Raw genomic sequence first — 72,089 nt, 5'->3', positions numbered from 1 at the left:
TGCATTCTGACGAAGACAACAAAAGGTAATCAAACTTTTATAATAGTAAATCTGATATTGGTGAGTGCTAAACTTGCCGGGTGTCTAAATAGCTAGCCCGTGATGGCTGGGCTATGTACTTAGAATATTGCAAAATGTGCTTTCACCAAAAAGCTATTTTAAAATCGGACATATCGAGTGCATAGAGGAGTTCTGTATCTATAATTCTTAAAATAATTGTTATGCTTTTTGTGAACGTTTATCGTGAGTAATTTAGTAAATTGTTAGCAAATTCCCCGGAAGTATGCTAGTTCTGAACGTCACATGCTAATGTAAAAAGCTGTTTTTTGATATAAATATGAACTTGATTGAACAAAACATGCATGTATTGTATAACATAATGTCCTAGGTGTGTCATCTGATTAAGATCATCAAAGGTTAGTGCTGCATTTAGCTGTCTTCTGGGTTTTTGTGACATTATATGCTAGCTTGAAAAATGGGTGTCTGATTATTTCTGGCTTGGTACTCTGCTGACATAATCTAATGTTTTGCTTTCGCTGTAAAGCCGTTTTGAAATCAGATAGTGTGGTTAGATAAAGGAGAGTCTTATCTTTAAAATGCTGTGAAATAGTCATATGTTTGAAAAATTGAAGTTTTTGTATTTTTGAGGAATTTGTAATTCGCGCCACACCTATCATTGGATATTGGAGCAGGTGTTCCGCTAGCGGAACGTCTAGATGTAAGAGGTTAACCTCCCTAGTCAACAGCCAGTGGAATCGCGTGGCGCGAAATACAAATACCTAAAAAATGCTATAACTTCAATTTCTCAAACATATGACTATTTTACACCATTTTAAAGACAAGACTCTCGTTGATCTAACCACATTGTCCAATTTCAAAAAGGCTTTACAGCGAAAGCAAAACATTAGATTGTCAGGAGAGTACCCTGCCAAAAATAATCACACAGCCATTTTCCAAGCAAGCATATATGTCACAAAAACCCAAACCACAGCTAAATGCAGCACTAACCTTTGATGATCTTCATCAGATGACACTCCTAGGACATTATGTTATACAATACATGCATGTTTTGTTCAATCAAGTTCATATTTATATCAAAAAACAGCTTTTTACATTAGCATGTGATGTTCAGAACTAGCATACCCACTGCAAACTTCCGGTGAATTTACTAAATTAGTCACGATTAAGGTTCACAAAATGCATAATTATTTTAAGAATTGTAGATACAGAACTCCGTTATGCAATCGCGGTGTCAGATTTTAAAATAGCTTTTCGGTGAAAGCACATTTTGCAATATTCTGAGTACATAGCCCGGCCATCACGGCTAGCTAATTTGACACCCACCAAGTTTGGCCCTCACCAAACTCAGATTTACTATAAGAAAAATTGGATTACCTTTGCTGTTCTTCGTCAGAATGCACTCCCAGGACTTCTACTTCAACAACAAATGTTGTTTTGGTTCCAAATAATCCATAGTTATATTTAAATAGCTCAGTTTTTTTTGTGCGTTCAGGTCAGTATCCGAAGGGTGACGCGCGAGTGCATTTCGTGACAAAAAAATTCAAAATATTCCATTACCGTACTTCGAAGCATGTCAAACACTGTTTAAAATACATTTTTATGCTATTTTTCTCATAAAATAGCGATAATATTCCAACCGGGCGTCATTGTATTCATTCAAAGGCTGAAAGAAAAAATGGAGAATTCTCATGAACACGCTTCTCAGTCTCACTGTTCCCAGCCTGACCACTCACAAACAGAGCTGCTGTACTTCGCCCAGAGACTGCAGACACCCCATTACACTTTCTGGTGTCTTCTGAGAGCCAATGGAAGCCTTAGAAAATGTCACGTTACAGCAGAGATGCTGTATTTTTGATAGAGATGCCACAGAAGGAGAACAAATTGACAGACAGGGTACTTCCTGTATGGAATCTTCTCAGGTTTTGGCCTGCCATATGAGTTCTGTTATACTCACAGACACCATTCAAAGAGTTTTAGAAACTTTAGAGTATTTTCTATCCAAATCTACTAATTATATGCATATTCTCATTTCTGGGCAAGAGTAGTAACCAGTTTAAATAGGGTACGTTTTGTTATCCAGCCGTGCAAATACTGTCCCCTAGCCCCAACAGGTTTTAAGCTACAATTGATAAAATACATTTCATTTGTAAGTAAATTAAAAATATATATTCTTCTCATTTTTAAGTAAAACTTCTTCAGTGGTCTTCCATAACACTCTTCACACTCAACTGAAATAAATACAGCAAATAATCAGGGACATGCATCCTAATGATTCTATTCTGTCATGGATGATAATAATTAATACTGACATTTTGTCGTATGCAAACATAATATGATAATCCTTTTCAGTTATTCTATTCTATAATATAGGATATAATCAATGTTGATCTTATCTTGTGCGAACATTATCATGATAATCATAAATCAGTTAATCTATTAATTTCATACCTGCTCCCAAAAAGGCTCTTAAATGTGCATCTTTCTTTACAAATCTAACATTAAGATCATAAGAATAGCACTCTTAATAGCCCTAATGCTTATTTAGATTGCATGGATAGACATTGACAGGAATAAATCCTATTATTGACGTGGTTGTACAGTCCTAAAGCACCCTCACATGGCAACTTTGATCGGCACAAATACTATAATCATATAGGCCACAGGGATTGGTGGAAGTCATTTTGGCAAAACAGTTTTTTCCCAGATTAATGTAGTGATGGCACTGAAGCAGAAACGTTGAGCATACATTTTGCATGCCAAAGCTTACATACTCCACCAACAATGGTAACAGATAACATTTTGGATTTGAACTTTCCTGAAAGGCTGATTTGTAATTCATGTATACAGAAAAGAAACGATGAATATCTAACTCCCTTCATCTGCATTAATCTGAGGACACAGGACAGTATTTAAATAAGATACTTAATTTCAACCAGTGGAGAATGTGAAACGCTTTATTGAAAGAAGTTCATTATCCAGGTGTTATAAATATATAATACATGCATTATAAATATTATAATTGTAATATTATAAATACAAGTTCAATCTGTACTTCAACGCACATATGGTGTGCATTATAAAACAAGGAAGAAAGACAAGGTGGAGAGAGAGGTGTAGAAGACAGAAAGGGAAAGAGGTAAGAACAGAGGCAGACAGCATATGATTAATGAATTACAGTGCTACCCTAATATTCTCTCTGTTCATCACAATTACAGTGTCTCCTAACCAGCCTTGGGCCCCCAGTTGTCCCGAAGGTTATCTTAAGAGCATGTGAGGTGGCGATGACGGGACTGTCATCATCATAATCATCAGGAGGTAAATTGGTAAATTGCCCTTGGATAGTTAACTCTGGGACTACTACATCTCTATCTGTATTCAATGTAAATCATCTCTTCAATAATACTTCCTGTTGACCTGATCTCTCACCTATGATCATGCTGTGCCCTCTGTGTCAGCCAGTTCAGATGCGGGACGGTTCACCGACACAGCAGACGACACCATTCTGTATACCTTTGGCCCTTCGTTGGACACTGTGTTAACTAACCTCCAGATGAGCTTCAATGCCATACAACTCTCCTTCCGTGGCCTCCAACTGCTCTTAAATGCAAGTAAAACAAAATGCATGCTCTTCAACCGATCGCTGCCCGCACCTGCCCGCCCATCCAGCATCACTACTCTGGATGGTTCTGACTTAGAATATGTGGACAACTATAAATACCTAGGTGTCTGGTTAGACTGTAAACTCTCCTTCCAGACTCACATTTAGCATCTCCAATCCAAAATTAAATCTAGAATCGGCTTCCTATTTCGCAACAAAGCATCCTTCACTCATGCTGCCAAACATACCCTCGTAAAACTGACCATCCTACCGATCCTCGAAAATGTCATTTACAAAATAGCCTCCAACACTCTACTCAACAAATTGGATGCAGTCTATCACAGTGCCATCCGTTTTGTCACCAAAGCCCCATATACTACCCACCACTGCGACCTGTATGCTCTCGTTGGCTGGCCCTCGCTTCATACTCGTCGCCAAACCCACTGGCTCCAGGTCATCTACAAGTCTCTGCTAGGTAAAGCCCCGCCTTAGCTCATTGGTCACCATAGCAGCACCCACCCGTAGCACGCGCTCCAGCAGGTATATCTCACTGGTCGCCCCCAAAGCCAATTCTTCCTTTGGCCGCCTCTCCTTCCAATGACTGGAACAAACTGAAACAAATCTCTGAAGCTGGAGACTCTTACCCCCCTGACTAGCTTTAAGCACCAGCTGTCAGAGCAGCTCACAGATCACTGCACCTGTACATAGCTCATCTGTAAATAGCCCATCTAATCTACCTCATCACCATACTGTATTTACTTATTTATCTTGCTCCTTTGCACCCCAGTATCTCAACTTGCACATTCATCCTCTGCACATCCTACCATTCCAGTGTTTAATTGCTAAATTGTAATTACTTTGCCACCATGGCCTATTTATTGGCCTATTTATTTATTTCCTACTGTATTATTGATTGTATGTTTGTTTATTCCATGTGTAACTCTGTTGTTGTATGTGTCGAACTGCTTTGCTTTATCTTGGCCAGGTCACAGTTGCAAATGAGAACTTGTTCTCAACTAGCCTACCTGGTTAAATAAAAGGTGAAATAAAAATAAATAAAAATATAACCTAGGGAGAAGGGGGAGAGGGATGAAGTGAAGGAGAAAGACTTATTGTGTGTGTGGTCTCACCTGGTGTCCACACTAAGTGGCTACAGAGTACTTTACGCTGAAAAACAGACACATGAGGACAAACAATAGAAGATGTCATTATTAGACATAAATACCACTTGAAGGTTGATGATGACTTGATCATTTGAATCAGCTATATAGTGCCAAGGCAAAAACAAAAATGTGCACAGGTGTTTGGAGCATTCCGATATGCCACAGCAATAAAGCTTCCACGGCCTGTTCCTCGGACAGTGAACATCTGGCAATATGTATATTTTTGACCCCTTGATCAGCTCGCACTCAGAGTAAAGAAAACAGCTTATTTTTTGTAGATATGAAAACAATAACTGATATATGACCGTTCAATCTAAAGCAGCAGATGTCATTTTCAGGATACGTCAATACAGCACAGAGAGCCTAACACCAGACTGGTATTGTGGTTGTTCATTAGGTGATGGGAAATTTGCAATATGTATACATAATAATATACTTACCTGTTGAGCAATGCAACGAAGCTGGATCATTCTGGCAATGATACCTGCACCACCTACACGCTGCAAAGACTCCCTAACTCTTCTCCATTGTACACGATGGCCCATTGCTCTGAGACTTCCTTTGACCATTCTAAACCCCACATGGGGCATCCTTGCCTTCATGGCACTGACTTTCTGGTCTAACGCTCCATCTGACATATCAGAATAGCATTCCTTGACAGACATAGTGTTCTTTCATCCTCTGTAAAAAAAAGCTAACCTTTACACTGTCATGAAATATCATTATATATCGACTATGAAACAAATAGGACATGGCCTGCTTATTAGTTGCCATGAAAGAAGTTAGATTAATTCAACTGAAAATGGCGAGAACGGGCATCCGTAGCTAAAATGCTTTTGGTTAGCTTGAGAATAATAATTGAATGATTTATCATTCTACGGTGTGTATGTATGTATGTAATATAGTACAATGTATGAACCGGCACTGAACCGTAGGAGGTATGTAAAAGTTGGACAGAAGAATGCCCAGTGCTGCTTACCTGAGATGCAATCATCACACAGTCCTTCTTCGTAGGTGTCCGCTATGACTTCCTTTGTGTCGGAAAGAAAGGCTGAACAGTATTGGTTGTAGCCAACTGACACTCAAAAAATTGCCAAAATGGAGGGTGGTTGACAGCGAAAATAAATTTGAGTTTTATTTTCAAAATATTTTGAGAATTTTGCGCTCCATTACAAAATATTTGATTGCAAAATCTTTAAAAAAAAACTTTGAACCCTCGTTTATGCTTTCAGAACAACTATTTTTGATTGAAAACAAAAAAAGTTGCTTTCAGAAAAATTATTTTGTACTTGAAAATAAAGTTTTGCTCTCGACAAAAAGACATTCATTTGTTGCAAGTTGGGGAGGGGGGCTAATAGCTGAACAATAGACGATTCAACCTTTACTAAAGAATAGTTTAATAGCCGAGCTAGGTATGAGAAAACCCCGTCCTTTCACAGACCAGATTTGCCCTAACGACCAAGGGGAGTTAGAGCACTGATTATGCTTTTGGGTCCCAATGCACTACTGTCTCTAACCTGTTGGGGCTAGGGGGCAGTATTTGCACGGCCGGATAAAAAACATACCCGATTTAATCTGGTTACTACTCCTGCCCAGAAACTAGAATATGCATATAATTAGTATATTTGGATAGAAAACACTCTAAAGTTTCTAAAACTGTTTGAATGGTGTCTGTGAGTATAACAGAACTCATATGGCAGGCCAAAACCTGAGAAGATTCCATGCAGGAAGTGCCCTGTCTGACAATTTGTTGTCCTTCTAGGTTATCTCTATCAAAAATACAGCATCTCTGCTGTAACGTGACATTTTCTAAGGCTTCCATTGGCTCTCAGAAGGCGCCAGAAAGTGGAATGAGAGCTCTGCAGCCTCTGGGCTAAGTACAGCAGCTCTGTATCTTACTGGCCTGCCTGGGGACAGTGGCACTGGAGATGCGTGTTCATGTGAATTCTCCATTTTGTTCTTTCAGTCTTTGAACGAATACAACTTCGCCTGGTTAGAATATTATCGCTATTTTACGAAAAAAATCGCATAAAAATTGATTTTAAACAGCGTTTGACATGCTTCGAAGTACGGTAATGAAATATTTTGAAACCTTTTTGTCACGAAATGCACCCGCGCGTCACCCTTCGGATAGTTACCTGAACGCATGAACAAAACGGAGCTATTTCAATATAACTATGGATTATTTCAAACCAAAACAACAACTGTTGTTGAAGTAGAAGTCCTGGGAGTGCATTCTAACGAAGAACAGCAAAGGTAATCCAATTTTTCTTATAGTAAATCTGAGTTTGGTGAGGGCCAAACTTGGTGGGTGTCAAATTAGCTAGCCGTGATGGCCAGGCTATCTACTCAGAATATTGCAAAACGTGCTTTCGCCGAAAAGCTATTTTAACCTGTTAGGGCTAGGGGGCAGTATTGACACGGCTGGATAAAAAACGTACCCAATTTAATCTGGTTACTACTCCTGCCCAGTAACAAGAATATGCATATAATTATTGGCTTTGGATAGAAAACACCCTAAAGTTTCTAAAACTGTTTGAATGGTGTCTGTGAGTATAACAGAACTCATATGGCAGGCCAAAACCTGAGAAGATTCCATGCAGGAAGTGGCCTGTCTGACAATTTCTTGCCCTTCTTGATTATCTCTATCCATTACAGAGGATCTCTGCTGTTACGTGACACTTCCTACGGCTCCCATGGGCTCTCAGAAGGCGGCAAAAAGCTGAATCGTGGTTTTGCAGGCTCTGGTTGATTAAAAGTAGCGCGTTTGGGTAGTGGCTGGTTACAGTACTGTGAGACTCAGGCGCGTGCCCGCGTCGACAGAATGCTTTGTTTTCTTTTGTCTGTTTACCTAAACGCAGATTCCCGGTCGGAATATTATCGCTTTTTTACGAGAATAATGGCATAAAAATGGATTTTAAACAGCGGTTGACATGCTTCGAAGTACTGTAATGGAATATTTAGATTTTTTTTGTCACGAATTGCGCCATGCTCGTGACCCTTATTTACACTTCGGATAGTGTCTTGAACGCACGAACAAAACGCCGCTATTTGGATATAACGATGGATTATTTTGGACCAAACCAACATTTGTTATTGAAGTAGCAGTCCTGGGAGTGCATTCTGATGAAGAACATCAAAGGTAATTAAACTTTTGTAATAGTAAATCGGAGTTTGGTCAGGGCTAAACTTGGTGGGTGTCTAAATAGCTAGCCGTGATGGCTGGGCTATGTACTCAGAATATTGCAAAATGTGCTTTCACCGAAAAGCTATTTTAAAATCGGACATAGCGATTGCATTATCCGCTATTCAGTCTGTATCTATAATTCTTATAATAATTATGTATTTTGTCAACGTTTATCATGAGTAATTTAGTAAATTCACCGGAAGTTTGCGGTGGGTATGCTAGTTCTGAACATCACATGCTAATGTAAAAAGCTGGTTTTTGATATAAATATGAACTTGATTGAACAAAACATGCATGTATTGTATAACATAATGTCCTAGGAGTGTCATCTGATGAAGATCAAAGGTTTGTGCTGCATTTAGCTGTGGTTTGGGTTTTTGTGACATATGTGCTTGCTTGGAAAATGGCTGTGTGATTATTTGTGTCTATGGTGTAAAATAGTTGATTGTTTGAGAAAATTGAATTGTGGTATTTTAGTTGGTTTTGTATTTCGCGCCGTGCGATGACATTGGCTGTTGGCTAGGGGTTCCGCTAGCGGAACGTCTGTCGTCAACAGGTTAACAACATTGCATTTTTTTCATAAACATCCAAATTATCCAAACCACAAGCTAGAATGAGCGCATTTTGATTACATTGGTAGAATCGGGAACTTTCAATTTCCTGTGTATTCATCTGCTCATAGTGAACCACAGAGTCTGGCATTTATAGCGAATGCAAATACTGCCCCGCTAGGTAGATGGGGCATGCCCACAAACTTTGATGATAGCGTTGTCTACTTCAAACAACCAACACACAGTAATTACAGAACATCTCTAGGCAGGATGTTTTTGAAAACGTTGGTTTGTCACAATGCATGTGTGGTGTTGTGTGTCTGGCTGTGCTAATTACAAACAAGCACAATATTGAAATGTCCATGTTAGGTATGCTTAGCTAGCCAGTCTAATAGAGATCAATACAATTAGTGGGGTGGTTAAATTGTGTATTGTTGTGTGTTTTGTTGTAGGTGCTACAGAATCTGATTCCACCAGCATGTGCATCTAACCCCTAGCTCTGCACAAGGAGAACGTAAGTTGGTGATGGCATAAAATAGCTAAATTTAGCCTGAGGACTACAGAGTACCTTCCAGACCATGTAACACATTTTGTCTACCCCTTGTCTCTTTTTACCATTTCCCTTTGTAAAACTCAGCTTATCTAGAGTCCTTCCACAGTGCCCTGCTAAAAAAATACCCCAAAGTGGCGCCATTTTATGCACACGAGCATGAGGGAGAGGACACATCTTGCAGTTATGGAGCACAACAAGATTGTTGGACAAAAACAAGGGACACTGAAAGCTATAAAACCAGGACTACAACAGTACTGATACAACCACCTCATTCTTCTGTCTGCAGATTCTCAACACAATACAAAGACATGTCTACAAAAATCCCATGCCAAGGGCTACTATTGACAAGAATGATATCTCAAATTCAATGGGCTGGGGGAGGTTTACAGATATGTCTTTGAGATGAGGAAGGGATTTTGGAGGCTTGTGCCATTTCTACTCAATCTCCCATACACAGCAATACATACTGTGTAAGAACTGCCCACCTAAGACAAATCAAATCAAATTGTATTGGTCACAAACACATGGTTAGCAGATGTTAATGTGAGTGCAGCGGAACACTTGTGCTTCTAGTTCTGACAGTGCATTAATATCGAACAAATAATCTAACAATTCCACAACTACAGTGAGGGAAAAAAGTATTTGATCCCATGCTGATTTTGTACGTTTGCCCACTGACAAAGAAATGATCAGTCTATAATTTTAATGGTAGGTTTTTTTTTAACAGTGAGAGACAGAATAACAACAAAAATCCAGAAAAAAACACATATCAAAAATGTTATTAATGGATTTGCATTTTAATGAGGGAAATAAGTATTTGACCCCATCTCAATCAGAAAGATTTCTGGCTCCCAGGTGTCTTTTATACAGGTAACGAGCTAAGATTAGGAGCACACTCTTAAAGGGAGTGCTCCTAATCACAGTTTGTTACCTGTATAAAAGACACCTGTCCACAGAAGCAATCAATCAATCAGATTCCACTCTCTCTCACTATGGCCATGACCAAAGAGCTCTCCAAGGATGTCAGGGACAAGATTGTAGACCTACACAAGGCTGGAATGGGCTACAAGAACATCGCCAAGCAGCTTGGTGAGAAGGTGACAACAGTTGGTGCGATTATTCGCAAATGGAAGAAACACAAAAGAACTGTCAATCTCCCTCGGCCTGGGGCTCCATGCAAGATCTCACCTCGTGGAGTTGCAATGATCATGAGAACGGTGAGGAATCAGCCCACACCTACACGGGAGGATCTTGTCAGTTATCTCAAGGCAGCTGGGACCATAGTCACCAAGAAAACAATTGGTAACGCTCTACGCCGTAAAGGACTGAAATCGTGCAGCGCCCGCAAGGTCCCCCTGCTCAAGAAAGCACATATACATGCTCATCTGAAGTTTGCCAATGAACATCTGAATGATTCAGAGGACAACTGGGTGAAAGTGTTGTGGTCAGATGAGACCAAAATGGAGCTCTTTGACATCAACTCAACTCGCCATGTTTGGTGGAGGAGGAATGCTGCCTATGACCCCAAGAACACCATCCCCACCGTCAAACATGGAAGTGGAAACATTATGCTTTGGGGGTGTTTTTCTGCTAAGGGGACAGGACAACTTCACCGCATCAAAGGGACAATAGATGGGGCCATGTACCGTCAAATCTTGGGTGAGAACCTCCTTCCCTCAGCCAGGGCATTGAAAATGGGTCGTGGATGGGTATTCCAGCATGACAATGACCAAAAACACACGGCCAAGGCAACAAAGGAGTGGCTCAAGAAGAAGCACATTAAGGTCCTGGAGTGGCCTTGCCAGTCTCCAGACCTTAATCCCATAGAAAATCTGTGGAGGGAGCTGAAGGTTCGAGTTGCCAAACGTCAGCCTCGAAACCTTAATGAGTTGGAGAAGATCTGCAAAGAGGAGTGGGACAAAATCCCTCCTGAGATGGTTGCAAACCTGGTGGCCAACTACAAGAAACGTCTGACCTCTGATTGCCAACAAGGGTTTTGCCACCAAGTACTAAGTCATGTTTTGCAGAGGGTTCAAATACTTATTTGTGTGGTATGACTTAAAGATTGCTGTACACCAGTGGAACCCATCCAACTTGAAGGAGCTGGAGCAGTTTTGCCTTGAATAATGGGTAAAAATCCCAGTGGCTAGATGTGTCAAGCTTATAGAGACATACCCCAAGAGACGTGCAGCTGTAATTGCTGCAAAAGGTGTCTCTACAAAGTATTGACTTTTGGGGGGGTAAATGTTTGTTTCACAATAAAAAATACTTTGTAAATCAAATGATACAAACCCCCCAAAAATCTATTTTAACCTGTCTGGGAACCTGGGACGCTTGCGTCCCACCCTAGTCAACAGCCAGTGGAATCGCGTTGCGCGAAATACAAATACCTCATAAATGCTATAACTTCAATTTCCAAACATATGACTATTTTACACCATTTTATAGATACACCGCTCCTGAATCGAACCACGTTGTCCGATTTCAAAAAGGCTTTACAGCAAAGGCAAAACATTAGATTATGTTAGGAGAGTACCCAGCCCAAAATAATCACACTGCCATTTTCAAAGCAACTAGCATGCATCACAAATACCCAAAACACAGCTAAATGCAGCACTAACCTTTGACAATCTTCATCAGATGACACTCCTAGGACATCATGTTACACAATACATGCATGTTTTGTTCGACAAAGTTCATATTTATATATAAAAACAGCATTTTACATCGGAAAAAATTAATAAAAAAAATCAAAGAAAAATAAAATATTTTCCCTCAAATGCTTCCGGTGGATCAGCGCTACAATTTACAAAATTACTATTCGAAAACATTGTTAAAATGTAATATTGTCATTCAAAGAATTATAAATTAACATCTCGTGAATGCAACCGCATTGCCAGATTAAAAAATTACTTTACTGGGAAATCACACTTTGCAATAAACGAGGTGCTATGCTCAGAAAAATAGGCTAGGCGATACAGGTTAGCGCCATCTCGGAACCATCTAAAAACAAATATACTTTTGTAAATATTCCCTTACCTTTGATTATCTTCATCAGAAGGCACTTCCAGGAATCCCAGGTCCACAACAAATATAGTTTTGTTCGAAAAAGTTAATCATTTATGTCCCAATAGCTCCTTCTTGTTAGCGCGTTCCGAAGGCTATTCATAATGTACGAGGCATGCTGGACTTGTCGTCACGAATGTGCAAAAAATATATATTTACGTTTGTTCAAACATGTCAAACTTTGTATAACATAAATCTTTAGGGCCTTTTTCAATCAGAGCTTCAATAATATTCAAGGCGAACGATTGCATTGTCTTACTAAACGTTTCAGAATGAGAGGGTACCCACGGGCGCCGGCGTCATAGTAGTAATGGCCCTCCCCCTATGACCAAATTTCCAAGCCTCTCGTTCAGTCAGTTTTTACCGGAGAAGACTCAAACCACTTTGTAAAGACTGTTGCCATCTAGTGGAAGCCTTAGGAAGTGCTAAATGAATCCTAACTCATGGTGTGTTTCATAGGCAAAGTGTTGAAGGTGATTCCACAAATCAGATTTCCACTTCCTGCATGGAATCTTCTCAGGTTTTGGCCTGCCATATGAGTTCTGTTATACTCACAGACACCATTCAAACAGTTTTAGAAACTTTAGAGTGTTTTCTATCCAAATCTACTAATTATATGCATATTCTAGTTACTGGGCAGGAGTAGTAACCAGATTAAATTGGGTACATTTTTTATCCGGCCGTGCAAATACTGCCCCCTAGCCCCAATAGGCTAATTCCAGGTTGTAAGGCAACAAAATAGGAAAAATGTCAAGGGGGGGGGTGAATACTTTTGCAAGCCACTGTATGGCCGACATTTGATTGTGAGGAATTCTAGGTCAGGTGAGCAGAAGGACTTGAGTTCCTCTATGTTGTTATGATTACACCATGAGTGGTTAATCATGAAGCATACACCCCTGCCCTTCTTCCCAGAGAGATGTGAATTTCTGTCGGCGCGACACATGAAGAAATCCGGTGGCTGTACCGACTAAGACAACATATCCAGAGAGAGACATTTTTTCCTTAAACAGAGAATGTTACAATCTCTGTCTCTTTGGAAGGCAACCCTTGCCCTATTTTCGTCTACCTTGTTGTCTAGTGACTGGACATTGGCGAGTGATATACTCTGAAGTGGTGGGTGGTGTGTATGCCTTCGAAGTCTGACCAGAAGGCAGTTCCATCTATCTCTTCTGCGGCGACATTGATTTGGGTCTGCCTCTGGGATTAGATCCAATGTCCTGGGTGGTGGTGCAAATAAAGATTCCGTTTCGGGAAAGTCGTATTCCTGGTCAATATGTTGGTAAGTTAACGTCGCTCTTATATCCAATAGTTCTTCCCGGCTGTATGTAATAACACTGCATAGTTTCCTGAGGACTTGAAGTGAGGCAACCGTATCTGTCGGCGCCATCTTGCTGTTCAGACAGACTTTTCACACCTTCTGCAGCCTCCCAACCCATTCACTTTGTTGACAGACTTTTACACTCAAAAGCAGCTCCTAATGTCCCTCATTGTCCCTAAACAATACACTAGTCTGTCTCTAAACACTTAAGTCCCAATTGGTTGACACCATTATCAACAAAGGTGTGTTGCCCTACGTCCCTTCTACAAAAAGTGTAAAATGGTAACACTACAACTATGTGTTTCCAGGAGACGTAAAGTACCAGCAAATCTTCTGCAAGGGGCCAAACAGCTGGTGGTTAAGGTCTACAAGCCCTACACTAATTCCGACAGTCTTATCCAGCTGGCCGTACACCGCAGACAGGGCAAGACCATTCACAACAAGCACAAAGAGTCAGTTTCCACAGTCCATCACGCCAAACACCATTACCAGTGTACCGGATAAAGGACAGTGTGTATCAGCACATGATCATATAGAACCCCCCCATAAAATAAATATGGATATTTTCTATCATTCCTCAAAATTTGTCTGCCTTTATGGATTCACAGAATATATTTATATAAGCTGTACAGGGCTCTGTATAATCAAACGGATGTTATACATTCAGATAAATCCAAATAACAGTGGAGTTTAAAATATTGAATTCTAACTCAGAGAGAACTGGGTATTCAAAAAGAATGTTATATGATAAAAGTAACAACATTTTTTAGTATGAACATTGTAGTACAGTTCAGTGTGTCTGAGTGTGCCTCAGGTGTAGTAAAGTGCAGAGAACTGTAGCTACAGTGTTACACCAAATAATGTGATTTAACCAAAGGTTTTGGTATCCATTTTCTGGGAGTTACAGGATATGTACGCTTTGGTGTAGTAACTGACTGGTTGTTGGATTGGGGATGGAATCTGGAGGACAGGCTGACCCACGACCCAATAAGTGTGCAGAAGGACTTCCAGAACTGAGGACCCCGGTCGGAGACCATGTCCACCAGGGAGTCCGTGGATCGTGAAGACGTGCTGCACCATGAGCTGGGCGTCTCTTTGGCGGAGGGTAGTTTGGGGAGAGGGATGAAATGGGTGGCCTTGGAAAACCGATCCACTACTGTCAGAATGACAGTGTTGCCATCAGACGGAGGGAGCCCAGTGACAAAGTCCAGAGAGATATGGAACCAGGGACGATGAGGGACAGGTAGTGGCTGAAAGAGGCCGGACGGGGCTTGCCGCGAAGTCTTATTCTAAGCACAAATGGTGCATGCGGCGACAAAGGCAGAGTTGTCAGGAACCATTGTGGGCCACCAGAAACGTTGTTGGAGGAAGGCCAGGGTTCGACGGGAACCCGGATGACAGGTAAGCCTGGAGGAATGAACCCATTCCAGGACAAGGGAACCGGACTGAATTAGGGATGAACAACTGGTTAGCCGGGGCCCCTCCAGGGGCAGGCTGGGACGTTGTGCCTTGCGGACCAGGGTCTCAATACACCAGCCAACAGAAGCCGCAAGGCATGGGGTAGGGCGGATGGTCTCGGAGTCAGAGGATGTGGCAGCGGGACTGTATAGGCGAGCGAGGGAGTCAGGTTTCACATTCTTGGACCCTGGGTGATAGGAAATGGTGAAGTTGAACCTGGTGAATAACAGAGCCACCGGGCCTGCCTGGAGTTAACCTCTCTAGGGTAGGTGGGACGAAATCGTCCCGCACTATTCAACAGCCAGTGACACATCAGAGCACCAAATTTAAAACCACAAAATGTCATAATTCAAAGTTCTCAAACATAGGACTATTTTACACCATTTGAAAGATAAGACTCTCGTTAATCTAACCACACTGTCCGATTTCCAAAAGGCTTTACAGCGAAATCAAAACATTAGATTATGTCAGGAGAGTACCCAGCCAGAAATAATCAGACACCCATTTTTCAAGCTAGCATATAATGTCACAAAAACCAAAACCACAGCTAAATGCAGCACTAACCTTTGATGATCTTCATCAGATGACACTCCTAGGACATTATGTTACACAATACATGCATGTTTTGTTCAATCAAGTTCATATTTATATCAAAAACCAGCTTTTTACATTAGCATGTGACGTTCAGAACTAGCATACCCACCGAAAACTTCCGGTGAATTTACTAAATTACTCACGATTAACGTTCACAAAAAACAAATTATTTTAAGAATTATAGATAAAGAACTCCTTTATGCAATCGCGGTGTCCGATTTTAAAATAGCTTTTCGGTGAAAGCACATTTTGCTATATTATGAGTAGATAGCCCGGCCATCATGGCTAGCTATTTTGACACCCACCAAGTTTGGCACTCACCAAACTCAGATTTACTATAAGAAAAATTGGATTACCTTTGCTGTTCTTCATCAGAATGCACTCCCAGGACTTCTACTTCAACATCCAATGTTGTTTTGGTTCCAAATAATCCATAGTTATATCCAAATAGCTGCGTTTTGTTCTTGCGTTCAAGACACTATCCGAAGGGTGACGGGCCGGCGCATATCGTGACAAAAAAATTCAAAATATTCCATTAACGTACTTCGAAGCATGTCAAACGCTGTTTAAAATCAAATTTTATGCGATTTTTCTCGTAAAATAGCGATAATATTCCGACCGGGAGACCTTGTTTTCGTTCAAACACTGAAAATGGAAAATGGACTCTTCACATGCACGTGCGCACCCGTGTCATTGTTCTCAGATCGACCACTTTCCAAATGCCCTACTGTTTTTCGCCCAGGGACTGCAGAGTCATCATTCCCCATTCTGGTGCCTTCTGAGAGCCTATGGGAGCCTTAGAAAATGTCACGTTACAGCAGAGATCCTCTGTTTTCGATAAAGAGGCTATAGAAGGCCAAGGAATGGTCAGACAGGGCACTTCCTGTATAGAATCTTCTCAGGTTTTGGCCTGCCATATGAGTTCTGTTATACTCAGACACCATTCAAACAGTTTTAGAAACTTTAGGGTTATAATAATTATCTGCATATTCTAGTTTCTGGGCAGGAGTAATAACCAGATTAAATCGGGTACGTTTTTTATCCGGCCGTGAAAATATTGCCCCCTATCCTAAACAGGTAAAGGTGCTGTGTGGAGATATTCCAAATTCTTGTGGTCGGTCCAAACCAGAAACTGATTTTCTGCTCCTTCCAGTCAATGTGTCTCCACTCCTCCAGTGTCATCTTGACCGCCAGGAGTTCTTGGTTACCCACGTCGTAGTTTTTTTCTGCAGAGTTAAGTCGATGGTACAGGAAGGCACAGGGATAAAGCTTTTGGTCCTGGGCAGATTGCTGGGACAGGATGGCCCCCACTCCAGCATCAGAAGCATCAACCTCAACCACAAATTGATGGGTCCGGATGGATGAGGATGGGTGCTTTTGTGAACCGATGCTTCAGTTCCACAAAGGCTTTGTTGACAGCTGGAGACCATGTAAACGGTACTTTGGGGAGAGGTGAGTGCAGAGAGGGGGGCCGCCAGGGTGCTGTAACCCCAAATGAAACGGCGGTAGAAGTTAGCAAAACCCAGGAAATGTTGCAACTGCACCCTGGACATAGGTTGAGGCCAATCCACCACTGCTTTCACCTTTCCAGGATCCATTTGGACATTTCCCTCAGCAATGACATATCCCAGAAAGGCGATGGTAGAGCGGTGGAACTCACACTTCTTGGCTTTCACAAACAATTGGTTCTCCAGGAGGCGCTGAAGCACATGTCTGACATGCAGAACATGTTCTTGGGCAGACCGGTAAAAACCAGGATGTCGATGAGGTAGACGAACACGAAACGATTTAACATGTCCCGGAGCACATCGTTTACCAGGGCCTGGAAGACCGCGGGGGCATTGGTGAGTCCAAACGGCATGACTAGGTACTCATAATGTCCACTGGCAGTGTTGAAGGCTGTCTTCCACTCATCCCCTTTGCGTATCCGAACAAGGTGGTAGGCATTCCGAAGGTCCAGCATGGAGAAGATGGTAGCCCCCTGGAGAGGTTTGAAAGCCAATGAGAGGTAGGGGGTAACGATTCTTGATCGTTATGTCATTAAGGCCCACGGTAGTCAATGCACGGACGCAGGATCTTGTCCTTTTCTACAAAGAAAAACCCTGCTCCGGCAGGGGATGCAGAAGGACGGATGCCTCCAGCAGCCAGAGAGTCCTCAACGTACTCTTCCATGGCCTTGGTCTCTGGGCCGGACAAGGAATATAGCAGACTGCGAGGCGATGTGTTGCCTGGGAGAAGGTCAATGGCACAATCGTAGGGACGATGCGGGGGAAGAGAAGTAGCACATGCCTTGAAGACCTCCAGGAGGTCATGGTATTCTGCAGGAATGGCAGAGAAATCCGAGGCTTGACTTAAGCCCTGAGGAGGTGATCTTGGGGAAGGCTGCGACGCTTTGAGGCAATGGGAATGGCAGAATGGACTCCAACCCAGGGTTGAACTCGTGGTCCAGTCAATAATATCGGGGTTGTGAGCCAAGAAAATCCCAAAACAACAGGAACATGGGGGAATCAATGAAAACCCGTAGATTAACAGGCACAGTGCTGTAGGTAACTCTTCCAATGGAGCGGCCGTCCAGTGCTCTAGTGTCCATTGGAACAGAGATGAGTTGAGTGGGGATACCTAAATTCAGACACTAGAGTAGCATCTATAAAACTCTCATCCGCCCCAGAGTCAATGAGCACCTGTAGAGACTTGTCTTGTGGAGACATTGGTCTCCCCACAGCAGTATCACAGAAAAGGGAGTGCAGGTGATGGGAATTAGAGGATTCTCAGTCTGGCTCACCAGAGTATTTGTACCTACTAAAGAAATAGGCCTCTTAACCGGGCAGGTGGCTATTTAATGTCCCGCAGCCCCACAGTACAGACAACAGTTGGTGCTCAGCCTATGGGAACGTTCCCTAGGCGATAGTCCAGCTCTGCCCAGTTGCATAAGCTCAGGGGTAACCGACTCAATCGTCGCCGATGATTCGAGGGAACTCGGGTGGCTTCGGCTGTCCTCGGAAGTGCACACTTTGGGGACTTCCGGAGTCCTTCGGAGGTGAGCAGGCAGCAGCGGATGAGTGAATGTTCCCGAGATCCGACCTCCTCTCACTCTGGCGTTCTCATAGACGCCCATCAACCCTAATCGTGAGGGCAATGAGGGAATCGAGGTCCAACGGTAACTCCCGCGTTGCAAGCTCGTCTTTAATTTCCTCTGACAGCCCGTGACGGAAGGTTTCGAATAGAGCCTCCGGATTCCAGGCACTCTCGGCAGCCAATGTGCGAAACTACCGCGCAGTCTGCCACACTACGGGAGTTCTGATGTCCCTTCAGTAGTTTTCGGGCCGCCTCTCTCCCGGGAACCGGAGAATCGAATACCTTCCTCCCCTCGCCATGAAATCTTCCAGGTTATGGCAAATGGCGGATTGCTTTTCCCAAACGGCCGTCGCCCAGGAGAGTGCCCTCCTGGACATTAATGTAATTAGATACGCCATCTTCGATCGATCCGAAGGGAACGAAGATATCTGGAGCTCAAAAATGAGGGAGCACTGGGAAAGAAACGCCCGGCAGGTTCCAAGATCGCCAGCATATCGCTCCGGAGTAGGATCTTGGGGAGCCGGGGTAGGCTGAACAAACCCACCACTAGAAGGGAAGTTACTGAGTGGCTGAGAAGTCTCAGATGTGGTGTAATGCTTGCAAGCTAATTCACGGAATTGCTCCGTCAACGCCGTAAACCAGGTCGTGGCGTTCCGCCAGAGATTGGAACCCCTCCATGAGTTCTGAAGTAGCTTTCATGTCTCTTAATGGTAGCTCCTTGCAGGAAGACAGTGTTTCGGAGCTGGTCCAAGTCTCCTGGGTCAATCATGGCCAGTTCATACTATCACGACACAAGGCGAGACCCAGATGCAGACAAAGGAGGCAGATGGTTCAAGCTCTGGTATTTATTATAATCCAAGGGATAGACAAAAGGCAGGTTGGGGACAGGCAAGCGTTCATAGCCAGGGCAGAGTCCAAAATGGTAGAGGGCGGCAGGCAGGCTCGAGGTCAGGGGCAGGCAGAGTGGTCAGGCAGGCGGGCTCAGAGTCAGGACAGGCAACGGTCAAAACCAGGAGGATGAGAAAAAGAAGGCTGGGAAAAACAGGACCTGAGAGAAAAACGCTGGTTGACTTGGCAAACAAGACGAATTGTCACAGACAGACAGAAAATACAGGTATAAATGTTTTCTAACCTCATCTGGATGGATCCATAATGAATTACTATGGGAATAAATATCAATGAATAACAGAAAAATATGAATAAAGTAGGCTAATTAAGGCAACAAATTGTTGCTTACTGAAACTCCCAAAGTCATCCAATTGTTATAATAGGATTTGAAGCAACAGCCTACCAACGTGTGGTCAACTATTTCAGCAACATTTTGTGCTGCTCTGAGACAAGCATGGGTCTTGATAAAGGAATGAGATTATTATTTTTCACTGAATCTCCGTTTGGGTATTGATTAGCCTACAATTAGTGTGTGGAAATGTTAGGATTACTTTGCTCCACAGCGCCATATTTTCTTAATATTAAAAACAGTCAAGCATTCCCGAATTTAAATCACTTTAGCCACATGTTGAGGTTTATTTACCTCGAGGTTTATTCACTTTCTCCCTTTCTACACCGGCTGACACCTCGTCAGCAGCCCCAAGGCTCTCATTCCATTGTGCTTCCTACATGATCAGCCATACATACTGTACAAATACTGTACATGCGTTTGTCCCAGGAAAATCTTAAATAGCCCCGCCCTGTTTAAGCATGGGATTTCATGAGCTGTCAAATGTAGACGACAGTCCGCAATGATTAAAACGGTTACACGTTGATAGTCATATGTAAAACATATTTATTCAGCGTTTGGCGACATGCATCTCCGACATCTATTAAAGAAGCATTCAACTAAATGAGGAAATTAGCAAATTATGGTGCACTGCGTTATCGTTTCATGTTAAAGACATGGCAGTTCATTGTAATGGAGTGAATGTATTCTAATATGTTGAATTATACGAACTTGTTAAGCTAAGATTCATGAAATAGGAATTTATGAGTACAAAAATACAGACCCAACAGACACCCAGGTTGACACAATCTCAATCGCTCTCTACACTGCGCTTTCCCAAATGGACAAAAGGAACACCCATGTGAGAATGGTGTTCATTGACTACAGCTCAGCGTTCAACACCATAGTGCCCACAAAGCTCATCACTAAGCTAAGGACCCTGGGACTAAAGTCCTCCCTCTGCAACTGGATCCTGGACTTCCTGACGGGCCGCCCCCAGGTGGTAAGGGTAGCCAACAACACGTCTGCCACGCTGATCCTCAACACTGGGGCCCCTCAGGGGTGTGTACTTAGTCCCCTCCTGTTCTCCCTGTTCACCCACGACCTCGTGGCCAAACGCAACTCCAACACCATCATTAACTTTGCTGACGACACAACAGTGGTAGGCCTGATCACCGATAACGATGAGACAGCCTATAAGGCGCTACAGAGGGTAGTGCGTATGGCCCAGTACATCACTGGGGCCAAGCTTCCTGCCATCCAGGACTTATATAATAGGCGGTGTCAGAGGAAAACCCCCAAAATTTTCTGAGACTCCAGTCACCCTTGTCATAGACTGTTTTCTCTGCTACCACATGGCAACCGGTACCGGAGCGCCAAGTCTAGGACCAAAAGGCTCATTAACAGTTTAAGACTGCTGAACAATTAATCTAATGGCTACCAGACTATTTACATTGACACCCCCCCATTTGTTTTGTACACTGATGCTACTCACTGTTTATTATCTATGCATAGTCACTTCACTCCTACCTACAAGAAAAAGTATGTGAATCCATTGGAATTACCGGATTTCTGCATAAATTGGTCATAAAATTTGATCTTCATCTAATTAACAACCATAGACAAACAGTGTGCTTAAACTAATAACACAAATATTGTTATTTTTCTTGTCTATATTGAATAACAATTTAAACATTCACAGTGTAGGTTGGAAAAAGTATGTGAACCCCTAGGCTAATGACTTCTCCAAAAGCTAATTGGAGTCACGAGTCAGCTAACCTGGAGTCCAATCAATGAGACGAGATTGGAGAATTTGTTAAGAGCTGCCCTGCCCTATAAAAAAACACTCACAATTGGAGTTTGCTATTCACAAAAAGCATTGTCTGATGTAAACCATGCCTCAAACAAAAGAGCTCTCAGAAGACCTAAGATTAAGAATTGTTGACTTGCATAATGCTGGAAAGGGTTACAAAAGTATCTCTAAAAGCCTTGATGTTCATCAGTCCACGGTAAGACAAATTGTCCACAAATGGAGAAAGTTCAGCACTGTTGCTACTCTCCCTAGGAGTGGCCGTCCTGCAAAGATGACTGCAAAAGCACAGTGCAGAATGCTCAATGAGGTTAAGAAGAATCCTAGAGTGTCAGCTAAAGACTTACAGAAATCTCTGGAACATGCTAACATCTCTGTTGATGAGTCCACGATACGAAAAACACTAAACCAAAATGGTGTCCATGGGAGGAACAACCCGGAAGAGCCACTGCTGTCCAAAAAAACATTGCAGCACCTCTGAAGTTCGCAAAAGTGCAGTTGGATGTTCTACAGTGCTACTGGCTAAATATTTGGTGGACAGATGAAACTAAAGTTGAGTTGTTTGGAAGGAACATCAAATCAAACTTTATTTGTCAAATGCGCCGAATACAAGTCTAGACCTTACCTTAAAATGCTTACTTACAAGCCCTTAACCAACAGTGCAGTTCAAGAAGAGTTCAATATTTACCAAATTGACTAAGGTAAAAAATAATAAAAGTAACACAATAAGAATAACGAGGCTATATACAGGGGATACCGGTACTGAGTCAGTGTGCGGGGGTGCAGGTTAGTTGAGGAAATTTGTACATGTCGGTAGGGATGAAGTGACTATGCATAGATAATAAACAGCGAGTAGCAGCAGTGTAAAAAAAGGGAGGGGGGTCAATGTAAATAGTAAGGTGGCGATTAAATTAATTGTTCAGCAGTCTGAACAATTACACTTAGGTTGGAGCCATTAAAACTTGTTTTTCAACCACTCCACACATTTTTGTAACAAACTATAGTTTTGGCATGTCAGTTAGGACATCTACTTTGTGCATGACACAAGTAATTTTTCCAACAATTGTTGACAGACAGATTATTTCACTTATAATTCCCTGTATCACAATTCCAGTGGGTCAGAAGTTTACATACACTAAGTTGACTGCCTTTAAACAGCTTGGAAAATTCCAGAAAATGATGTCATGACTTTAGAAGCTTCTGATTGACTCAAATGATGTCAATTAGCCTATTGGAGGTCAAACTGTGGCTGTATTTCAAGGCCTACCTTCAAACTCAGTGCCTCAGTGAATTTTTACTAGGATTAAATGTCAAGAATTGTGAAAAACTGAGTTTCAATGTATTTGGCTAAAAAGTGTATGTAAACTTCCGACTTCAACTGTATGTGACCAAAACATTTAATTTGATTTTAGATACATCCGTTCTTAAGTTTCATTTTTGCTTCTTTTACGTACGTTTTTTTTTTTTTACACCAGCTTCAAACACTATATTTTTTGTTACGGGAAATATATTTCACATCGGTTTAGATGGTAAAATGATACTTGCTTGTTTTGTCATGAACTTCAATTAAGCAAAAACTATTAGAATTTTAGAAAACCAGGAAATGGTGGAGTAATTTCTGGAAAGTGCATCTTTAATGGCTGTGATAGGAGAAAACTGAGGATGGATCAACAACATTGTGGTTAGTCCACAATACTAACCTAACTGACGGAGTGAAAAGAAGAAGCCTGTATATTCCAAAACATGCATCCTGTTTGCAATAAGGCACTAAAGTAAAACTCCTAAAAATGTGGCAAAGAAATTAACATTATGTCTTAAATACAAACCGTTATGTTTGGGGCAAATGCAACACAACATCACTGAATACCAACTTCATATTTTCAAGCATGGTGGTGGCTACATCATGTTATGGGTATGCTTGTCATCAGCAAGGACTAAGGAGTTTTTTTTTTTAGGATAAAATGTAATGGAATAGAGCTAAGCACAGGCAAAATCCTAGAGGAAAAAATGGTTCAGTCTGCAATCCAAAAGACACTGCGAGACAAATTCACTTTTCAGCAGGACAATAGCCTAAAACACAAATCTATACTGGAGTTGCTTTCCAAGACGACATTGAATGTTCCTGAGTGGCCTAGTTACAGTTTTGACTTAAATCGGCTTATAAATATATGGCAAGACTTGAAAATTGCTGTCTAGCAATGATCAATAACAAACTTGACAGAGCTTGAATAATTTTTTTAAGAATAATGTGGAAATATTGTACAATCTAAGTGCAAAGCTCTTTGAGACTTACCCATAAAGACTTGTAACTGTAATCGCTGGCAAAAGTGATTCTAACATGTATTGACTCAGGGGTGTGAGTATTTATGTAAGTGAGATATTTCTGTATTTTCAATAACTTTGCAAAAATTACTTTTTGTCTTCACTTTGTCATTATGTGGTATTATGTGTAGGTATGTGCATTTTTTTATATTTAATACATTTTGAACTCAGGCTGTAACACAACAAAAAGTGGAATAAATGAATACTTTCTGAAGGCATTGTAGCACATCTGGGAGCTAGATATCGATGTCCGCTATGTGGCTGACTTTCCCTTTATACGTTTTTGTTCCATCATTCTTTATTTCATTGATCTTGTCTTCATAATACAGTTTCTTCTTTTTGTTGAGTTTGGTCATATCATTTCTCAATTTGAAGTCAGATGTGCAGCCAGACTTATTAGCCACTCCTTTTGCCCCATCTTTTTCAACTACACAGTTGTTCAATTCCTCATAAATCCATGGAGCCTTAACATTTCTAACAGTCAGTTTGTCATGCTGCATGTTTATCAATAATTGGAAGAAGCAATGGGTACGGATATAGCTTTAGAATAAAGTTCTACAGTATTAGTAAAAATGTGATCGATACATGTGGATGATCTTGTTCCTGTAGTGTTTGGAAACACCCTGGTAGGTTGATTAATAACCTGAACTAAATTACAGACACTGGTTATAGTAAGACGCTTCCTCTTGAGCGGACAGCTTGATGAAAACCAGTCAATATTCAGGGCCCCAAGAAAGTAGACCTCTCTGTTTACATGACATACACTATCAAGCATTTCACACATTATTTAGAAACTGACTGTTAGCACTTGGTGGCCTATAGCAACACACCAAAAGAAAAGGCTTTAGATGTGCCAAGTGAACCTGCAACCACAACATTTCAATAACACTTGACATAAGATCTTCTCTAAGCATTACAGGGATATGGCTCTGAATATATACAGCAACACCTCCCTTGTAAGCATCTCTGTCTCTTCTATAAATGTTATATCCTTGTATTGCTACTGCTGTATCATCAAATGAATGATCTAAATGAGTCTCAGAAATTGATAATATATGAATGCTCTGATGTTAACAAGTTATTTCCAAGGCTACATATCAATATGGGCTATTTTCAGCCCTTTCCTGGGTAGCTTATCAGAGATAGACATAATGATATGATATGGATAAGAGAAAACAAAGCAAGATAAAAAAATATACAAATCAGCAGTCCATTAATCAATTGGTGTGTGTTGTGCAGTTGAAGCTACGAACCCATAGGCTTGACTCTCTCATCCCTTCCAGGCTTCTGGGATGGACAATGAGTCTGTCATAGCGGATGTAAGCAATGTCCCCACGCACTCTGGCAGCATTCATGGCTAGGATAAGTTATTTCCCCTTCTGGGGCACAGCTTCAGGATTAGTCCTCGTTGAGGAAGATATAGTACGTTCCTCTCAAGTTCTTGGCTCTTTTCAGAACAGCTACCTTGTCCTTGAACCTCAGGAACTTGACCACTATCGGCCTGGGCCTATCACCTGGGTTTTCTAGTCCTGTGGGTGCTCTCTACCTCAATCTTCCTGTGGCCCATCTTCAATTTCTTAAAGATCATTTCCCTCACTTTGTCCTCAGACTCCGTCCAGGTCTCGTGGAGATTCTGCAATTCCGTCCACAACCATGTTATTCCGCCTTGACTGTCCCTGATTAATCGGTCATTGTTATCATGGACTCACACACAGAACTGATGTCCTCTCAATGACTTTCAGATTGAGATCATCTTGCCATTTTCCTGTATCAACTCATCGAGCTGACCCTGGGAGAACTGCAAACTGTTCTTCAGGTCCCGGACCTCTCTGGTCAGGTCGTCCATTCTTTTATTAGTAGAATTCACCAGTATTTGGACAAAATACTTGAAACTATTTTCTTGTTGTTGTTGTAACAACTGCTTGTAGGTCTCTTTTTGTTTGTTTAAAAGATCCTTCACGTGTGATTGACACCACTGGCACTGTCCTCAATGGTACTCCCGCTGGCTTCGGTCTTTGTCATGGTAGCTAGCAACGCATGTTAGGCTGTTACTCCTCACAGTTCCAGACAGGGCAGGTCACGGGGAAAATTGAAAACAACAAACAGCAGGGATCTAGACAGCCACAAACCCGGGACAATCCACGGTCCCAGCCACAATGGCTAACCACATCGCAGGCTGCGTTCAAGAACACCTCGCTAGCTTGATGTCCAGCTAGCTAGCAGCTAAGCTAGCTGCAAGGCCAAATAGCTCCTCAGACCCATCCTTGGTCGGCATGATCACTGGAAAGATACAAGCAGTCCCAGCAACTGATGTCAACTGCATCGCGGTATCCAACATAAGCTAGGTAGGTACCAAGAAATGTCCAATATTATATTAACCTGTTATGGCTAGGGGGCAGTATTTTCACGGCTGGATAAAAAACGTACCCGATTTAATCTGGTTACCACTCCTACCCAGTAACTAGAATATGCATATACTTATTACATATGGATAGAAAACACCCTAAAGTTTCTAAAACTGTTTGAATGGTGTCTGTGAGTATAACAGAACTCATTTGGCAGGCAAAAACCTGACAAGGTTTCAGGCAGGAAGTGGCCTGTCTGACAAGGTGTCGTTCTTCTTGTCTCTGTTTATTGAAGAGTGAGGATCTTAGCTGTCCCGTGACACTTCCTACGGCTGTCATAGGGTCTCAGAAGGCGGTAAAAAGCTGAATCGTGGCTTTGCAGGCTCTGGCTGAAAAAAAGTAGCGCGTTTGGGTAGTGGCTGGTTACAGTACTGTGAGACTCAGGCTCGTGCCCGCGTCGACCGAAAGCTTTGTTTACTTTCCTCTGTTTAGCTAAAAGGAGATTCCCGGTCGGAATATTATCGCTTTTTTACGAGAAAAATGGCATAAAAATGGATTTTAAACAGCGGTTGACATGCTTCGAAGTACGGTAATGGAATATTTAGATTTGCGCCATGCGCACGACCCTGATTTACCATTTCAGATAGTGTCTGGGACGCACGAACAAAACGCCGCTATTCGGATATAACGATGGATTATTTTGGACCAAACCAACATTTGTTATTGAAGTAGCAGTCCTGGGAGTGCATTCTGACGAAGACAACAAAAGGTAATCAAACTTTTAGAATAGTAAACCTGATATTGGTGAGTGCTAAACTTGCCGGGTGTCTAAATAGCTAGCCCGTGATGCCTGGGCTATATACTTAGAATATTGCAAAATGTGCTTTCACCAAAAAGCTATTTTAAAATCGGACATATCGAGTGCATAGAGGAGTTCTGTATCTATAATTCTTAAAATAATTGTTATGCTTTTTGTGAACGTTTATCGTGAGTAATTGAGTAAATTCTTAGTGAATTCGCCGGAAGTTTGCGGGGGGTATGCTAGTTCTGAACGTCACATGCTAATGTGAAAAGCTGGTTTTTGATATAAATATGAACTTGATTTAACAAAACATGCATGTATTGTATAACATAATGTCCTAGGGTTGTCATCTGATGAAGATCATCAAAGGTTAGTGCTGCATTTAGCTGTCTTCTGGTTTTTTGTGACATTATATGCTAGCTTGAAAAATGGGTGTCTGATTATTTCTGGCTTGGTACTCTGCTGACATAATCTAATGTTTTGCTTTCGTTGTAAAGCCTTTTTGAAATCGGACAGTGTGGTTAGATAAAGGAGAGTCTTGTCTTTAAAATGCTGTGAAATAGTCATATGTTTGAAAAATTGAAGTTTTTGTATTTTTGAGGAATTTGTAATTCGCGCCACGCCTATCATTGGATATTGGAGCAGGTGTTCCGCTAGCGGAACGTCTAGATGTAAGAGGTTAAACAACAAACAAAACCGAGCTTTTCCGCATACAACAGGAAGTTACGATGAGTGTCCTGGGGATTTATTTAGGTGTTCTAAAACTATGAAGTCCATCCACACTAGCAAAAAGTCTAAATAAAATTACACACCTACCAATGACTCACAGCTATTTGTAAAATGTCGTTTAAATTTGTCAAATCTTACATTTCTGAATATTTTTATTAATCAAATAGATTAATCTATTATTCTGTGTTCCTGTGCCCAAAGACACAACTAAATATTAGCAAAACACAAGGCATTGGTTATTTTCCAAAGTACTTACATTTATTTGAGAAGAGAGAACCACAAGGAGGTGAATACAGTACAATAGTGTCAACCTGGTGCACAACAGTTTAGGCACTTTATTCTCAGGTAAAAAGATCCCGGCAACCTGTCTAACAGGGATATTAAAACTGAAAAAAACAATGTTTTTTTTCCTAAGAAAGGAGAATTCCATAAAACTTAAGAGAATAACAATTATTTGGTCATCGAGTTTAGAGGTATTGTTGTGTCAAGGGGGAGGGGGCTAGTCTGTAACAAGCGTAATTTGTCAAATAAAACAGATTATACATGGTTCAAAGAAAGTGTTAACAGAACTCACTCTACTACTACAAAACAAATGTATTGGGACATTGGAAATTAGAGGTGTTCAATTAGCATAAGATCAGAAACACAAACTTCAATGAAATGTACAAGGAAAGTAGCTAATCTGCTGGTGTGGTTGCTGCTTAAACTGTGGTTTAGTCTTATTTTGTGCATGCTGTTTTACCAGTCTTTCATGAAGCCATATGATATTATTTTGTAGGCCTATTAATTTTCAACAACTAGTACGGCTTTGATCATGGGGAACATTTTCCTGCCCGCTAAACAGTACTAAATGTGCAAAAATTATTGTAAAGTATCACTCATGCAATAATTAATCAGTTGAGTTATTTTTGCATACTGAACACAGATGTGGAAACAAATGACAAACAGTTACGAGAGCTAAAATCAACATAACTATGTTATGACTAATGCTAAAGTCAAGCACTGACAATTAAGATATTAGACAAATGGGGTTGTGTTATCGTAAAAGCTAAAACATCGGTCACCGCAGAAATAAAAACAGGTAAAATAGTGAAACAAACCGGGATGTATATAGGAAGTACTGTTTGTAACGGCTAAAAAAAAAACATTTCCACAAGGACGACCCATTTGTATACCTGTAAATCTATTTCTTCACAACTATTTCTGAACATAAAAAAGAACGTGAATAGAACATGAATAAGAAAATGAAGAGCATCAAAACACAAATGACCACAATGTTCTCTCAAACCTATGAAAAGATAATAAATGTAAAATAATTACTTACAGTTGAAGTCAGAAGTTTACATACACCTTAGCCAAATACATTTAAACTCCGTTTTTCACAATTCCTGACATTTAATCCAAGTAAAAATTCCCTGTTAAGGTCAGTTAAGATCACCACTTTATTTTAAGAATGTGAAATGTCAGAATAATAGTAGAGAATTATTTATTTCAGCTTTTATTTCTTTCATCACATTCCCAGTGAGTCAGCAGTTTACATACACTCAATTAGTATTTGGTAGCATTGCCTTTAAATTGTTGAACTTTGGTCAAACGTTTCAGGTAGCCTTCCACAAGCTTCCCACAAAAAGTTGGGTGAATTTTGGCCCATTCCTCCTGACAGAGCTGGTGTAACTGAGTCAGGTTTGTAGGCCTCCTTGCTCGCACATGCTTTTTCAGTTCTGCCCACAAATTTTCTATAGGATTGAGGTCAGGGCTTTGTGATGGCCACTCCAATACCTTGACTTTGTTGTCCTTAAGCCATTTTGCCACAACTTTGGAAGTATGCTTGGGGTCATTGTCCATTTGGAAAACCCATTTGTGACCAAGCTTTAACTTCCTGACAGATGTCTTGAGATGTTGCTTCAATATATCCACATACATTTTTCTTCCTCATGATGCCATCCATTTTGTGAAGTGCATCAGTCCCTCCTGCAGCAAAGCACCCACACAACATGATGCTACCACCCCCGTGCTTCACGGTAGGGATGGTGTTCTTCGACTTGCAAGCGTCCCCCTTATTCCTCCAAACATAATGATGGTAATTGTGGCCAAACAGTTCTATTTTTGTTTAATGAGACCAGAGGACATTTCTCCAAAAAGTACGATCTTTGTCCCCATGTGCAGTTGCAAACCGTAGTCTGGCTTTTTTATGGCGGAGCAGTGGCTTCTTCCTTGCCGAGTGGCCTTTCAGGTTATGTGGATATAGGACTTGTTTTACTGTGGATATAGATACTTTTGTACCCGTTTTCTCCAGCATCTTCACAAGGTCCATTGCTGTTCTGGGATTGATTTGCACTTTTCGCACTAAAGTACGTTCTTCTCTAGGAGACAGAACGCGTCTCCATCCTGAGCGGTAAGACGGCTGCGTGGTCCCATGGTGTTTATACTTGCATACTATTGTTTATACAGATGAACGTGGTACCTTCAGGCATTTGGAAATTGCTCCCAAGGATGAACCAGACTTGTGGAGGTCTACACATTTTTTTTTTTTTAGGCCTTGGCTGATTTCTTTTGATTTTCCCATGATGTCAAGCAAAGAGGCACTGAGTTTGAAGGTAGGCCTTGAAATACATCCACAGGTACACTGCCAATTGACTCAAATGATGTCAATTAGCCTATCAGAAGCTTCTAAAGTCATGACATAATTTTATGGCATTTTCCAAGCTGTTTAAAGGCACAGTCAACTTAGTGCATGTAAACTCCTGACCCACTGGAATTGTGATACAGCGAATTATAAGTGAAATAATCTGTCTGTAAACAATTGTTGGAAAAATTACTTGTCATGCACAAAGTAGATGTCCTAACCGACTTGCCAAAACTATAGTTTGTTTACAGGAAATGTGTGGAGTGGTTGAAAAACAAGTTTTAATGACTCCAACCTAAGTGTATTTAAACTTCAACTTCAACTGTATGTTACAAAGCAGATTAGTTGAATCAGAGAATATGAAATCACCTGAGGAATTTGGTACATTTCTGAATACAAAAGAATCTAGCAACAGTGCTCCGTCAAATATACTCCATTACAGTGTGCCAAGTTTTCACAGTTCAATTCCATCTGTACAAACGAGTTTAAGTCATACTTACATAATCGTATTAGAATATCTATACATACCAAAAGGCTTCAGGTTGTACCACACATCAACAGCCTCAAAATCGGTGATTCAAACATAGCTATTAGGGCATTTGTGGGAATAGAAACTGCTGTAAGAATAAAGTATACTGATGAGTCATTTGAAAAATATACAACTTTAACCTCTCCATAGGCTTTAAAACGGCTTATTCCAGTCTCTGGTTGCCTCCATGAGATGCCGTTGGCCGTGGCCTATCCACTCCTCTTGGTTGTTGAAGAGTCGACCACAAAACCAACAGGCGAACATTGATGACCTCTCTGCACATCTAGATAAGGACTTCACCACCTCGTACTTTTTCCTGCTAGTCTTTTTAAACTTCAGTTTTAACAGAAATCGCTCTCGGACTCTGCTTTCTGAACGCCAAAGTCTCGACCCACTGCTTTGTGATGAGGGACATTTCACCTTGGAGCTTTTCCCCAGAAGTCCAGTCGGGCCGATTTCAGAGAGAGCTTGAACTGTTTTTTGGGACAGTGCCACCTTGGAAACAGCACCTTTGTACTTGTTAGCAGACCTCATGATACTGGCCACTTCAGGAATGTCGGCATCGGGATGGTTGAGGACCACTACCGGCTGATTTCGTCGAGGGCATTTTATCTCCTGTAGTGAACTGAATGGGTACAGTCTCAGAGTCCTCTCTGCATCTTTGGGTACAGGCACCCAGAGCGAGGGAGCTCCTTTCTCAGTTACTGCCTTGCTCGAGAGCCTCTTCACTTTAGGCAAGTGCTCTGGGAGTTCATCAAACAATGCTTTCCTGTGCCTCTTCCTTTGACTTAGCTGGCGACTTGGCCTTGGGGTAAGGGGCGATTTATTCAGACCATCTACGCCCACTTGCTGCCTGACCCTACCTTGCATGTTGGATTGGGGGGACAGAAGATTTGAGAGCTTGGAGGCTGTGACAGGTTTGTGGGAGGCATTTTGTATGGGTACTAGTTTTTGCCCTCCAGTAGAGACATTATTTGATGACATCAGAAAACAGGGCATTGGTGTGGAATTTGTGGCCAGATAAATGGGCTTGTTGGCAGAAGAGTGTGCAGCACCAGCAAGAAACGTGCTACAATTGGCAGTTCTGACTATCTTATAAACAACTTTATTTCCTCGATTTTCATTAGGTTGACCTTTCTGGTTCACAGACTTCGCATCAGGACTATTGAGAAGCATCCCTGACGTAGCTGGAGAAATATATCTAACCAAGAAAGCTTGTCGCCCAGTGTGCAATGGAGTTAATTTGTTCACCGAGTTCGCAGACATTGCCAGAACTGGACGGGACATAAGTGGAGATTGAGACATTGAGCTTGCTAATTTGCTACCTGCATTGTTGGGGGGTTGGGTTACAGGGACTGGCCTCTGGACTAAGTAACAAGTCTGCAGTGACTTTATGGTATTTTCTCCAGGAGAACTATGTGCTGTGTCTGACAACAGCATATTTCCTTTAAAAGCTGTGCTGTTGACTAGGTAGTGGCTTGCACTAGTACTGGCTCCAGGCTGAATAGCAGATAACGGCATTGCACTTTTTTCACTAGCACCTACAGTATGTCCTGGAATGCTGAACCTTCCACCATTGAGGGTGAGTGCCAACCCTGTGGTGTGATTCTGTATTTCAATTCCTGGCTTAACATAGGACACATTGATCTGAGGAGCAGAGGATTTGGTTATCAGCTTGAACCCTGTGTTGCCTTGGAGCTGCACAGGTACAGCAAACCGGTTCTCTGCAGTCTGTAAGAACATCTGTTGCTTTCCCTCTGCAGTTTTAAGGATCCTTAGCATAGTCTTAGGTGGCTTGACAGAATCATGGCTAGCAGCTGAGCAGCCTATTCTATCTTTCTCAAGCTGGTGGCTAATGATAGCATCTGAATGCTCCTCCAGTATGCGGCCCAAGACGGCCAAACTATTTATGCTCCCTGTCGCCCTTTCTGACACAGGAACACTCTCCTCCTCCATTTTTACTGTAGTTTGGACTTGGTGTTTAGACCCAGAGTGTCCATGATTATCTCTCTCAGCTGCCACTGGGGTGGCCAGATCTACAGTAGCTATGCACTCATCAACCTCAATGTCACTGTCTGACACTCTTTCCATTGCAGTCTCAGTCTCTTCTGCAGACTCCACTTCCCGATTTCCCTCATCTGGAGGTTGTGGGGATGCAGCCAATGTCAAGCTCCATTCAGGTGACTCTTTCATCCAAACACTTTCATCCTCTGTCGAAAGCTCTGATGGATGTTCACAAGGTTGTGTTGAGTTGGAGGAAATGCTTGATGTTTCCTTTGAGTAATTATGAAAACTGAACACCTCTTTGTTGGGAGAATTAAGGTTTTCAGCATTAGTATCAGTCTCTTTGGAGTTGTCAGATTCAGCTGGGTGTGACTCCAGTTGGGGCATCAGATCTGGGGATAAAGTTTCAGTTTTAGTCTTAGTTGCTACACAGGAATTAATCTTATTGGCAGTAAAATCAGAAGGAACCATCTCCTTGATAATTGAATGATTATTTTCAACAGTATCATCAGAAGGTAGAATGTCACCAGTCATGGGTTCTGAGGGAGTCTTCTTAGGTTTGTCATTGGAGGGTAACATCTCTCCATTGGCCACAGGGGAATTTTCAGTGATGGGGTCACTGATCTTATCAGCTGTAGCTGTATTCAGGTCACCAACTCTAAGCATGCTGATAGTTTCTTCAGAGACTGGTTTGGGAAGCATGGTCTCATAAGCTGATTCAGAGGGCATGGTCTTATCTGTGAGCATTTTGGCTGGGACGACCTCCACAGCAGTCACATTAGGGCTTGAATAAGCAGAAATTTTGTCTCCCAACTCAGAATCATTCGGCTGATTAGCAATTGATGATGTATTGTTATTCAGTTTACCGTTCTGAATCGTGGAGTGATCTGACTCTTTGGTCATTGGAGAAACTGCCAAGGAAGGAATCTGTTCATCCTTAAACTTATGTTGTTCACCATTCCTCTGCTGCTCTGTGTGGTTTGCTTTCTGTGCCATTTTCTGTGCTAGTTTCTCCAGTATGGGCAACGTCTCCTCAATGCTAATGTCCTCTTCCTCTGGTTTCACTTGAACTGAAATTGCAGCATCTCGATCAGTCCCTGAGGGGCTTAGAACTGTCAAGTAAGGGAAGATGGTACTTGAATTTTCCCAATTTTCAGTCGAATCGGAGCATTGATTTCCATCGGAGGTAGCGTCTATAATTGGGCAGCCTCTCTCTTGCCCTCTACATAACATTTTATTTTCTGCAGAGGACTCAGGCTTTGCTGTTGGTATAACTTTGAGAACTAAATGCTTTTTGCCGTCAACCATTTTGAACCCCATTACTTTTGTAGTACAGTTAGGTGGAATAGAGATTTTATTTTTGACCATGAGAACTGTTAGTCCATTGGAGTTGTTCGGGTTTAGGGTGTCAGCCCCATAACTATCATCACTTTCCTGGGACTTAGGTGGTGGTATAGATGATACAGCCTGGGAGTCAAATTGTTGCTCATTCTTAAGAGTCCCTTTGACCCGCTTCTTACAGTCCTTTTTCACACCCACAGCCCTTTCAAGGAACTGTTGGGTTTCCTCCAATGTTTTCTCTGGGTTCAACAACCTTCCATTTTGGTCAAGTAAACCTACTCCAGGAAGAGAATTCAGTTTGGACATCCACTGGGATTCCTTAGATTGACCACCTGCAGCAGGGCTTTTCTTCAGCAGGAGTTTTAATCCTGAAGAGGAGTTTGCCAGGGTATTGTTGCTGTCCTCCGTTGCTCTCCATATATTTTTCTTGCCTGCCTCCTCACCATGGACAGTTACCATGTGCTTTGTGAGGTATTCTCTCCGTGCTGCCCCATATCCACAGACCTGACACGTGAAGGGGAAGGTACCCGAGTGGAGTTTCAGGTGCCTCTGGTGCTCACCTCGGCTAGAGCTCACATGTTGACATTTCACACATTTGAGCCGGCTCTCATTGTGATGATGGATGTGCTGCACAAATGTCCCTGCGTCAACAGTTGAAAACTCACATTTTTCGCAGTGAAAGTGGCCATTTTGGCTGTGAGACATGATATAGTGTCTAGTGAGCAGGAGGAGAGAGTACTGTACATCATCATTACAGATCTCGCATGTGACTAAAGTGTTCCTGTGCCCGATCCGATGGCGCTGAAGTGCAGGGAACTCATTTGTGACAAAGCCACACAAGTCACATGGATACGTCGGCAGGGTCCCCTTGTGGGCCCCCTGAAAATGTTTCAGGAGATCATTGGGGCTGTAGGTAGCGTCACCCTTACACTCTGAACACCCAAAGCTAAGTATTTTCCCAGAGAAGACTGCACCTTGCTGTATTTTACATGGGGACTTAGATGCTTTTCTGGCTGTCTTGCGACTACCTGACTCTTCAACAGATGTTTCATCAGGGTCACATTGGTCACTACATGGCAACCCAGGAGATTGATCTAACTTCTGGCCGGTGTGGTCCTTTGCCGATTCCTTTTCTTCCTCAGCCTCCATGTCGTCATGGCTTTCAGCAGGATCATCCAGTGTTTTCAGGTCCTCTTCCATGCTTCAATATACAGGCTCCTATGAACAAGAGAAGAGTGTCATAAATATGCTATCTAGTGGCACAAGACCATTTTTTCTCACCACGGAATCCATTTTTGATTAAACAGTCAGTCAATCACAACTTGGGAATTCTGACTAACCTTGCAAATCAGGCATTGATGTCAAAGAAGAAATTATGTGATGCATCAAATCAGAACTTTAGTCACCCGACACATTTGAACAAGAAATTTAATTCAGGTTCGTGGACGAAAATAAAGTGGTATTTATGCTTAAATCCCAAGACCCTCTATAGCAGGGATCATCAACCAGATTCAGCCGTGGGACGGAACAATCACAAATAATGTGTAGACTGAAAACATTTAAATATTTGACTAAAACAATAATTTCAAGCCTTGCTTGCATTTGTATACAATCACATACAATAAATGGCCAAAAGTATGTGGACACCACTTCAAATTTGTGGATTAGGCGATTTCAGTCACACCAGTTGCTGACAGGTGTATAAAATCGAGCACACAGCCATGCAATCTCTATACACAAACATTGGTAGTAGAACGGCCACAGGATGCCACCTTTCCAACAAGTTAGTTTGTCAAATTTCTGCCCTGCTCGAGCTGCCCCGGTCAACAGTAAGTGCTGTTATTGTGAAGTGGAAACGTCTAGGTGCAACAACAGCTCAGCCGCGAAGTGGTAGGCCACACAAGTTCACAGAACGGGACAGCAGAGTGCTGAAGCATGTATTGCGTAAAAATCATCTGTCCTCGGTTGCAACGCTCACTACCAAGCTTCAAACTGCCTCTGGAAGAAACGTCAGCAGAAGAACTGTTCATCCGGAGCTTCATGAAATGGGTTTCTATGGCTGAGCATTCGTACATAAACCTTAACCTGTTAGGGCTAGGGGGCAGTATTGACACGGCTGGATAAAAAACATACCCGATTTAATCTGGTTACCACTCCTACCCAGTAACTAGAATATGCATATACTTATTACATATGGATAGAAAACACCCTAAAGTTTCTAAAACTGTTTGAATGGTGTCTGTGAGTATAACAGAACTGAAATGGCAGGTCAAAACCTGAGAGATTCCTTTACAGGAAGTGGCCTGTCTGACCATTTCTTGAACTTCTTTTCCATCTATCTTTTACTAAGGATCTCTGCTCTAACGTGACACTTCCCACGTCTTCCATAGGCGCTCAGAGCCCGGGAAAAAACAGAATGTCGTCATTCCAGCCCCAGGCTGAAACACATTATCGCCTTTCTCAAGTGGCCGATCAAGGGACTCTGGGCTTATGCGCGTGACCCGACCGCCCCCGCCTTTGTGATTTTTTCCTCTGTTTGCCGAAAAGGAGATTCCCTGTCGGAATATTATCGCTTTTCTACGAGAAAAATGGCGTAAAAATTGATTTTAAACAGCGGTTGACATGCTTCGAAGTACGGTAATGGAATATTTAGAATTTTATTGTCACGAATTGCGCCATGCGCGCGACACTTCTTTACCATTTCGGATAGTGTCTGGAACGCATCGAACAAAACGCCGCTATTCGGATATAACGATGGATTATTTTGGACCAAACCAACATTTGTTATTGAAGTAGCAGTCCTGGGTGTGCATTCTGACGAAGACAACAAAAGGTAATCAAACTTTTATAATAGTAAATATGATTATGGTGAGTGCTAAACTTGCCGGGTGTCTAAATAGCGAGCCCGTGATGCCTGGGCTATGTACTTAGAATATTGCAAAATGTGCTTTCACCAAAAAGCTATTTTAAAATCGGACATATCGAGTGCATAGAGGAGGTCTGTATCTATAATTCTTAAAATAATTGTTATGCTTTTTGTGAACGTTTATCGTGAGTAATTTAGTAAAATGTTAGCGAATTCCCCGGAAGTTTGCGGGGGGTATGCTAGTTCTGAACGTCACATGCTAATGTAAAAAGCTGGTTTTTGATATAAATATGAACTTGATTGAACAAAACATGCATGTATTGTATAACATAATGTCCTAGGGTTGTCATCTGATGAAGATCATCAAAGGTGAGTGCTGCATTTAGCTGTCTTCTGGGTTTTGGTGACATTATATGCTGGCTTGAAAAATGGGTTTCTGATTATTTCTGGCTTGGTACTCTGCTGACATAATCTAATGTTTTGCTTTCGTTGTAAAGCCTTTTTGAAATCGGACAGTGTGGTTAGATTAACGAGAGTCTTGTCTTTAAATAGCTGTAAAATAGTCATATGTTTGAGAAATTGAAGTAATAGGATTTTTAAGGTTTTGAAAATCACGCCACAGGCTGCAAGTGGCTGTTACGTAGGTGGGACGCTTGCTAAGATCACCATGTGCAATGCCAAGCGTCGGCTGGAGTGGCGTAAAGCTCGCCGCCATTGGACTCTGGAGCAGCGGAAACATGTTCACTGGAGTGATGAATCACACGTCACCATCTGGCAGTCGGACGGACGAATCTGGGTTTGGCAGATGCCAGGAAAACACTACCCGCACAAATCAAGGTCCATACAGAAATGGTTTGTCGAGATTGGTGTGGAAGAACTTGACTGGCCTGCACAGAGACCTGACCTCCACCCCATCAAACACCTTTGGGATGAACTGGAACGCCGACTGCGAGCCAGGCCTAATCTCCCAACATCAGTGCCCGACCTCACTAATGCGGTTGTTGCTGAATGGAAGCAAGTCCCCGCAGCAATGTTCCAACATCTAGTGGAAAGCCTCCCCAGAAGAGTAGAGGCTATTATAGCAGCAAAGTGGGGGGGGATCCAACTCCATATTTATGCCCATGATTTTGGAATGAGATGTTCAACGAGCAGGTGCCCACATACTTTTGGCCATGTAGTGTATTTCTCTATTATACGTGGGAATACTTTGGATATTTGTTGCAGTATTACCAACTGACAAGTATAGTTTCTATTAATGTTACTGCTGTTCTTGTTTTGGTCCGGTTCTGACTTACAATCTTCATTGAATCACCCAATAGAATAACGTCCAGCGGAGGGTATTTTATTAGGATTCCAATTAGCTGTTGCAAAAGCAGCAGCTACTTTAAGGGTTCTATATAATACTGTATGCTTTCTTGAATTTGTTCAGGATTTGGGGACTCTGAAAAGACCCCTGGTGGCATGTCTGGTGGGATAAGTGTGTGTGTCAGAGCTGTGTGTGCAAACAATTAGGGATTTTCAACACAATGTTTCTTATAAAAAGAAGAAGTGATGTAGTCAGTCTCTACTCAACTCTTAGCCAAGAGAGACTGGCATGCATAGTATTTATATCAGCCCTCTGATTACAATTAAGAGAAAATCGTGCCACTCTGTTCTGGGGCAGCTGCAGCTTAACTAGGTCTTTCCTTGCAGCACAGGACCACACGACTGGACAATAATCAAGATTAGACAAAACTAGAGCCTGCAGATCTTGCTTTCTGGAGTGTGGTATCTTTATTACAGCTAGACCTCTCCCCATCTTTACAACCATTGAATCTATACGTTTTGACCATGACAGTTTCCAATCTAAAGGTAATGCCAAGTAATTTAGTCTCCTCAACTTGTTCAACAGCCACACCATTCATTACCATATTCAGCTGAGGTTTTAGAACTTAAGGAATGATTTGTACCAAATGCAAAGGTCTTACTTTTAGAGATGTTCAGGACCAGTTTATTACTGGCCACCCATTCCAAAACAGACTGCAACTCTTTGTTAAGGGTTTCAGTGACTTCATTAGCTGTGGTTGCTGATGTGTATATGGTTGAATCATCACCATACATGGACACACATGCTTTGTTTAATGCCAGTGGCAAGTCATTGGTAAAAATAGAAAAGAGTAAAGAGTAAAGGGCCTAGAGAGCTGCCCTGCAGTACACCACACCTTACATGTTTGACATTAGAGAAGCTTCCATTAAAGAAAATCCTTTGAGTTCAATTAGATTGCCATATCGTGGATTCAGAGCTGAGGTTGAAAAGCCATAACCTGTTGTTGAAAAAACGTATGTGCTATGGTCAACAATATCAAAGGATGCACTGAAATCTAACAGCCCAGCTCCCACAACCTTCTTATTATCAATTTCTTTAAACCAATCATCAGTCATTTGTGTCAGGGCAGTACATGTTGAGTGTCCTTCTCTATAAGCATGCTGAAAGTCTGTTGGTAATTTGTTTACAGAGAAATAGCATTGTATTTGGTCAAACAATTTTTCCAACAGTTTGCTAAAAGCTGGCAGCAAGCTTATAGGTCTTGGGTAGCGGAATTACTTTGGCTTCCCTCCAGGCCTGAGGACAAAGACTTTCCTCTAGGCTCAGATTAAAAATATGACAGGTAGGAGTGGCTAGAGTGTCAGCTACCATCCTCAGTAGCTTTCCATCTAAGTTGTCAATGCCAGGAGGTTTCTCATTTCTGATCAATAATAATTTTTCCACCTCTCCCACAGTAACTTTACAAAATTTAAACTACCACTGCTTTTCTTTCATTATAAGTTGTTTTTTATGAATGAATACACTGTTTGTCCTGGGCATTTCCTGCCTAAGTTTGCCCACTTTGCCAATGAAATAATCATTAAAATAATTGGCAACATCAAATGGTTTTGTGATGAATAAGCCATCTGATTCGATGAACGATGGAGTTGAATTTGAATTTCTGCCCATAGTTTTATGTAAAGTACACCAAAGTTTTTTCCCATCATTCATCTTGGCATCATAATAAAGTTTCTTCTTCTTTTTGTTGAGTTTAGTCACAAAATTTCTAAATTTGCAGTAAGTAAGCCAGTCAGATGTGTAGCCAGACTTATTAGCCACTCCTTCTGCCCCATCTCTTTCAACCATACAGTTTTTAAATTCCTCATCAATCCATGGAACCTTAACAGTTCTAACAGTCCGTTATTGGAAGAAGCAATTTCATAAATTCATCAAGTGCAGCGTCTGGATGCTTCTCATTAATCACATCAGACTAACAAATATTTTTAACATCATCCACAAAAGTCACAGCAAAATCTTTTGTATGACCTTTTATATACTATTTTAAGCCCAGCTGTTGGAACTTTGGCTTTCCTGGACATAGCCACTATACATACTCCATCTGTAAATAGCCCACCCAATCTACCTACCTCATCCCCATATTGTTTTTATTTACTTTGTTGCTCTTTTGCACACCAGTATCACTACTTACACACCATCATCTGCTCATCATCATCATCTGCTCATCTATCACTCCAGTGTTAATCTGCTAAATTGTAATTACTTTGCTACTATGGCCTATTTATTGCCTTACCTCCTCATGCCATTTGCACACACTGTATAGAGACTTTCTTTTTTTCTATTGTGTTATTGACTGTACGCTTGTTTATTCCATGTGTAACTCTGTGTTGTTTCTGTCGCACTGCTTTGCTTTATCTTGGCCAGGTCGTAGTTGTAAATGAGAACTTGTTCTCAACTAGCCTACCTGGTTAAATAAAGGTGAAATAAAATGTTTTATAATAATTGTGATCACTGCAACCAATGGGTACGGATGTAGCTTTAGAATAAAGTTCTACAGCATTTGTAAAAACGTGATCGATACATGTGGATGATCTTGTTCCTGTAGTGTTCGTAAACACCCTGGTAGGTTGATTAATAACCTGAACCAGATTACAGGCACTGGTTATAGTAAGACGCTTCCTCTTGAGCGGACAGCTTGATGAAAACCAGTCAATATTCAGGGCCCCAAGAAAGTAGACCTCTCCGTTTACATCACATACTCTATCAAGCATTTCACACATTATTTAGAAACTGACTGTTAGCACTTGGTGGCCTATAGCAACACACCAAAAGAAAAGGCTTTAGATGTGCCAAGTGAACCTGCAACCACAACATTTAAATAACACTTGACACAAGATCTTCTCTAAGTATTACAGGGATATGGCTCTGAATATATACAGCAACACCTCCCTCGTAAGCATCTCTGTCTCTTCTATAAATGTTATATCCTTGTATTGCTACTGATGCATCATCAAATTAATTATCTAAGTGAGTCTAAAAAATGAATAATATATGAATGTTATCTGATGTAAGCAAGTTATTGATTTCATTTACCTACATATATTAATATGGGCTATTTTCAGCCCTTCCCTGGGTAGGTTATCAGAGATAGACATAATACTGAAAAGAGCAAACAAAGCAAGAGAAAAAGATATACATTCAGCAGTCCATTAATCAATTGGTGTGTGTGTGCGCTGCGGGGTTGAGGCTACGAACCCATAGGCTTGGCTCTCTCATCCCTTCCAGGCTTCGGGGAGGAAGGGTGGACAATGAATCTGTCATAGCGGATGTACGCAATGTCCCCACGCGCTCTGGCAGCTTTCATGGCTGGGATCCGTTCTTTCCTCTTCTGGCACACAGATTCAGGATAGTCCTCATTGGGGAAGATATACGTTCCTCTCAAGTTCTTGGCTCTTTCCAGAACAGCTACCTTGTCCTTGAATCTCAGGAACTTGACCACCATCGGCCTGGGCCTGTCATCTGGGCCGGTGGTCGGTTTTCCAGTCCTGTGGGTGCGCTCCACCTCAATCGTCCTGTGGCCCATCTTCAATTTCTCAGAGATAATTTCCCTCACTTTGTCCTCAGACTCAGTCCAGGTCTCATGTGGAGATTCTGCAATTCCATCCACAACCATGTTATTCCGCCTTGACTGTCCCTGATTAATCGGTCATTGTTATCATGGATTCACACACAGAACTGATGTCCTCTCTCAATGACTTACAGATTGCGGTTATCTTGCCGTTCTCCTGTTTCAACTCATCGAGGTGACCCTGGGAGAACTGCAAACTGTTCTTCAGGACCTGGACCTCTCTGGTCAGGACATCCATTATTTTATTAGTAGAATCCACCAGTATTTGGGCAAAACACTAGCTAGCAACGTAGGTTATGGTGCTACTCCTCCCAGTTCCAGACAGGGCAAATCATGGGGAAAATTGAAAACAACAAACAGCAGGGATCTAGACAGCGACAAACATGGGACAATCCACAGTCCCAACCACAATGGCTAACTGCATCGTGGGCTGCGTTCAAGAAAACCTCACTAGCTTGATATGCAGCTAGCTAGCAGCTAGGCTAGCTGCGATGCCAAATAGCTCCCACAGACCAGCCCATTGCAAAAAATCTGGAACTTTCCAAAAATATAAAAGTATCCATGCTTTTGTCACTTCTAGATTAGACTACTGCAATGCTCTGCTTTCCGATTACCAGGATAAAACAAGAAATAAACTTCAGTTAGTACTAAACACTGCTGCTGAAATCTTGACTAGAACCCCAGAAAATGATCATATTACTCCAGTGCTAGCCTCTCTACACTGGCTTCCTGTTGAGGCTAGGGCTGATTTCAAGGTTTGACTGCTAACCTACAAAGCATTACATGGGCTTGTTCCTACCCCTCTCTCCGATTTGGTCCTGCCGTACATACCTACACATACGCTACGGTCACAAGATGCAGGCCGCCTTATTGTCCCTAGAATTTCTAAGCAAACAGCTGGAGGCAGGGCTTTCTCCTATAGAGCCCAATTTTATGGAATGGTCTGCCTATCCATGTGAGAGACGCAGACTCGGTCTCAACCTTTAAGTCTTTACTGAAGACTCATCTCTTCAGTGGGTCCTATGATTGAGTGTAGTCTGGCCCAGGAGTGTGGAGGTGAATGGAAAGGTACTGGAGCAACAAACCACCCTTGCTGTCTCTGCCTGGCCAGTTCCCCTCTCTCCACTGGGATTCTCAGCCTCAAACCCTATTACGGGGGCTGAGTGACTGGCTTACTTGTGCTCTTCCATGCCGTCCCTAGGAGGGGTATGTCACTTGAGTAGGTTGAGTCACTGATGTGGTTTTCCTGTCTGGGTTGGTGCTGTGGGGGAGATCTTAGTGGGCTATACTCGGCCTTGTCTCAGGATAGTAAGATGGTGGTTGAAGATATCCCTCTAGTGGTGTGGGGGCTGTGCTTTGGCAAAGTGGGTGGGGGTATATCCTGCCTGTTTGGCCCTGTCTGGGGGTATCCTCGGACGGGGGCCACAGTGTCTCCTGACCCCTCCTGTCTCAAACTATTGCAGCATAAATACTGGAGGCTGTGTGTCGGGGGGCTAGGGTCAGTCTGTTATATCTGGAGTATTTCTCCTGTGTGAATTTGAGTTCTCTCTCGGTCTCTCTCTCTAAGCCCTAGGACCATGCCTCAGGACTACCTGGCCTGATGACTCCTTGCTGTCCCCAGTCCACCTGGTCGTGCTGCTGCTCCAGTTTCAACTGTTCTGCCTGCAGCTATGGAACCCTGACCTGTTCACCCCTTATAGCCTGTTTCATCTCTCGGTTTCGCCCTTTCTAGGGAGTTTTCCTAGTCACCGTGCTTCTACACCTGCATTGCTTGCTGTTTGGGGTTTTAAACTGGGTTTCTGTACAGCACTTTGTGACATCAGCTGATGTAAGGGCCTTAGAAATACATTTTATTGATTGATCGGTCGGCAGGATCACTGGAAAGAGACAAGCAGTAGGGCTGGGCGATATGGCCAAAATCTCATATCCCGATATAGGTCACTTCATATCCCGATAACGATACAATTTGCATTTGGTACCTTGGGTCGAGTGTTAGCGCCAACTCACGAAACCCCCGTTTCTTGACCGTGTAAATTGGGGCCATGTCTTTGCAGATGTAAGTTGTAACAGCAGCTGTTATCTCCTTCCATCTTCGTGATTCTTTGCCATATGGTTTGCCGCAGGCAATAGCCTCTTGCAATGTTCTGAGTTGGGGGTTTGTTTTGAGCACTCTCCTGTACTTTTTTTGGGTCTCATCCGTAGACCCGCTCCGTAGTGTTTCACATGATTCTTGCGTAGGTGGTAGAAGAGGTTAGTGGTGTTTGAGCCTGTTGTCGGGACCGGCCTGCGGCATAATTTGCAGAGGACTGTTTTCTGGTTTGTGTCAGACTTCCATGCGAAGTCTCTGTGTCAGACTTCCATGCAGAGGACTCTTTTAGGTACGAACTCCGTGTCTCATTATCTCCTCCATGTTTGTGTGTGTTGCAAATTTCCTTCCACACGAACGCAAAGCGTAGTCCAATTGATGAAAAATATTGCCGTAAAGAGTGTGATATGCAACAACGAAATAAATTATAGATATATTATGCTCCATCATCACACAATATATATCGTCATATCGACCAGCCGTAACAAGCAGTCCCAACAACTGATGCCAACTGCTTCACGGGATCCAAACTAAGTAGGTAGCTAGCAAGAACTTTAGAAATCACTTTTAAAACAAACTTTCCAAACAAACAAAATCGAGCTCTTCCTCATTCAACAGTTAGTGTTGCTTAGTACAGGAGGCTTACAGGGGTGCCAACCTCCGAGGGCTCCCGAGTGGCACAGCGGTCTAAGGAACTGCATCTCAGTGCTAGAGGCATCACTACAGACCCTGGTTCAATTCCAGGCTGTATCACACCTGGCTGTGATTGGGAGTCCAATAGGGCACAATTAGCCAGATTCGTCTGGGTTAGGGTTTGGCCGGGGTAGGACGTCATTGTAAATTAAGAATGTGTAATTAAAACCTCAACGGGATCGATGTCCCCCCCACGGGACGGTTGAGCTAACGCAAGCTAATGTGATGTCATGACTTTCCTGTTCAGATCTTAAGGATCAGGTTACAGCAGGTCCGCTCTACAGCTCTCTCGCTCTCTCTCGTAGAGCAGGAAGTCAGCTGTTTTATGACAAAACAAAACTCCTTTCCCCACTCTGCCAAAATGTAAGTTGAGAATCCCTTTGTTACCACAGAGAAAGACTTCGCAGTACGATAACCTCAAAAGGTTGAATAATGTAACAATATTTCTGTATTCCAACCAGTTGGAATAATCTATGGGTATTTAAACAATAATCATGTCAAACATTTAATGTGTGGTGATATCATTAAAGACGTTATAATGGAAACATTGTAAATTTAAGGGCTTTCACAATGTATTTATCAGATTTATATCTAAATGTTGTGGATCTTACATGATTAAATGTGACTTTAGTCTTCTAAATGAGAAAACTGTTTTCTTCATGTAAAGTTTATCCAGTCACTGGCCACGCCCTCGTGAGCACATACATTATACCCAAACGTCATGGAACACCCCTTTCCACAGTTGATGTATGATCTACTATCTAATGTATGTATGTATGATCTCCTGTGTGTGTGTTTATGTAATTGATTAGTTAGTAAATAAATAATCATGCCAATTTGTATTTCGCTGATTCATAATTTATGCTAGGGTTCGTGCAGATATCCAAGGGTTTGCGACGTTCAGGAATGAGACTGATGAGGTAATAATACATTAATATAAATCTGTAATAGATAAGATATGAAAATATCTTAAGAGTTAATTTGGGAAATAGACTCTTTAAAAACATTTTCCTGTAGTGCCCCGACTTCCCAGTTAATTAAAATGTACATGAATAGTTTAATCATGTAAGGAATAATTACACAGAGAACTGATTTGATAATATAACACCCTTCACATTTAATGACTGTCACGCTACGACAGTAATTAGCATGAGTTTGTAAGTAACAAAAAAAGTCCCAGGACATAGACATATCTGATATGGGCAGAAAGCTTCAATTCTTGTTAATCTAACTGCACTGCCCAATTTACAGTAGCTATTACACTGAAATAATACCATGCTATTGTTTGAGGAGAGTGCACAATTACGAACTTAAATGTATTAATGAACCAATTAGGCACATTTGGCCAGTCTTGATACAACATTTTGAACAGATATACAATGGTTCATTGGATCAGTCTAAAACTTTGCAAATACACTGCTGCCATCTAGAGTCCAACATTTAACCTGTTAGGGCTAGGGGGCAGTATTGACACGGCTGGATAAAAAACGTACCCGATTTAATCTGGTTACTACTCATATCAAATGCGTGACACGAGCTGGTAACATTTTGGATCACTGCTACTCCAACTTCCGCAACGCATGCAAAGCTCTACCTTTCGCATATCTGACCATAACTCCATTTTATTGCTCCCAGCCTATAGACAAACTAAAACAGGAAACACCCGTGCTCAGGTCTATCCAACGCTGGTCTGACCATTTGGATTCCACGCTTCAAGATTGCTTCAATCACACGTGGACTGGGATATGTTCCGGAAAGCCTTAGACAATAACATTGATGTATACGCTGACTTGGTGAGCGAGTTTATTAGCAAGTACATCAGAGATGTCGTACCCACTGTGACTATTAAAACCTCTCCTAACCAGAAACCGTGGATTGATGGCAGCATTCACGCAAAACTGAAGGCACGAACCACCGTTTTTAATTTTGGCAAGGCGACTGGAAACATGGCCGAATACAAACAGTGTAGCTATTCCCTCCGCAAGGCAATAAAACAAGCAAAGCGTCAGTATAGAGAAAGTAGTCGCAATTCAACAGCTCAAACACGAGACGTATGTGGCAGGGTTTACAGACAATCCCGGATTACAAAAAGAAAACAAGCCCCGTCGCGGACATTGACATCTTGCTCCCAGACAAATTAAACAACTTGCTCGCTTTGAGAACAATACAGTGCTACTGACACAGCCCGCTACCAAAGCCTGTGGGCTCTCCTTCACCGCAGCCGACGTGAGTAAAACATTTAAACGTGCTAACCCTCGCAAGGCGGCCAGACGTCATCCCTTGCCGCGTCCTCAGAACATGCGCAGACCAGCTGGCTGGTGTGTTTACAGACATAATCAATCCTTATCCCAGTCTGCTGTCCCCACATGTTTGTTTGAGCTGTTGCACTCACTTCTGTCATCATGAAGTGCTTTGAGAGACTAGTCAAGGATCATATCACCTTCACCATACCTGATACCCTAGACACACTCCAATTTTCTTACCGCCCCAATAGGTCCACTGACGATGCAATCGCCATCACACTGCACAATCCCATGTGGACAAGAGGAATACCTAGGTAAGAATGCTGTTCATTGACTACAGCTCAGCATTTAACACCACAGTACCCTCCAAACTCGTCATTAACCCCGCCGGACGGCCACCCCCAGGTGGTGAAGGTAGGAAACAACATCTCCACACCGCTGATCCTCAACACTGGGGCCCCACAAGGGTGCATTCTCAGCCGTCTCCTGTACTCCCTGTTCACTCATAACTGCGTGACCATGCATGCCTCCAACTCAATCATCAAGTTTGCAGACAACACTACAGTGGTAGGCTTGATTACCAACAACGACGAGACAGCCTACAGGGAGGAGGTGAGAGCCCTCGGAGTGTGGTGTCAGGAAAATAACCTCTCACTCAACGTAACAAAAGGAGATGACTGTGGACTTCAGGAAACAGCAGAGGGAGCACCCCCCCATCCACATCGATGGGACAGGAATGGAGAAGGTGGAACGTTAAGTTCCTCGGCGTCGTACACATCACAGACAAACTGAAATGGTCCACCCACACAGACAGCGTGGTGAAGGCTGCGCAACAGCACCTCTTCAACCTCAGGAGGCTGAATAAATTTGACTTGTCACCAAAAACACTCAAACTTTTACATGTGCACAACCGAGAGCATCCTGTCGGGCCATATCGCCGCCTGGTACGACAACTGCACCGCGCTCAACCGCAGGGCTCTCCAGACGGTGGTGCGGTCTGCACAACGGATCACCGTGGACAAACTACCTGCCCTCCAGGACACCTACAATACCTGATGTCACAGAAAGGCAAAAAATATCATCAAGGACAATAACCACCCTAGCCACTGCCTGTTCACCCCGCTTCCACCCAGAAGGCAAGGTCAGAACAGGTGCATCAAAGCTTGGACAAAGAGAAGCTGTTTTTTAATCTCAAGGCCATCAGATTGTTAAACAGCCATCACTAGCACAGAGTAAGAGGTCGACCGATTAATCGGATTGGCCGATTAAATAGGGCCGATTTCAAGTTTTCATAACAATCGGTGATCGGCATTTTTGGACACCGATCATGGCCGATTACATTGCACTCCACAAGGAGACTGCATAGCAGGCTGACTACCTGTTATGCGAGTGCAGCAAGGAGCCAAGGTAAGGTGCTAGCTAGCGTTAAACATATCTTGTAAAAAACAATCAATCTTAACATAATCACTAGTTAACTACACATGCTTGATGATATTACTAGTTTATCTAACTTGTCCTGCGTTGCATGTAATCGATGCGGTGCCTGTTCATTTATCCTTGAATCACAGCCTACTTTGCCAAAAGGGTGATTTAACAAGCACATTCGCAAAAAAAAGCACTGTCGTTGCACCAATGTGTACCTAACCATAAACATCAATGCCTTTCTTAAAATCTATACACAGAAGTATATTTTTACACCTGCATATTTAGTTAATATTGCCTGCTAACATGAATTTCTTTTAACTTGCGAAATTGTGTCACTTCTCTTGCGTTCTGTGCAACAGAGTCAGGGTATATGCAGCAGTTTGGGCTGCCTGGCTCATTGCGAACACCATTTCTTCCTAACAAAGACAGCCAACTTCGCCAAAGGGGGAATGATTTAACAAAAGCACATTTGCGAAAAAAGCACAATCGTTGCACAAATGTACCTAACCATAAACATCAATGCCTTTCTTAAAATCTATACACAGAAGTATATTTTTTAAACCTGCATATTTAGCTGAGGGTTTAACCTGTTATGGCTAGGGGGCAGTATTTTCACGGCTGGATAAAAAACGTACCCGATTTAATCTGGTTACTACTCCTGCCCAGTAACTAGAATATGCATATAATTATTGGCTTTGGATAGAAAACACTCCAAAGTTTCTAAAACTGTTTGAATGGTGTCTGTGAGTATAACAGAACTCAAATGGCAGGTCAAAACCTGAGAGATTCCTTTACAGGAAGTGGTCTGTCTGACCATTTCTTGAACTTCTTTGCCATCTCTATCTTTTACTAAGGATCTCTGCTCTAACGTGACACTTCCTACGTCTTCCATAGGCGCTCAGAGCCCGGGAAAAACCTGAATGTCGTCATCCCAGCCCCAGGCTGAAACACATTATCGCCTTTCTCAAGTGGCCGATCAAGGGACTGTGGGCTTAGGCGCGTGCCCTGGCCGCCCCCGTCTTTGTGATTTTTCCTCTGTTTGCCGAAAAGGAGATTCCCGGTCGGAATATTATCGCTTTTTTACGAGATAAATTGCATAAAAATAGATTTTAAACAGCGGTTGACATGCTTCGAAGTACGGTAATGGAATATTTAGAATTTTTTTGTCACGAATTGCGCCATGCGCGAGACCCTGATTTACCATTTCGGATAGTGTCTGGGACGCACGAACAAAACGCCGCTATTCGGATATAACGATGGATTATTTTGGACCAAACCAACATTTGTTATTGAAGTAGCAGCCCTGGGAGTGCATTCTGACGAAGACAACAAAAGGTAATCAAACTTTTATAATAGTAAATCTGATTTTGGTGAAGGCTAAACTTGCCGGGTGTCTAAATAGCTAGCCCGTGATGGCTGGGCTATGTACTTAGAATATTGCAAAATGTGCTTTCACTAAAAAGCTATTTTAAAATCGGACATATCGAGTGCATAGAGGAGTTCTGTATCTATAATTCTTAAAATAATTGTTGTGCTTTTTGTGAACGTTTATCGTGAGTAATTTAGTAAATTGTTAGCAAATTCCCCGGAAGTTTGCGGGGGTATGCTAGTTCTGAACGTCACATGCTAATGTAAAAAGCTGTTTTTTGATATAAATATGAACTTGATTGAACAAAACATGCATGTATTGTATAACATAATGTCCTAGGTGTGTCATCTGATGAAGATCATCAAAGGTTAGTGCTGCATTTAGCTGTCTTCTGGGTTTTTGTGACATTATATGCTAGCTTGAAAAATGGGTGTCTGATTATTTCTGGCTTGGTACTCTGCTGACATAATCTAATGTTTTGCTTTCGCTGTAAAGCCTTTTTGAAATCGGACAGTGTGGTTAGATAAAGGAGAGTCTTGTCTTTAAAATGCTGTGAAATAGTCATATGTTTGAAAAATTGAAGTTTTTGTATTTTTGAGGAATTTGTAATTCGCGCCACGCCTATCATTGGATATTGGAGCAGGTGTTCCGCTAGCGGAACGTCTAGATGTAAGAGGTTAAAAGAAATTCATGTTAGCAGGCAATATTAAACTAGGGAAATTGTGTCACTTCTCTTGCATTCATTGCACGCAGAGTCAGGGTATATGCAACAGTTTGGGCCGCCTGGCTCGTTGCAAACTAATTTCCCGGAATTCGACGTAATTATGACATAACATTGAAGGTTGTGCAATGTAACAGCAATATTTAGACTTATGGATGCCACCCATTAGATAAAATACAGAACAGTTCCGTATTTCACTGAAAGAATAAAAGTTTTGTTTTCGAAATGATAGTGTCCGGATTTAACCATATTAACTTCTTGGGGCTATGTGGGACGCTAGCGTGCCACCCGTGGTGCACCCTATCAACAGCAGGTGCATTTCAAGAGCGGCAAATTTGAAACCAAATAAATGTCAAAATTCAAATTTTTCAAACATACAACTATCTTACACCCTTTGAAAGATAAACATCTCCTTAATCTAACCACGTTGTCCGATTTCAAAAAGGTTTTACGGCGAAAGCATAAAGTTAGATTATGTTAGGAGAGTACATTGACAATAGCTGTGTGTAATGTTTTGGCAATTCAAAGACAGGGTCACCAAAACCATAAAACCAGCTAAAATGATGCACTAACCTTTTACAATCTCCATCAGATGACACTCCTAGGACATTATGTTAGACAATGCATGCATTTTTAGTTCTATCAAGTTCATATTTATATCCAAAAACAGCGTTTTACTATGGCATTGATGTTGAGGAAATCGTTTCCCTCCAATAACCGGCAGTCAAGTCAGCACCACAAATTAAATAATTAAAATTAGAAAACATTGGTAAAATATTATATTGTCATTTAAAGAATTATAGATTTACATCTCTTGAACGCAATCAACTTGCCAGATTTAAAAATAACCTTACTGGGAAATCACACTTTGCAATAATCTGAGCACTGCGCCCAGAAAAATATGCTTTGCTATACAGACAAACGGCCATGTTAGAGAGATCTAAAATCGAAAATACTATGTAAATAATCCATTACCTTTGATTCTCTTCATCAGATGTCACTTCCAGGAATCCCAGGTTCATAACGAATGTAGTTTTGTTCAAAAAAGCTCATTTATATCGAAAAAGCTCCGTGTTGTTAGCACATGATCTAAGCCAGCCGGACTTCTCGTCATGAACGAGGGGAAAAAATATATTTACGTTCGTTCAAACATGTCAAACGTTGTATAGCATAAATCATTAGTGCCTTTTTTAACCAGAACATGAATAATATTCAAGGTGGACGAATGCATTCTCTTTTATAACGTATTGGAACGAGGGTACCCAACATGAACTCGCGCGCCAGAGTCTAATCGGCCATCACCGTTCCATGGCTCTTGTTCGGTCAGATCTCACAGTAAAAGACTCAAAACACTTTGTAAAGGCTGGTGACATCTAGTGGAAGCAATTGGAAGTGCCAAAACATTAATCAACCCCTGTGTGTTTCAATGGCATAGGCTTAAAGGTAATTCAACACATCAGGTATCCACTTCCTGTCAGAAAATGTCTCAGGGTTTTGCCTGCCAAATGAGTTCTGTTATAATTACAGACACCATTCAAACAGTTTTAGAAACTTTAGGGTGTTTTCTATCCATATATAATAAGTATATGCATATTCTAGTTACTGGGTAGGATTAGTAACCAGATTAAATCGGGTACGTTTTTTTATCCAGCCGTGAAAATACTGCCCCCTAGCCCCAACAGGTTAAGGCTCGTATTTCTGTGTGTTATTATATTATAAATAAGTCTATGATTTGATAGAGCAGTCTGACTGAGCGGTGGTAGGCAGCAGCAGGCTCGTAAGCATTCATTCAAACAGCACTTTACTGCGTTTGCCAGCAGCTCTTCGCAATGCTTCAAGCATTGCGCTGTTTATGACTTCAAGCCTAAAGTACATATTAGAACATCAAATAGTCAAAGGTATATGAAACAAATGGTATAGAGAGATATAGTCCTATATAAAACGACAACTTAAAACTTCTTACTTGGGAATATTGAAGACTCATGTTAAAAGGAAATACCAGCTTTCATATGTTCTCATGTTCTGAGCAAGGAACTTAAACGTTAGCTTTTTTTACATGGCACATATTGCACTTTTACTTTCTTCTCCAACACTTTGTTTTTGCAATATTTAACCTGTTAGGGCTAGGGGGCAGTATTGACACGGCTGGATAAAAAACATACCCGATTTAATCTGGTTACCACTCCTACCCAGTAACTAGAATATGCATATACTTATTACATATGGATAGAAAACACCCTAAAGTTTCTAAAACTGTTTGAATGGTGTCTGTGAGTATAACAGAACTCATATGGCAGGCAAAAACCTGAGAAGATTCCTTACAGGAAGTGGCCTGTCAGACAAGTTCTTGTTCTTCTTGACTCTCTTTATTGAAAACTGAGGATCTTTGCTGTAACGTGACACTTCCTACGGCTCCCATAGGCTCTCAGAACCCGGGAAAAAGCTGAATGATGTAATTCCAGCCCCTGGCTGAAAAACATTAGCGCCTTTGGTAAGTGGTCTATCAGAGGACAATGAGACTGAGGCGCGTGCACGAGGCGACACCATGTTTTTATTTTCTCTCTCTTTGTACTAAAACACAGATTCCCGGTCGGAAAATGTATCGCTTTTTTACAAGACAAATGGCATAAAAATTGATTTTAAACAGCGGTTGACATGCTTCGAAGTACGGTAATGGAATATTTAGAATTTTTTTGTCACAAAACGCGTCGGGCGCGTCACCCTTCTTTACCCTTTCGGATAGTGTCTTGAACGCACGAACAAAACGCCGCTATTTGGATATAACTATGGATTATTTTGAACCAAACCAACATTTGTTATTGAAGTAGAAGTCCTGGGAGTGCATTCTGACGAAGAACAGCAAAGGTAATAACATTTTTCTTATAGTAAATCTGACTTTGGTGAGGGCTAAACTTGGTGGGTGTCTAAATAGCTATCCCTGTGATGCCGGGCTATCTACTTAGAATATTGCAAAATGTGCTTTCACCGAAAAGCTATTTTAAAATTGGACATAGCGAGTGCATAGAGGAGTTCTGTATCTATAATTCTTTAAATAATTATGTTTATCGTGAGTAATTTAGTAAATTCACTGGAAGTTTGCGGGGGGTATGCTAGTTCTGAACGTCACATGCTAATGTAAAAAGCTGGTTTTTGATATAAATATGAACTTGATTGAACAAAACATGCATGTATTGTATAACAATGTCCTAGGGTTGTCATCTGATGAAGATCATCAAAGGTTAGTGCTGCATTTAGCTGTGGTTTGGGTTTATGTGACATTATATGCTAGCTTGAAAAATGGGTGTCTGATTATTTCTGGCTGGGTACTCTGCTGACATAATCTAATGTTTTGCTTTCTTTGTAAAGCCTTTTTGAAATCGGACAGTGTGGTTAGATTAACGAGAGTCTTGTCTTTAAAATGGTGTAAAATAGTCATATGTTTGAGAAATTGAAGTAATAGCATTTCTAAGGTATTTGAATAACGCGCCACGGGATTCCACTGGCTGTTACGTAGGTGGGACGAAATCGTCCCACTGGCCCTAGAGAAGTTAATCGGAATGGCCGATTAACCAGGGCCGATTTCAAGTTTTCATAACAATCGGAAATCGGTATTTTTGGACGCCGATTATTATTTAATTTTTTTAACCTTTATTTAACTAGGCACGTCAGTTAAGAACACATTCTTATTTTCAATGACGGCCTAGGAACGGTGGGTTAACTGCCTTGTTCAGGGGCAGAACGACAGATTTTTACCTTGTCAGCTTGGGGATTCAATCTTGCAACCTTACAGTTAACTAGTCCAACGCTCTAACCACCTGCTTTACATTGCACTCCACGAGGAGCCTGCCTGTTACACAAATGCAGTAAGAAGCCAAGGTAAGTTGTTAGCTAGCATTAAACTTATCTTATAAAAAAACAATCAATCATAATCACTAGTTAACTACACATGGTTGATGATATTACTAGATTATCTAGCCTGTCCTGCGTTGCATATAATCACTTCGGTACACGTTGCTCCAACCATAAACGTCAATGCCTTTCTTAAAATCAATACACAAGTGTATATATTTTTAAACCTGCATATTTAGTTAATATTGCCTGCTAACATGAATGTCTTTTAACTAGGGAAAATGTGTCACTTCTCTTGCAAACAGAGTCAGGGGATATGCAGCAGTTTGAGCCGCCTGGCTCGTTGAGAACTGTAAAGACAATTTCTTCCTAACAAAGACAGCCGACTTCGCCAAACGGGGGATGATTTAACAAAAGCGCATTTGCAAAAAAAGCACAATCGTTGCACGACTGTACCTAACCACAAACATCAATGCCTTTCTTAAAATCAATACACAGAAGTCTATATTTTTAAACCTGCATATTTAGCTAAAAGAAATCCAGGTTAGCAGGCAATATTAACCAGGTGAAATGGTGTCATTTTGCGTTCATTGCACGCAGAGTTAGGGTATATGCAACAGTTTGGGCCGCCTGGCTCATTGCGAACTAATTTGCCTGAATTTTACGTAATTATGCCATAACATTGAAGGTTGTGCAACATCACAGGAATATTTAGACTTAGGGATGCTACCCGTTAGATAAAATACGGAACGGTTCCGTATTTCACTGACAGGAAAAACATTTTGTTTTCGAGATGATAGTTTCCGGATTCGACCATATTAACCTGTTAGGGCTAGGGGGCAGTATTTGCACAGCCGGATAAAAAAACGTACCCGATTTAACCATGGGTACTCTCCCTTTTCAAAACGTTTTGAAAGACAATGCAACCATCCCAATGGAATATTATTGAAGCCCTGGTTGAAAAAGCCCCTAAAGATTTATGTTATACAACGTTTGACATGTTTGAACGAACTTAAATATATATTTTTTGCTCATTCCTGACGACAAGTCAGACGCACACGGTACATTTTCACTAGCCTTCGGAGCGCTCTAACACCATTGGGAGATAAATTATTAACTTTTTTGAACAAAACTACATTTGTTATGGACCTGGGATTCCTAGAAGTGCCTTCTGATAAAGATAATCAAAGGTAAGGGATTATTTACAATAGTATTTTTGATGGTTGATCGTTTCAAGATGGCTCCAACATTTATATCCTTGACTTTTTTTCTGGGCATACCACGTCGTTTATTGCAAAGTGTGATTTCCCAGTAAAGTTATTTTTAAATCTGGCAAAGAGATGGCATTCAAGACATGTTAATCTATAAGTCTTTGAATGACAATATTACATTTTAACAATGTTTTCGAATAGTAATTTTGTAAATTGTAGCGCTGATCATCGGAAGCATTTGAGGGAAAAGATTTTCTGAACGTCATGCGCCGATGTAAAATGCTGTTTTTATATATTAATATGAACTTTATCGAACAAAAAATGCATGTGTTGTGTAACATGATGTCCTAGGAGTGTCATCTGATGAAGGTTGTCAAAGGTTAGTGCTGCATTTAGCTGTGTTTTGGGCATTTGTGATGCATGCTAGTTGCTTTGAAAATGGCTGTGTGATTATTTCTGGCTGGGTACTCTGCTGACATAATCTAATGTTTTGCTTTTGCTGTAAAGCCTTTTTGAAATCGGACAACGTGGTTCGATTCAGGAGAGGTGTATCTATAAAACGGTGTAAAATAGTCATATGTTTGAGAAATTGAAGTTATAGCATTTATGAGGTTTTGCATTTAGCGCGACGCGATTCCACTGGCTGTTGATTAGGGTGGGACGCAAGCGTCCCACTGGCCCAGACAGGTTAATGACCTAAGGCTCGTATTTATGTGTGTTATTATGTTATAATTAAGTCTATGATTTGATAGAGCAGTCTGACTGCGCGGTGGTAAGCACCAGCAGGCTTGTAAGCATTCATTCATACAGCACTTTTGTACGTGTGCCAGCAGCCCTTCACAATGCATTGCACCGTTTATGACTTCAAGCCTGTCAACTCCCAAGATTAGGCTGGTGTAACCGATGTGAAATGGCTAGCTAGTTAGCCGGGTGCGCGCTAATAGCGTTTCAAACGTCACTCGCTCTGAGACTTGGAGTAGTTGTTTCCCTTGCTCTGCATGGGTAACGCTGCTTCAAGGGTGGCTGTTGTCGATGTGTTCCTGGTTCTAGCCCAGGAAGGAGCGAGGAGAGGGACGGAAGCTATACTGTTACACTGGCAATACTAAAGTGCCTATAAGAACATCCAATAGTCAAAGGTATATGAAATACAAATCGTATAGAGAGAAATAGTCCTATAATTCCTATAATAACTACAACCTAAAACTTCTTACCTGGGAATATTGAAGACTCATGTTAAAAGGAACCACCAGCTTTCATATGTTCTCATGTTCTGAGCAAGGAACTTAAACGTTAGCTTTTTTACATGGCACATATTGCACTTTTACCTTCTTCTCCAACACTTTGTTTTTGCATTATTTAAACCAAATTGAACATGTTTCATTATTTATTTGAGGCTAAATTGATTTTATTGATGTATTATATTTAGTTAAAATAAGTGTTCATTCAGTATTGTTGTAATTGTCATTAATTCAAATCAACAAATACATTAAAAAAAATAATAATAAAAAAATTGGCCAATTAATCGGTATCGGCTTTTTTTGGTCCTCCAATAATCGGTATTGACGTTGAAAAATCATAATCGGTCGACCTCTAGTTACGGTGTTGAGTTTGTTATAACCAATTTGATGTGATTATGATATGCTATAGGTCAGGCCCTATTGGTCACGTGCTTGCAAAGCATACATGTGTCATGTAAAGAGAGCAATGGTTAAGGGAATAGGGAATGTTTTTCCTAAACAAATTAGGGATTTCGGTATCAGAACTTTTCAGTCAGAAATGGCTGTAATTACATTGCAGTTTCAGCAACAAGGACCGTGATAAACACTTGATGTTCTGGGTGATAGTCTGGGTGATTTATTCGAAGAAGAAAACAATTATATACAGTGCAGCAAGTCTGAGTCCGGCCAGCACAATCAAATCAACTGCAGTTGGACTACCTCTAGTAATGTGTGTGCGTCTTAATTATTTAATCAAACAGTGCGCTTAAAGCATCAGACAAGCTCAGTGAATACAGTTGATCTGATTAAAACAGACATCCTATATATGAAAAATAAGTTTAAAAACGTCAACCAAATGATTGGTCGAAAGAACAGACGACTCTCGGTCAACTAAGATTTATTTATTTTATTTTTTTACTCTGGAACAGCCCTGAGCCTTAGTCTCAAGTTGCCATGCCTCCCTTGGAGGTCTGGAGAATTGTATATTGCATAAACGGTTTGAATGGTCTGCTGGCTCCCAGAGGCAAGATTTTGATTGGACGTTACATTTTTTAAAATCCTCCCCCCACACTCACGTATATGTTATGTACTTCACTGTTTTCTGTCTGGGTAGTTGTTGCCTATACTAGTGTCAAGTGTTCGTTTTCAAGATATCAAGTGTGGTTGACAGTTTGCAATATATATTTATTGAAATTTAAAAGTGGATTACGCTGGTAAACAAGACATGAAAATGAACACCCGCCAAATGCGGATAGATTTAGGTATTGGTGGGTAAGAATGTGTACTTCGCCAGTCATGTTGGCAGGTGGTCAATTTGCAGGGCTCTACAGTGCGAGCATTACATTCGCATTTGTGAATAAAAAGAGTCAAAAGTGAAGTACGTGCGAGTTGCGATTTGTAGCAGAAAAATGCTTAAGTAGCTGTTTTCAAAGTGTTTCTGATGTTTTGTTTCATAGCTGCTAATGGCACAAAGAAATACAAATCGTACAACCACCTCACGTATCAACAGCTTTGCGAGTGAAGCACTGATAGATACATTTTTGGAGGCGCTGGCACAGGCATAAAAGTTGGTCTAATTTAAGAAAGTCAGCAAAGTGAGACTGTCAGTGTTTCTTGGCTATTTACAAGGTTTTGTTCACAAGCTTGGTTGTTTTTCAATGTTAGTTTGAATCTGTTGCTTCAACTGATAGCAAAGAGACATCTCTCTCACCCATACACTGAACCTTTTTGTCTTATCTGACACTTTGGTAAAAAGAAAAAATGAAATTGAGCAATATACCACATCACTCCTTACTAATAGATTTATTGTTTTGGAAACATTACAAAGCATGGTCAGTTTTTTTATGCATTTATGGTGAAAAAATATTTTGGCTGGTAGATTTTTCTCATCTACCTGCCACTGTGGCTTGTGAAAGAAAAAGTGCATTTTAGGCCCTGCTGATAAAGTCAAACGTCACAACACATTCTAAACCGCTCTGGTGACAAACCAACTTTTTTCATAATCTGCATTCATCCAGATGGCTGCGCTTTGCTACTACCAAAAACAGTGAAGATTGCCCACTATTTTGTAAAAAGCTAACTATACACTGTTTAGCTAAGTGAATTAAATGTCATCAGGTAGCCAACTTCCTATTAGCTAGCTATCATTGTAAATTAAAAAGTCTCCAAATGCATTTGTAGATAACAGCAATGGAAGCTGCCTAGTTAAAAAGGTTAAAGAAAAAAAGAAACAAATAAAAATAAGGAAGAAGGTGAATTTGCAGCTCCAGCTTTCAGTAAAGGGAGAGTGTAGGCTACTGTACTGGATAGGGCAGGTCATTTTGTGGGAGGACATCATGAAAAGATTCTCCAGTGCCAGTCCATGGAAGGGAAACTGAGGACTGAGCGATAACAGCAACATAATATTCAGTGCGGTCTAATTTTAGTATAATGAAGCCTGTTTCTTTGTGATGTTTTCTGTCCCCTGATATGGAAAGCTGTGAAAGCCTGTTATCAGATGAAGAGAGATGTCCCAAGAGACAGGTGTATCCTATATTTATTATAATTTTAATTTATTTTACTAGTCAAGTCAGTTAAGAACAAATTCTTATTTACAATGACGGCCTACACAGCGAAACCAAAACGACACTTGGCCAATTGTGCGCCGCCCTATAGGACTCCCAGGATCGAACCAGGGTCTGTAGTGAGGCCTCAATCATTGAGATGCAGTGCCTTAGCTTCTGAGTGGCGCAGCAGTCTATGTGCCATGGGTTATATGTGTAAGCCCATTTGTCAGCAATTGTTGTATTCAAAAATACAGTTAAACATCACAATGTATAAACCCATTACAATTGGAGGAGGCCCAACCCTGCTGAAGGTTTGCAGGGCTGTTTCAGCCCAGCAAATAACACACCTGATTCAATTTATCAAATCTAATGAGATGACAATCAAGAGTACTATTGCTGGGCTGGAATAGAAGTCTGCTCACCCAGTAGATTGTGGCGCAAGGTTGGTCACCGCTGGTATGTCGTTTTTCATAATAGCCTACTTGTTCCTCCTCAATTATCTATTGTTGTTTACACGAAGATGTCTAATCTGACATACAAGTTATTTGCTTATTTGCACATTTTGAAGTGATGTGTTGATTCTTAAGTGTTTAAACTTATTTTAAAGCTGCAATATGTAACTTGCATTATTTTTATGCTTCCAGTGATAAAGTTTAGTTTTAGTGTCTTACTTTTGTACACCAGCTTCAAATCAGCTGAAATTATTATTTTTGGTTATGGAAAATACATTTCACAGCAGTTTAGATGGTACAGTGATTATCTTAAGTACACTATACTTGCTTGTTTTGTCACAAACTGAAATTAGACGAACCATTAACTTTTGCAACCAGGAAATGGCAGAGCGATTTCTGCATATTGCACCTTTTAAGAGTTAAACTATTATTCCAAATGATCTAGTATCAATGTTGCTTAATCACATATCACAATTATACCAGATTTTGTACATGCCTTTTTAGTGCTGACAAAAAATAGCTTAGTGCAAATCCAACCCTTGTAATTTACAGTATGAAAATAACGAGATGACAACTAGACTACAGGAGATGAGCATTACAGGTAACATTTTATGAGGTTCATTTCATTCATTTTAGCAATGTTACATGCAAAATTACTGCAGTTGTTCTCATAGACAGTAAATGGTTGCTTTATGTATCACTGACCCTGGATAAGATAGTGACTGGACTAACACAGCTAAACTTTTATGTTAATAATATCCTGTTTTTATGAACATTTTGTTGGCTTTATAATCATGACAGAAATTTTACTCTAGTTAGTTATACCTAGGTAGCTTACAAGGTTAGCTGACTTTCTTCAAAACAAACCTCATTGTGGCTAGCTACTTCTTGTCCCTGATGCTAGCCTTTAGAGCCAAATATCACTTCAGAAACAGCTAAATTAAAAATATTGATATGGCCAGCATTGTCGACCATTTCTCCCCTCTTGCTGCAGCTTTAGCGCATCTCAAAATAACAGAGAAAAGCTGTGAAATCCAGCGTGCTACAAACGAACTGAAATGTTTTGTTACCAGTGTTTTGTAGACATTTTAGTCCTCAAGCACTGTTTCTCCTATGGCACTAATCTGGTGAGCACCTTCGGAGCTCTGCCAAGCAAGGCATTTGATTGGTTTGACGTGTTAGGAGGAGTCACTGATTTACACTAGGTTCTGACCCATCTTTAGCCGATTTCTGCCAAGGCATAGCCCCAGGCATCCCGTTATAGGGAAGCCAGAGGTGCGTTCAGTTCGCTTGAACGTTCGCTACATTGCGGAACGGTTTGTTGTGAGCGACACGTTTTTCCAAAACGTTATTGAACACAGTTTGCTCCCGTTTGGTGTGTGTGGCTTGAGGCAATGAGTGATGTATTTATAGGGCAGTTGGAGCTTTCAAGACAACTGGGAACTCGGGGAAAAAACTAGGTCAAATGATAAAGTCAGTGATCCCCCTCAGTTGTCTTGAACCCACTGAAGTCGGAGAGTTCCGGATTCCCAGTTGTTTTGAACTGGACAAGTGACCATGCTGACATCTTCCCCAACCCCTCCCCATTTTTCAACTGGTCGATCAGTATAGTACCGTTTCCATTCAATTGAACGTAAAAACATACTGAACGCAGCCCTGGTTCGCGAGGTGGCTAAGCTATCCTACAGATGGGTTGGCTGACAATGTCACAAAAAACGATGTGCGCGCTTCCATGTTGTGATTCTGGATGGCTAGATTGCTTGCAAAATGTCAAGAAACTGCCATGTGGTGAATCGTAAGTGGCTCGTTTCAAATTGTTATTGATACCATGTCTCGTTTTGACTGATTTCATGTCAATGCTAATAAGGCTAAAATTCTAGTTCAATAGCTAGTTAATTAACAACTAACGATGTATTTGTGAAACAACAAGTGGTCATTGTGCAAATGTATGTTTTCAAAACACAGTGGAGACAAAATACAGCTTACACGTTGTCAACAATCTAAGCCAACCTCATCCGTTTTGCCCCATGGGTTGGGCGCATCTCATTTTTGTTGCTAAACAACCAACCCATCTATAGAGCCTCTACATTATCCAACTTTTAGAAACGTGGACGTATACAAAACCAGTGTAAGGAAGCATTAAACATTGTTTGTCTTGCGAATTCCCACTGTTCTAGCTAACGTTGCTTAACTAACCAACTTCATCCTTGATACTGATATAATTACTTTACGTTGTGACTTTGGTGTAACCGGTTGGAATACAAAAATAGAGCTTACCCACTCGAGAAATAACACCTCACAATGGAAATATGGTTAGAAATTAGACATTCTTGACTGCTAAAATTAAAAGGGGTTTACAGTTGATTAATTTACCTTCCTTTTCTCTTCAGCCTTGCAGTTCAGCGACGGCGGCCATGACAGTCCCATCCGGGTACTCCGTTGCTGATTGACTGAGGTTGGTGAGGCATCTAAAGCGGATGAATATGGATTACCTGCTAGACTCGATTCAAGAGCTGTTCGAGCATTTAGAAAATAATTTTCCTATGCGACCGATTCAGAAGAGTCAAATTCATATGAAGACAATGTTCACAGGCCCGTGTTCTACATCCATCTGTTTCGCTAAATTATCATGGTAGTGCTTCCCATCCGAAACAGTTCCTGCATATATTATGACGACATTTTGTGACGTTGTGGTCTTCTGCAATGTTTTTTTCCGGCTGTTACATTTACATTACATTTAAGTCATTTAGCAGACGCTCTTATCCAGAGCGACTTACAAAATGGTGCATTCACCTTATGATATCCAGTGGAACAACCACTTTACAATAGTGCATCTAAATCTTTTAAGGGGGGGGGTTAGAAGGATTACTGTTCGTGCCATAGCACTAGAATGAATAGAACGGTTATCCCCATTCAATTGAATTATGCATAATGGATGGACTGGCGGCCATTGCAAGCGTACCCATAGTGGCAAAGCCGGAAGTGTACCCATCAATTTGGGCTGTGATTTGTTTTAGCAACTCAACGGACATAAAATAAATTACATTCCATTGCTGGAGCCACATCAGTTAGCATAAGTTAAATTAACATTCTACTGTACCATGTAAATTCTTGCGTCACAATACCAGGCAGCCATTGCAAGTGTACCCATGATATTCCATGTATTTTCTATTAATTCAATTTCTATGGTTTGTGCGCACAATTTATTTTTTTTCGAGGCAAGCGGAAGTTCGTAGCTGTAGTCTACACCCCGTCTGAGGGATCCTTCAACCAAACGTTTTGTTGTCTTTGAAGGAGAGACTCGTTTTCATGCAAATGTTTTCACCGGAGAAATACTGCACCAAACATCTTGGTTAGATGTAAAATTGCGCGACTAAAACCTCCTAGACAAAAAAACGTAAAATTGAATTCAGACTATTTTGAGGAAGTAACACCTACAGGCTACAGCGAATCAAGAGGGACAAACAGTACTATTGCCGACGTGCGCCTATTTGTCGATTGCATGAACTTCACAAAAATGTGATCAGGTTAATTTTTTGGTTATTGCATTACACGAACATTGTACAAAACAATATACAGATATCATACATAACAAAAAACACATTAAATAAATAAATCCAGAGACACAAAAAGTATTATGCTTTAGATAAGTTACATTTTTACAAATACTGTAGACACTTATTTGATAATTTGGTATTTATATATTTTTGGGATGTTATATAATATTGTAAATTGATTATAAAAATATTGAAAATAGTTGTTTACCCATGAACTTGCAATGAAATTAGTAAATTCACACTGTATTGGCAGTCACTGTGTGTATGTAAAATAAAAAGGAACATCAAATTTGGTAATGCTTATAGGTTTACCCATTTTATCACTAATATATATTTTCATGTGTCCAAAATATTTCACTATGTAAACAATCTCAGAATAAATGCTCTATAGTCTCATTTTCCAATTCACAAAAGCTGTGTTGCAAAATGTGACATTTTAGCACTTATAGATGCAATGAGTCCTAGATCATGTGATTAGAGTGTCATGATGTTTGACTGCAGTGAGAGAGGCCCAACTCAGCGGGGGGCGGTGGCCTCAAGATGGCGTCATGAGAGGGTGAGGAACGATTTTAGGGTTTTCTCACAAAGTTTATAGTTTTAGACTGCAGTTGCAATTTGTTTTTTTTTTCACACAAAAAAATGAAATCTAACCATACAATGTAGCTATTTTGAATAATTTTGTAATTAATCAAACCATTGAAATATATTTTTGACGATTTCCAACTAACAAGCTAGCTATCGAAAAGTTTCAGCGTGTGTAGTTAACTTAAGCCTTCTAACGTCTTCATAGCTAGTAGCATGGAATCAGGACATGACCAAACTGTTGCTGAGATAATGGATGTTGAAACTTTCAAGGAGAAAAGAGGCATTGTTGAAACTCACTCATATGCTTGCAGTGTAAAAAAGGGGGGTGAATGTGATCCATACCCAAATACCCCAACCAAGGAGCAACTTCCAAAGAAGCTGAGAAGTGAACCATCAATGAGCCAGCTACAGGACAACATCGTCCGCATCCTCACTGCTAAAATCAAAGAGAGCGCAGATGACATCATGGATTTGGTGAAAAAGAACACTATCAGTATCGTTAACCTGAAGAAATCGATTGAGTTCAGTGCTGAGGAAGTAAAAACTCTAAAGCAGCACAATGCAACATTGAACATTCAGGTTGCAAAGCAGGAGAAGAAACTCACTGAAATGGAGTCAAAGGTAAACGAGAATGACCGGTATAGTCGGAGATGGAATCTTAGAATTTATGGAATAGCAGAAAAATCTGACGAGAACATCAAAGCAAGAGTGAAGGACATTTGGAGGGCAATAGGAGGAGTGAAATGTTGTTGCAGGTTCTCTGGATGTAGTGCACCGCCTGGGTAGGCTGAGAGATGGGGAAGACAACCAGCCACCACGAACAGTGATCATGAGATTCATCTCCAGGACAGCGAGGGATATGACATGGAAAAGTACAAAGAAAAATTACTATTTAAAGAAAAACAACCTGAGGTTCAAGGAGGATCTGACAGCGTTTGACAAAGAAGCTCGGAATCGTCTGTGGCCGATGATTGAGAGAGCAAGGAAGGGAAAAGTGCATACTTTGCGGAGCTAAGGCTTTTGTTAATGGAAGGGAAATTCACGCTGACGCCTAGCTTGTTGACTGCTGGATTTGTTGAGTGAGTTGTGCAGGACTGAGTTTTATTTGCATCTGATAATACTTTATATTTCTTGAAGAAAGAGCATTGTTTGTGTGAGCCTTTTTTATATATTTTTATATATTTTTTTACGGCAGGGAAATTCACACTGACACTTAATGTTAGCTTGATAGCTATTTGTTTTACCAATCTATGGTACAATGTTATTTGCAATTGTATAAAAATATATATATATATAATTTAGGTCAACCACTTGCGTGGTGCAAAGGACTGTTTTTATTTGCAACTAGTAAGAACGTTTCTTTTTGTGAGAACCCGATTCATGTGAATGTATACAAGTTTAATATTATTCATACAATAAAAGTGATAGTAAATGTCCATTTCTGTTTTTTCTATTAATGCCAGGGGAATCCGTAATATTTTTAAAAGGAAATCTTTATTTTTGTACTGTAAGAGTGCCGACTTTTATTTAATTCAAGAAACTCATGCCTGTTCCACAGATAATGCGTTTTTGGAAGTGTCAATGGGGGAATAATATTTGGTTTTCATTTGGTACTAATCGGTCAGCAGGTGTCGCTATTTTAAAAGGCAACTTTAAGGGTCATATATTGAGTCATGAAGCAGATAATACAGGGAGATGGATTATACTATTCGTAGATGTCAACCATGTTCAATTCATTGATGTAAATACTTATGCTTCCTATAACAAGTCAAGTAACTGTATTTTATTTAGAGACATTGAGAGGAAAATAAGTAAAATTGTCTAAATTTCCATTGGCCAAAGTAATATGGGGTGGAGATTGTAATACAGTATTACATAATAATCTAGATAGATGGCCTCCTAAGGATAGCAATTCTGTTTGTGAGATAAGGAATATATGTCCAAGGTTAGGTGTTCTAGATATTTGGAGACATAAGAACCCAGATAAGATGATGTTTACATGGAGTACTAAAGATTTATCTATACAATCCCGTATTGATTTCTGGCTGATATCTGAAGATATGGCTGACAAGGTTGATACAGTCTTGATTGAACCATCGATTTTAACAGACCACAAAGGGATCTCAATAAAGATAAATATGCATGGTTTGTCAATAAAAAAAAGTTACTAAAGGTTACTGGAAAATGAACAAGACTTTACTAGAGAATGAAGTATTTAAGAAGGAAGTAGCAGGAATTAATGATAAATACTGGAATTGTGCCTGTGTTATGAATCCGTTTGGAAATTACTGGGAGCTAATGAAATTTGATTATAAGGCTTTTGGCTATTTCAATGGGGAAAGAAATTGCTCGTGCCAAGAGAGAGAAAGAATATGACATCATAAAGGGAATAATGGATTATACTAAAAAAAGTTAACTAACTAATCAGGAATTACTGGAGCTATTATCATTGCAAATGCAGTTAGACTGTATCTACGAGGAAAAGGCCCGGGGAGCGTTTGTAAGATCAAGACGAAAATGGATGGAAGATGGAGAGAAAAATACAAATATTTCGTTAATTTAGAAAAAGGGCAGGCAAAAATACTTCCATATGTAAATTAATGATTTATAATACTCCCAATGAAAATCCAAAAATAAATCTCTCAGCATGTTGCCCAGTTTTATCAGAATCTGTATACATCAGCCCAGCCAACTTCCAATATAGATATTTTCTTAGACAATGTAGCAAGCATTGCTAAGAAGATAGATAATGATTTCAGAGGTTTTGTGATGAGTTATCTGAAATTGAGATAAAAGACTGTATTGAAAGCCTTAAGGACAATAGGTCCCCTGGAAATTATGGTTTAATAAGCAAGTTTTATAAAGCATTCAATGATAAATTGATTCATTTCATTCTTGCTATGTTTCAAGAAACAATAGAAAAAGGGGAGTTACCGGCTTCCTTATTAAAGCAAGGTGTAATTACTTTGATTCACAAACCTAATACGGATACTCTTTATATAGACAACTGGAGACCCATTAGCCTGTTGAATAATGATGGAAAATTATTTGCCCTTGTATTTGCTAAGAGGGTGAAACAAGGCTTGCATCATATAATTCATGAAGAACAATCTGGTTTTATGCATGGTCGACACATTAGTAATAACATCAGGTTGATCTTAGATATGATTGACTATAATGACCTCATCCTTGATGATAGTTTTCTTATGTTTGTTTATTTTTATAATGCTTTTGACACTGTAGAACATTAGCTTTTTTATATAGTGGTTGTTCTAGCTCTGTAAAATTAGCTCACGGGACATCCCAAAGATTTGATATTGGCCGTGGCATTAGGCAGGGCTGGCCAATTAGTCCATTTGTATTTTTATTGGTTACTGAAATTATGGCTCTTCATATCAAGAAAGGGAATTTAAGGTGTTTCAGCACTTGGCAAGGAATTTAAACTATGTCAACTGGCTGATGATACCACCATATTTTTAAGAGACAGGAATGAGGTTTCTAAAGCAGTTTCCAGTATTGAAGACTTTTCCTTAGTTTCGGGTTTGAAAATGAATATCAATAAGTCAGTCTTATTTCCACTCAAGGATTGTGTTTTACAGGAAGTATATGGTATCCCAATTAAAGATAAGGTTACTTATCTTGGAACTGTTATATGCAAAGATGAAAAACAAAGGAGTGAATTAAACTTTAACCCCATTATTGAGAAAACAAAGAAGAAATTAAACCTTGGGTTGCTGAGAGATATTTCGTTATACGGTCGGGTTTTATTGTCCAGAGCTGAAGGGTTATCCAGATCAGTTTATGTCTCGTTATCACTTGAATTATCCCCTAAAATGGTAAAGGACTTAGATAAGATTATTTATAATTTTATTTGGAGGAACAAGCCTCACTATCTATGAAAATATATTCTCACTAATACCCATGAACAAGGAGGTATTGAGGTTTTAGATTTCAATACTCTAAATAATACTTTAAAATAAATTGGATTCTGAAGTATGTTAAGATCAGAACAGTATTTGGAATGTCTTCCCTAAGTATTTATTTGACTGTTGGTGGTTTAGAAATTTTGCTTCAATGTAATTTTGATATTGATAAAATCCCAGTAAAGTTGGCCAAATTCCATAAGCAGGCAATTTTACCTTGGATGTTAGCGTAAAAACACAATTTTTCCCTCCACAGATACTTTATATGGAACAACAAAGATTTATGATTTAAAAATAAGTCTCTTTTTTTTTTTTCATAACTGGTTTGAGAACAAAATTATTTTGGTTGGTCAGTTACTGAATGAGGATGGATATCTACTCTCATATGGGGAATTTCTTGATAAGTTTTAAATTCCAATAACCCTGAAAGAATATGCAATTGTTTTTGATGCGATTCCAAGGGAGGTTGTATCTCTTTTAAATTCCTCTGTGGTTGATGTAAGTAACATAAATTTACATGAAAATATATTAATTGGCAATATTAACATCAAAGATATATATGCAGTAATAAACAGATCAGGAATATTGTTTGTGATACTACAATTCCCTCAGCAAGATTATTTTGGTCAAATATCTATGGTGAAATACAATGGGGGAAAGCATGGAAAATTGCTCACAGATATTGTATCAGTAACAGGGTAAAGGAAGTTTCATTTAAAATGTTAAATAGAATTTATCCTGTGAAACATGTTTTGGAAAGATTCAACCCGAATATTGACAATAAATGTGATTTCTGTGGAATGGAGAAGGAGACCATTTTGCATTTGTTTTTTGCCTGTATTTATAGCAGAATGTTTTGGATTGACATACAGAATTTTGTTACAAAATAAATAGGACCGGTTGTACTATTTAATTGTTTTGATATAATTATTTATTTCAGAAATTCTGACGTAGATAAAGATGTAGTATATTTAATTAAACTGCTAATAATACTAGGTACATTTCATATTCACAAATGCAAATAGTCTAATTCAAAACCGAATTTTTTCACTTTATAAATGAATTTAAACAATATGGCACTACTTTAACTAAAATGAAAAACAAAAAAGCAATTAAAACTTGTTGTATTATTAATGAATATAAGTTGCTTATTTAGGATTCCTGGCAATGTAAATAGTTTGTATGTATGCTTGTTTGCATGTGATTATTCCTATTTTATTTGTTGATATTTGTTAATAAAAAATAAAATAAAAGGCCCAACTCAGCGGAAAATCTGTCTCCCTCCAGCAGGTGGCGTATTTCATTGTTTCGCCCACCAAGCAAGGAGTTTTTGTATGGAGGCCAATGTAAGAGTGTTGAATTTGGTCCACATAAAATGAATGGCTTATTTGCTACGTGAGGTTTATTTGATCGAATAGAAGTTTTGTAATCCTTTATGTTGTTACGGGTGTGCTGATATAAGTAGGACACGCAACTTTTAGATATAAAGTGTTTTATCAGAGTTGTCTCGAGATGGCTATGCATATTCATGGCATGTGGCTAGTAGCATAGCGTCTCTCTCCATTGAATATAGGTGGTTGATGTCAACAACCCTCATTGAATATTCAGAAAAGGATTGCAATAATGAGATGTATCCAAATAAAATGTTATTTGTCACATGCGCCAAATACAACGAGTGTAGACCTTGCCGTGAAACGCTTACTTACAAGCCCTTAAGCCAAAGAAAGTATAGGCGGGAGCTAGACAGAGTGCCACTTTGTGTACAACAAATTCCATTGTTAGGGCGGAGAGACATGTATCTTTTCAGTATATCCATAAACTTTGCTGCAGTCGACTGCAAGTTTCTGCAGTTGCTCTTCAACTTCATCCTGTATTGTGGGAGGCTCTATTTTCAACCAATCATTAAGGTGTTTTTGTTTGATCCATGTGAACGTGACCTAAGACATGACTGAATCAGGCTAGAAGGGACTAGCAGGGAACCAGCTTTTGTAAAATGAATGTCAGAATTGACTTTTCGTAACAGGTTATGGGAACTTAAGCATCAGGTTAGGAGAATTCACTTAGCAGGTTAGGAGAGATAGGTTAAGATGAGTTAAAATGCAAAAAAAAGCTACTTATGATGTTCATTTGACAAAAGATGGATCCCTTCTAGCCATGACCATATACAGTGGATATGTACAAATGTATTTGAGTCTCTCTCTAACCATTTAACTGTACAATGTACACACAAATATTTTCAGTTTGTAATTGTGTAATATGGGGTGTTGGAGACATGTTTATTTCAACATTATAAAGAACAATTTTAATAAGCAATAGTGATGAGCAATTCATACTTTTTGAGTTTTTTTTCGGTTCGATTATTAAAAAATAATCACGGTTTTAGATTTAGATAAGAAAAATATTAAGTTCACTATGCATTATGAGGGTTGAATGCTGTAACAACACAGAATAAAACAATTGCTAACAGTTCCATGATGGTGGTTACTGCCCATTGCTGATTATTAGTTATTAAACATTATTTATTCACATTACTTTAATAAAATATTTGTTGTTGTGTAAATTACATTAATTTGTTTCATCTGATGACTTTATTATTTCATTCCAAGTCATCATCTCATCTCTATAGAGCTATGCTATCTGACAAAACCACTATTTTAGTAGTTTTAAACAGAAATGCACTTTGATGGTTCTTTGCTCAGTCGATAGATAATGTTTGCCTGGAGTTTAACACCCTCTGCTAGTTCCAGTTATAAAACAATAACTTGAATGAAATACTTTAAAAAAATAAGCCAGTTCCACATGATTTGGAGACTTTAGAAGCTGTGGTCAAAATGTGCTCTTTGTACAGTACTGTAGTAGTTATACAATGTATTCAAACTTTCCTTTGTGACGGACAGAAACGTAGTTTTTTGTATATTAGAATATTTTTTTAAATTACATCCGAAATCAATACAGTATTTTAATATTAGGATTTGCTCTGACCTCCAGTTTGTGTGCACCTGTTCTAAAAAACCCTTGCCTTGTTAGCACAATTATCCCCAGTATGTCTTTGATAGGGGTGTGCCGAGTATTTGGACAAAACCATTATTGTTACCGATATTAGGACTTTGCAGAACACATATGTATAGATTATTAACATCATTATCCGGTGATTGTAAAACGTTTCTGAAAACAGAATTTCTCAAGTCGACCTCAAGTTTAACAAAACATTGTTTTTGACATTGTCACATAAGTCGCCATTGATGATGGATGTAGTCCTATCCCCCAGCACTAGTGGTAACTATACAACTCTTATCTCCTTCTTTCTCTCTCTGTCTCCCTCACTTTGTCACTCTCCCCTTCTATCTTTCTCCCCCTTTCTAAGTATAGTATATTAGATTTGAGTTTTGGACTTAGTCAAGCATATGTTCTCTGCCTAACTTTCAGATTCACGTTTAGATAAATGCTTTGTTCATAAAGTATTATCTTGAAATATAAACTGTTCTATTGCCTTCTTTAATGTTTTCATCATCTATGTTAAAAGGGAGGTTCATCAAAAAAATACATTTAATCTCACTAGAACATTTTCCTTGGCATTAGCCTTCACCAGAGACAGTTTTTAGGTTGGTTGGATAAGTATTTAGTTTAGCTCATCAGCGAATTCTACTTCTCCCTCTCCCATAGAAACCCCATTTCATAAATATCATATCACATCATAAATACCTTCGAAAGACACCACCGGTGCCTTCAATCACTGCAATAGCCCTTGTAGTTAAAATCTCGATAAGATTACTTTGCTAAAATATTTACCTAGCCTAATATTTCCCAATGATATCGGTGATTTTTTTCATTAAAATCCAGGAAGTAATTTTCGATTGAGCTGCGACTTGGGTCAGAGTCAGAACTTACTTACTCTTCCTCTTGGTTCAAAGATTTGTATCAACCAGATGACACAAACTGAAGAAAACATTAGCTCTAATAGGTCGATTTTTGTAACATGTTTTAAAGCAAAACAGATCGTTTTGCTTTAAATGACGAGACAACATTTGTTGCATAAAGTGAGGATAAATACATATCGTTTTTCAGATAAGATCGTAATTGTCGCATTTTGAAAATAAAATTGCAGAA

General features: G+C 40.5%; 1 protein-coding gene across 2 annotated transcripts; it reads right to left on the bottom strand.

The window, feature by feature from the left end:
• Positions 1 to 30,520: 30,520 nt before the first annotated feature.
• LOC106578366 (zinc finger protein 518A) lies at positions 30,521 to 62,560 on the bottom strand. 2 transcript variants are annotated; one of them, XM_014157085.2, is made up of 3 exons: positions 62,291 to 62,560; positions 33,495 to 35,526; positions 30,521 to 33,359 (listed from the first exon to the last, which is right to left on the bottom strand). In XM_014157085.2, exons 2-3 carry the CDS (start codon positions 35,506 to 35,508, stop codon positions 31,117 to 31,119), a joined length of 4,257 nt encoding a protein of 1,418 aa, XP_014012560.2. In that variant the 5' UTR covers positions 35,509 to 35,526; positions 62,291 to 62,560; the 3' UTR covers positions 30,521 to 31,116. The 2 variants fall into 2 exon arrangements, with proteins under 2 accessions (XP_014012560.2, XP_014012559.2); XM_014157084.2 differs by having other exon boundaries at positions 30,522 to 35,526.
• Between the last annotated feature and the right edge of the window lie 9,529 nt (positions 62,561 to 72,089).

Source organism: Salmo salar, chromosome ssa19 (genome assembly GCF_905237065.1).
Source record: "Salmo salar chromosome ssa19, Ssal_v3.1, whole genome shotgun sequence".
Taxonomy (NCBI): Eukaryota; Metazoa; Chordata; class Actinopteri; order Salmoniformes; family Salmonidae; genus Salmo; species Salmo salar.
This window is presented reverse-complemented; position numbering and strand designations above follow the sequence as displayed.

Excerpts from the sequence above, each read along its gene's own strand:
- LOC106578366 (XM_014157084.2), bottom strand. The coding sequence starts at position 35,508 with ATGGAAGAGGACCTGAAAACACTGGATGATCCTGCTGAAAGCCATGAC.